This window comes from Nicotiana tomentosiformis, chromosome 7 (assembly GCF_000390325.3).
Source record: "Nicotiana tomentosiformis chromosome 7, ASM39032v3, whole genome shotgun sequence".
Taxonomy (NCBI): Eukaryota; Viridiplantae; Streptophyta; class Magnoliopsida; order Solanales; family Solanaceae; genus Nicotiana; species Nicotiana tomentosiformis.
Window position 1 is genome coordinate 14,425,249 of NC_090818.1, and position 60,948 is coordinate 14,486,196.

At 40.4% G+C, this 60,948-nt stretch overlaps 4 protein-coding genes across 6 annotated transcripts; all 4 read left to right on the top strand.

Moving 5' to 3' along the window:
- The first annotated feature begins 15,158 nt into the window (after nucleotides 1-15,158).
- LOC108947508 (uncharacterized) lies at nucleotides 15,159-18,425 on the top strand. The gene is made up of 5 exons (XM_070179943.1): nucleotides 15,159-15,291; nucleotides 16,280-16,366; nucleotides 16,877-17,166; nucleotides 17,224-17,282; nucleotides 17,675-18,425. Exons 1-5 carry the CDS (start codon nucleotides 15,159-15,161, stop codon nucleotides 18,423-18,425), a joined length of 1,320 nt encoding a protein of 439 aa, XP_070036044.1.
- A 12,393-nt stretch (nucleotides 18,426-30,818) lies between these two features.
- Nucleotides 30,819-33,150, top strand: LOC138895270 (uncharacterized). Its single transcript, XM_070179944.1, has 3 exons — nucleotides 30,819-31,095; nucleotides 31,975-32,085; nucleotides 33,083-33,150. The coding sequence occupies exons 1-3, from the start codon at nucleotides 30,819-30,821 to the stop codon at nucleotides 33,148-33,150; spliced, it is 456 nt and encodes a 151-aa protein (XP_070036045.1).
- Nucleotides 33,151-38,487: 5,337 nt separating this feature from the next.
- LOC104112895 (uncharacterized) lies at nucleotides 38,488-43,285 on the top strand. 3 transcript variants are annotated; one of them, XM_009622949.4, is made up of 5 exons: nucleotides 38,488-38,623; nucleotides 39,127-39,524; nucleotides 39,760-39,906; nucleotides 40,002-40,175; nucleotides 41,240-41,803. In XM_009622949.4, exons 2-5 carry the CDS (start codon nucleotides 39,156-39,158, stop codon nucleotides 41,312-41,314), a joined length of 765 nt encoding a protein of 254 aa, XP_009621244.1. In that variant the 5' UTR covers nucleotides 38,488-38,623; nucleotides 39,127-39,155; the 3' UTR covers nucleotides 41,315-41,803. The 3 variants fall into 3 exon arrangements, with proteins under 3 accessions (XP_009621244.1, XP_009621233.1, XP_009621238.1); XM_009622938.4 differs by lacking the exon at nucleotides 38,488-38,623 and having other exon boundaries at nucleotides 38,931-39,524; XM_009622943.4 differs by lacking the exons at nucleotides 38,488-38,623; nucleotides 41,240-41,803 and adding an exon at nucleotides 42,348-43,285 and having other exon boundaries at nucleotides 38,960-39,524.
- Nucleotides 43,286-45,002: 1,717 nt separating this feature from the next.
- Nucleotides 45,003-59,149, top strand: LOC138895271 (uncharacterized). Its single transcript, XM_070179945.1, has 6 exons — nucleotides 45,003-45,141; nucleotides 57,855-58,083; nucleotides 58,167-58,228; nucleotides 58,293-58,447; nucleotides 58,559-58,777; nucleotides 58,871-59,149. The coding sequence occupies exons 1-6, from the start codon at nucleotides 45,003-45,005 to the stop codon at nucleotides 59,147-59,149; spliced, it is 1,083 nt and encodes a 360-aa protein (XP_070036046.1).
- The last annotated feature ends 1,799 nt before the right edge of the window (nucleotides 59,150-60,948 follow it).

Genomic DNA, 60,948 nt, shown 5'->3' on the forward strand with positions numbered 1-60,948 from the left:
GTGTCAATGCACGAAGGGTGATTTCGTGCCATAATATGAGAGTTAATGCACGAAGGGTGATGCCGTATCGTTTCTATTGATTTTATGGTGATATTGAGAGTAAAAGAACGAAGGGTAATGCCGTGCATTTTTCCTTTATTGTGTTCTCCGTTCTTGTTGATTCACAGTATATTGGTTGTTCCAGCTATCATTTTGCTGTTGTTCTTTATCTCCTATTTCCCCCAGCATATTTCCCCTCCCGATATTTCTTATCTAGCTCTTCATTATTGTTATTTATATATACACTGTTAAATTGTACAGGTTGATTTGTAGGTGCCTTGCCTTTGCCTCGTCACTACTTCGTCGAGGTTAGGCTCGACACTTACCAGTACATGGGGTCGGTTGTACTGATACTGCACTCTGCATATTTTGTGCATATTTTGGTACCGGCTCGGGTTGATTGAGATTTTAGCTGTTGGACCCGCTATCCGAAGACTCAAGGTAGATCTGTCGGCGTTCACAGACCTTGAAGTCCCCGTCTATCTTTCTGTTTTACTGTTTCTTTCATTCAAACAATTGTATTTCTTTCATACTATTACTAGTAGTAAATTCTAGAATGCTCGTGAATTGTGACTCCAGATCCGGGTGGTAGTAATTAATACAGTTTTTATATTATTTCGGACTTATTATATTTTACCTTAGCTAATTATTGTTATTTACTTTTACTGAATGGTAATAAGGATTTGGTTTAATGATTCTCTCGTTGGCTTGCCTAGCAAGTGAAATATTAGGCGTCATCACGGTCCCGGCGGTGGGGATTCCGGGTCGTGACAATTAACTCCCCCTGATGAGAGCATCAATTCACATCCTTGAGCCTTCGCATCCCAATCTTGTACACTAGTTTCTTGAAGGTTGACATCGGTAGAGATTTGGTGAACAAATTAGCCATATTATCACTTGAACAAATCTGTTGCACATTGAGATTACCATTCTTTTGAAGATCATGTGTGAAAAATAACTTTGGTGAACTGTGTTTTGTCTTATCTCTTTTTATGAATCCTCCCTTCAATTGGGATATGTATGTTGCATTGTCTTCATACAAAATTATGTGCAGTTTGTCACACATCAAACCACATTTGTCTCTAATAAGATGTATTATAGACCTCAACCATACACATTCTCGGCTTGCTTCATGAATAGCAATTATCTCAGCATGATTAGATGAAGTAGCCACGATTAATTGCTTAGTCGATCGCCAAGATATGGCAGTGCCTCCATATGTAAACATGTAGCCTGTTTGAGATCGAGCCTTGTGTGGGTCAGATAAATACCCAGCATCGGCATAACCAAGAAGATCGGGACTGTAATTATTGCCATAAAATAATCCCATATCGGTAGTTCCTTTTAGATACCGTAATATTAGTTTGATTACATTACAATGTCTCCTTGTAGGAGCAAAGTTATATCTTGCTAAGACATTAACTAAAAAATTTATGCCATGCCTTGTAGTTTTAGCAAGGTACATTAGTGCACCAATTGCACTAAGATACTGTAATGACCCGACCGGTCGTTTTACTTTCTAGAACCCTGTTCCACTAAATAATACTTCTCGTACATGCTTTTACTATTTTATGACTTATGGGGATGGTTAGTTCGGGATTTGGAAGGGTTCAGGTTGAAATCAGAATATTTGGTTCCTTAAGGTTGGCTTAAAAGGCCAAGTTTGACTTTGGTCAACATTTTTAGTAAACGACCCCGGAATTGGGATTTGGGGGTTCCAATAGGTTGGTACGATAATTTTGGACTTGGGCGTATGTTCAGATCGGGTTTTGGATGATCCGGGAGCGTTTCGGCGCCTAACAGTGAAAGTTGGTTCTTGAAGATTCTAAAAGTTCTTTAGATTTGGTTTGGAGCGGGTTTTGGTGTTATCGAGGTTCAAATGGAATTCCGAGACTGGGAATAGTTCCGTAATGTCATTTAAGACTTGCATGTAAAATTTTGTGTCATTCCGGATAGTTTAAGTACGTTTCGGCGCGTTGGAAGTAAATTGAAGAACTTGAAGTTCTTAGGTTTGATTCAATGGGTTTTGGGGTGCGATTCTTAGTTTTAATGTTATTTCGGGCATTCCGAGAGTTAGAGCGAATCCATTTTATGATTCCAAACTTGTTGGTATGTTCGGGCGGGGCCCCGAGGGTCAATCGGACGAGGCTCGGACTAAGTTAGAAGTTGGGAGCAACAGTTGAAGCTCCAATTCTTTCATAACCGCACATGCGCTTGGGCCAGCCGCAGATGTGAGCTTGCAGGTGTGAGTCATGAGCTGCATAAGCAGAAATGCAAAGGAATCCCAGGCATCGCAGATGCGGAGGAAGTTACGCACCTGCATGACCGCAGGTGCGGGCACTGTTGTCGCAGGACCGGAAAGGGCTCGCAGATGCGGAGCTCGGCCAGGCGAGGGAAAGGCGCACATGCGTAGGTCTTGCCGCATGTGCGGGACCGCAGATGCGGCCAACGCACCACATGTGCGAAAATCGCTGGGGTAGTGCACTTCATTTAATTTCTCCCATTCTTCACACATGTGGGCGATTGTTTGAGCTTCAAAAGGGGAGATTTCAACCTAGCTATTAAAGGTAAGTAATTCCTACCTTAATGTGAGTTTAATACATCGATTATGGGTATATTTCAACATGAAAATTTGTAGAAATCATGGGTTTAGATGAAAAAACATAGGGTTTAATAAAAATAAGATTTTACCACGAAAATGATTATGAAACTTGGTGAAAATCATGTATTATGTTCCTAAGGTTATAGGTAACAACTTTCTTCAACATTTTGCGTGTGGGCCCGGGGGTGAATTTTAGGAATCTTTCAAGTTGGGTTGGGTAATCACTTTAATAGTGTAGATATGAACTTTTGAGCATAGATTGAGCGATCCATGTAATGTTTGGCTAGTTCCGAGTCGTTTGCCATCAAATTTGGAGGTCTGAGCGCATTCTTGAATTGGGAAGTAGGCTTTGAGACGAGGTAAGTCTCCTTTCTAACCTTGTAAGAGGGAACTTACCCCATAGGTAAACTTAATTAATATGTGTTGTTATTTGTGTGGGGGATACGTACGCACGAAGTGACGAGAATCCGTACGTAGCTATTATTCATGTTTATGTCCGGGTAGTTTTAGGTTTACACCATGCTTGTGGACACTGTTATCTGATCATATTTGTTCATTGTATCAAATGGAACTAAGTAGAGGATTTTTAAGGATTTAAAAGCTTCAAGTTGAATTGTCTATATTTTGAAAAGAATCAAGAAAGGATTATGATTTATCGATAAATTTATATTTGACCGCGTTGCATGTATGATTCACGAGTGGGGTAATAGATGCATCTATGGTTCGCATCATTCGACCCTCGACAGTGCACAGTTTACATTTATGTTTGATCGGACCGAGCGTCCTCGGTGGTATTCGTGTGTGATAATAGAACTGGAAATTTCTTTCATAATTGGTATAAATTCATTGTTTGTGTGATCATATGTTCTAAAGGAAGGGAAGTGATTTAAGTTCTTAAATATGGTGAAGACTTGCTCAGTTATATCTTGTTCTGAGTCTTATTGTTGTATATCATGCTTAATTAGAATCTCATATTATCATGTTATTGGCCCTAATAAGTGTCGGAGTCGACCCCTCATCATCTACGAGGTTAGAATAGATACTTACTGGGTAATTATTATTTATGTACTCACGCTACACTTTTGTACTTAATTGTACAAAATCTAAGGCAGGTGCATCTGGTTACCAGTCTGGTGCGCAGATTTGATCCCCATCTCGAGACTTCACGGTGAGCTGCCTTCCGAGCCGTTCTGCAGCAGCTGGAGTCTCTCTTATGTTTTATTTTTCTATCTATTTCCTTTTAGACAGTAGGCTAGTATTCTTTTGTATATTCTACTAGATTGCCCACATACTTGTGAAACCAGGTCTTGGCACACACCCTAGTAGACTTATGATTTTGGTATTATTTACATGATTACGGTTTGTACTCGTTGCTTCCGTTTAAATTTGTCACGTTGGTAAATTTCTAAATCTTTTCAACAAATGTAGAATTATTATCCACTTAAGTAACTTACCCAAATAGGAATTCACTAGTTCGATCAGTGTTGGCTTGCCTAACAACGGTGGTAGGCGCCATCACAGCCTATAATAGAATTGGGTCGTGACAATATGGTATCAGAGCATTAGGTTCACGTAGGTCTCACAAGTTATGGGCAGGCCTAGTAGAGTCTTGCGGATCGGTGCGGAGACGTCCGCACTTATCTTCGAGAGTCTATAGAGTGTTAGGAAACTACTCCTTATTCATCTCATATCATGCAGTTGATGGTATACTAAATTCCTTTCTCTCATTGTCTCACAGATGGTGAGGACATGTACGACGGACGTTCCAGACCGGGGAGGAGCTGCTTTCCCCATTGCTAGAGGCCGGGGCAGAGACCGGGGGAGGGCACCGGCCTGAGGTAGGGGACGAGGGCATCCCAGAGCTTCCCCAGTAGCACCAACAACGGATCTAGTGGAGGATCCCATCATCGAGGAGCAGGGCGAGGTGCCTGCCGCAGAGCCAGCCCCGGTAGATGTCATGTCAGCACCAGGCTTTCAGGAGGTCATGGGCCGTATGTTGCGGTTCATGGATACCATGACTCAGGCTTGTTTATTTCCAGCAGACCCAGACACATCTCAGGTGGGAGGGGGAGCACAGACACCTACCGCTCAGGCCCCTGGGCACGCAGCTGTAGTATACTAGACTCCGGGTACACTACCCATGGGCATGGCCCAGCCAGTTATCGCAGCTGCACCTGAGCCTAAACCAGCTACGAACGGCGATTCGCAGAATCTATTGGACAGATGGACTAGGCTACACCCTCCTATCTTTGGGGGCGAGCGGCATGAGGATCCTCGGTACTTCATTGACCGATGTAGGGACACACTGCACAACATGAGGATATTGGAGTCCCATGGGGTTGATTTCACTACTTTCCAACTGGAGGGCAGGGCCCGTAGATGGTGGCAGTCTTATCTTCTTCGCAGACCAGCGGGTTCTCTTCCCATGACCATCCTAATAACGGTGTTGGGCGCCATCACGACCTATAATGGAATTGGGTCATGACAGATACGGTACTTCAGGACCAAGAATCTCGTCATTCTTTTCTTGAGGTCGGAATGGGTCCTTATTCACATCAAACGATCGAACAATCATCGGAGTACTTAATGGATGTGCTTCATCCATGTAAAATCATTTCAATACCTTTTCTATGTAGGCAGATTGATGAACAAAACTCCCGTTTGCCAAATGTTAAATTTACAAACCAAGACATAATTTTGTCTTTCCGAGATTTTTCATCTCGAATTCCTTCTTTAAATAATCAATTACCTTTTGGAGTTCTGTAGGGGTTCCAATAAGGTTTATGTCATCAACATAGACAGCAAGTACAACAAAACTCTGATGTTATTTTTTGTAATGACTCGGTCAGTCGTTTTGAGAGTTGTAGCCACATTTTCCCATTTACTGCTCATTTTGTACTTTATAGCTATTATGTGACTTGCCGGGGTAGTTGGTTCGGGTCCGGTGAGGTTTTGTAATGAATTGAGACACTTAGTCTCCAAGCTGAAAACTTAGGTTGAAAAGGTTGACCGGACATTGACTTATGTGTAAACGACCTCAAAATAGAATTTTGATGATTCCAATAGCTTCGTATGGTAATTTTGGACTTAGTAGCGTGTCTAGAAAATTATTTGGAGGTCCGTAGTTAAATTAGGCTTGAAATGGCTAAAATAGAAATTTGAGTTTGGAAGTTTGACCGGGGAGTTGACTTTTTGATATCGGGGTCAGAATCCGATTCTGAAAATTTGAATAGGTCTGTTATGTCATTTATGACTTGTGTGCAAAATTTGAGGTCAATCGAACTTGATTTGATAGATTTCGACATCGAATGTAGAAGTTAAAAACTTTTAAGTTCATTAAGCTTGAATTGGGGTATGATTCATGGTTTTAGCATTGTTCGATGTGATTTGGGGTTTCGACTAAGTTTGTATGATGTTTTAGGACTTGTTGGTGTATTTGGTTGAGGTCCCGGGGGCCTCGGGTGGATTCCGGGTGGTTAACGGACTAGTTTTGGACTTGTTTGAATTTCATAAAAATCTGATGTTCTGTTGCTGGTTTCCGTCATCGCGTTCGCGAGAGAGGTCTCGCGTTCTCATAAGGTACCTGGAAGCCAGCAAAGTTTTGTTCTTCGCGTTCGCGTATGAGGGGTCACGTTCACGAAGGCCTAGACTCAGCACGCACCGCGTTCGCGTGGACGAGCTTGCGTTCGCGAAGAGAAAGAAGAGGCAGCTGGGACCCCACACATTGGGTCTTTGCATTTGCGATAGGCATTCCGCATTCGTGAAGCTTAAGATCTGACAGGCATCACGTTTGCGAGAGGAGCCTCGTGTTCATGAAGAAGAAATTTTGGCAGGCGCATTTTTGTGCTTCGCGAACTCGAGGCAAGGGCCGTGTTCGCGAAGAAGAAACCAGTGGACGGAAAGTTTAAGTTCCCATTTTCCATTTTTGGCGAATTGGAGCTCAGTACGAGGCAATATTTGGGAGATTTTCAAGGAAGACAACGGGGTAAGTGTTTTTAATTCAATTTTGGTCAAATTGCTCGAATCCATAGTTGTTTTTAACATTTAATCGGTGAATTAAATTGGAATATTTAGAAAACCCTCTTGGTTTAAATTGAAGATTTGAGGGTCGAGTTGATGTCGGAATTTGGTAAAATTTATATGGTTGAACTCGTGGTTGAATGGGCGTTCATATTTTGTAACTTTTGTCGGGTTCCGAGATGTGGCAATTTTTGAGTTAAATTTCATATTTTTGTTGAAAAATCTATATTTTCATATGAAATTAATTCCTATAATTTGTATTGACTAAATCAAATTAATTATGACTAGATTCGAGCCGATCGGAGTTAGAAAATCGAGGAAAAGGCATACTACTTGACTGATTGAATGTGGTTTGAGGTTAGTGGCTTGTCTAACCCTCCGTAGGGGAAATATCCCTTAGGATTTGAAACTGTTGTAACATTTTGTGATATGTGAGTGCCGTATACGCGAGGTGACGAGTGCGTACACGGGCTAAATTTGGAAATATCAGTTATTGCTGAGTAGTCTTCTTTTGAATTCTTTAACTGAGTTGCTTTAGTTTATGTAGTGATCATATTAGCCTAGTATCACATATCTACGTGCCTTAGCTATTACTTGCAATATGTGCAACATGCTTAGCTGGATTACTTGTTTCCTTTATTTGATTTAAATCTTTAACTGTAAGATTTCTTGCTAAACATTTATTGTTCCTCCGACTACCTGCTGCATATTTATTTTGGGACTACGAGGCATTTCCTCGGGAGATCCTCCTGTACTTCATATTTACTTTGAGACTACGAGGCGGTTCCTCGGGAGATCCCCTTGTACTGCATATTTACTTTGGGACTACGAGGCGGTTCCTCAGGAGATACCCTTGCACTGCATATTTACTTTGGGACTACGAGGCGGTTCCTCGGGAGATCTCCTTGCACTGCATATTTACTTTTGGGACTACGAGGCGGTACCTCGGGAGCGCCCTTGTTGTTTACCTCTATTTGTTGTGTCGTTCACTCCTCAGTCATTTCATTAAATTATTATATCCTCTGTCTTATTATTTTCTATTATTTCCAGTAGGGCCTGACCTGACCTCGTCACTACTCTATCGAGGTTAGGCATGGCACTTACTGGGTACCGTTGTGGTGTACTCATGCTACTCTTCTGCATATTTTTTTGTGCAGATCCAGGTACTGCTTACCAGTCCAGATATCAGTGAGCTACCTGTATATGGAGACTTCAAGGTATATCTGTCAGCATCTGCAGACCTTGGAGTCTCCCTCTATCCTTATCATGTTGTTTCCTTATTTTAGTAGACTTTAATATATAGAGACATTTAGTATTTCTCTTAGAAGCTTGTGACTTGTTTCTATCGGGTTTTGGGAGATTATAGTTCTTTGACTTGCAGTTTTGTAATGACCCGGCCAGTCGTTCTGAGAGTAATAGCACTGATCCCCTATTTACTATTTTCCATGTATCTGTTTCTACTTATGTGACTTGCTAGGAGGTCTTGTTTTTGGTTTTGGGGTGTTTTGGGACACATAGTCCCTAAAACGGAAGCGTAATTCTTAGGATTTTGACCATAGTCGGAATTACGTAAAGACGACTCCGAAATGGAGTTTCGCCGATTCCGTTAGCTCCGCTGGGTGAATTTGAGGTATGTACCTAAATTAGGCTTGAAATGGCGAAAGTCAAATTTTTGAAAAGTTTGATCGGGGGGTAAACTTTTTGATATCGGGGTCGGATTCCAATTCCGGAAGTTCAAGTAGGTCCGTAATGATGAATATGACTTGTGTGCAAAATTTGAGGTCAATCGGACGTGGTTTGGTATAATTCGGCATCATTTGTAGAATTTGGAAATTTCGAAGTTCATTAAGTTTGGATTGTAGGGTGATTCTTGTTTTTGTTGTTTTTTGACATATTTTGAGGGCTCGACTATGTTCGTGTGGTGTTTTAGGACTTGTTGGTATATTTAGTTGAGGTCCCGGGGGCCTCGGGTGTGTTTCGGATGATTAACAGTTTGAATTTGGACTTAGGCAAATGGCTTAAGCCTTTTGATATCTGGTGGTTTTTGCAGTCTCGCACGTGCGAATGAAGGCGCGCAGAAGTGGGAGTTGAGGAGATGGCCAGGGGTCGCAGGTGTAAGGGACTTTCCACATCTGTGAGCCGACAGATGTGCTTGAAGCTCTGCAGATGCGGAGAGTGAGCTGGAGGGGGTGAACGCAGAAGCGGACCATTCTCCGCAGGCGCGCACACGCAGGCGCGGCCACTTCACCGCAGATGCGGACCCAGCCTTTTAAGTCATTTACGCACCTGCGAGGGAAATTCCGCAGGTGCGGCATCGTAGGTGCGACAGTGTGTCCGCAGATGCGGAAGAACAGGGCAGAAAATGGGATTTCGAGGGTTTGACTCCCATTTAGATTTTGGAACTTTGAGAGCTCGGTGTGAGGCAATTATTTGAGGTTTCTTCAAGAAGATTGTTGGGGTAAGTGATTCTAACTCAGATTGGACTATATTTCATGAATCTATTGCTATTTTCATCATCTAATTAGGGATTTGAGTTGTAAATTTGGAGGAAAATGGTAGAAACTTCATAGGATAAAATTTCGAGTTTTGGAAGGTGATTTGAGGTTGGATTCGAGTAATTCTTGTATGGTTGGGCTCATGAGTAGATGGGTGTTCATATTTTGTGACTTTTGTCGGGTTTCAAGACATGGGCCCGGGGGCTGGTTTGAGCATATTTCGGATTTTGGCTTATAGTTTCGTATTTTTCTTATGGAATTGATTCTTTTAGCCTATATTAATTATACCGTACTGCTTGTGGCTAGATTCGGGGCGTTTGGAGATTGATTCGAGGGGCAAAGGCATTGCGGAGTAGGATTTTGCGCGGTTTGAGGTAAGTAACAATTTTAAATCTAGTCCTAAGGGTATGAAACCCTGGATTATTGGATAATGTAAGTATTTTGGAGGTGACAGGCATGTGGGCGTGCACCGTAGGAATTGGGACTTGGTCCATTCCGTGAAACTATAAAGTTGAATAACTTGTTGCTAGCTATATGCTCTCCCTGTGTTATAGAAATTTGACTGCAAATCATGTTAGAAATCATGCTTAGGCTATGTGATGGTACTGTTGGGACCCACATATGTCGCGTAATTGTTGAATTATTTGTTAATTGATGTCTTGTACTCAGTCATGGTTTTACTTGCGTATCATATCTCAGTCTCTTCTTGATTCTTGTTGATACAGTATGGTATCTTTGCTTGGGCCGATCTTTGTGATTTTCGAGAGCCCGAGAGACTAGACAAATTGATGACTGAGTGAGGCCGAGGGCCTGTCTGTGAGGTATTGATACTATGGCACGTGAGTTGTCCGTTTAGAACATGAGTTGTCCGTGTGTATCCACATATTGATACTATAGCACGTGAGTTGTCTGTGCAGCACGTGAGTTGTCCGTGCGGATATAGCGCTTGGGCTTAAAGGAGCCCCTCCGGAGTCTGCACACCCCCAGTGAGCGCAGATACCTATTGAGTGTGAGTAGTGAGGGCTGAGAGCCGAGTGATTGAACTGTTGTGACGCGTTGAGTTCATGATTGTACTTAATTTTTCATTTGTTGATGCACTTAGTTGCTATCTTTCATTGTCGTGAAATTTCTGAAAGATTCTATATCCGGATTTACCTGCACTTTAACTGTATAAAACTGATTTGAATTGAACTGCCGGATTTGAAAGCATGTTTAATCTTTGCTGGAATTATTGAAAATGAACTGTATTTGTATAGCTCGTCACTACCTTCTTAGTTCCTTATTTATTTATGTTACTTGCTGAGTTGGTTGTACTCATGATACACTCTGCACTTCTTGTGCAGACCCAGGTGTGTTTGATCACGGAGGTCATTGAGTTCATGCGCGATTGAGTAGCGAAGACTACGAGGTAGTTGCCGGCATCCGCAGACCTTGTCTCTCCTTCTATGTTTTCTTTCTTTTCAATATTGATACTTAGACACTATTTGTATTAGACTGGAGATCTACATGCTCATGATTCAGTGACACCCCGATGTCGGACTATTTTTCCTCACTTATGTTTATGGGTTTTATCCCCGTTTTATGCAAAACTCCGATTATTTTAAATGTCTTAATTCATTTCTGTTAAATTTTAAAAGTATTTTGGAAAGGTCGGCTTGCCTAGTATCACGATAGGCGCCATCACGATGGGTTAGGTTTTGGGTCGTGACAAGTTTTCATTTATTACAACTATTGAGGTTTGAGTTTCAGACCTTATTATGTTATTCCACAATTTGTTAGGCTTCCCTAGTCTTAGAGACTAGGTGCCATCACGACATCCTATGGAGGGTGAATTGGGGTCGTGATATTTTCTTTATAAAAACACATGGACAAATGACATTATTTATATAATATTACTTTAATAAATACTCATTAAGGCAGGTATATCACATTCTTCCTTATTTCTTTAGACCATACAAAGATCTTTGCAATTTGATTGAAAATATTTCCCGGGACTTTGAATTATGTGCGTCGGGCATTTTAAACCCCTCGGGAATTTTCATGTATATCTCATTATCAAGTGAGCCGTAAAGGTAGGTTGAAACCACATCCGTTAAATACATGTTAAGCTTTTCATGGACAACAAAACTAATGAGATAACAGAACGTTATAGCATCCATAACAGGAAAATACGTCTCTTCATAATCGATACCAGGCCTTTGTGAAAATCCTTGTGCAACAAGGCGTGCCTTATATCTTTGTACCTTATTTTTCTCATTCCTTTTACGTACAAAGACCCATTTATACCCAATATGCTTAACACAATTAGGTGTTTGGACTACAAACCCAAAACCTTCACGTTTCGCAAGTGAAGTTAATTCTGCCTGGATAGCGTCTTTCCTTTTTGGCCAATCATTTCTCTGTCTACATTCAGCGACAGATTTTTTGGTTCAAGATCCTCATCTCGTTGCATTATTTCAACAGCGACATTATAAGCAAAAATGTTATCAATAATAATATTATTTCGGTTCCATCTTTTTCTCGTTGAGACATAACTTATTGAGATCTCTTCATTCTCATCATTTTCAGGTACCTGAACCTCCCTTGTGGTTTTATCATTTATTGTGCCTTTGTGCTCTTTTAGAGCCACTACCTCCGTATTATGATCACTTTGATCATTTTCTCCTTTTCTTTTTCGAGGGTTTTTTTTATCCTTAGAACCGATTGGTCTACCACGTTTCAAACATGGTTTAAACTCATTTGATTTAATTGATTGTTCTACCGGGATATCAACTCGAATTGGAGCATTAGCAGCTGGAATATGTGACTTAGTCACCCTTGGTAGGTCATTGAATGCATCTTGCAGTTGATTTGTAATATTTTACAAATAAATTATCTTTTGAGCCTCTTGTTCACATAGATTTATCCGAGGATCTAAATGATATAATGATAATACATTCCAATCTATCTCCTTTCTAAGCAACTTATTTTCTCCCCCTAATATAGGGTATACTGATTCATCAAAATGACTATCAGAAAATTTTGCCGTAATAAATCTCTAGTCATAGGCTCCAGATATTTTATAATAGAAGGAGATTCATACCCAACATATATCTCTATGGGTCAAAATCTGCCTAAGGGCATTTAACACTAAGCGATGTCGCCATAGGTGATTTGGCCAAGGTCGACTAATAACTAATGGGATCCATGGCCGAGCAACCAGTTCGAGGTCAAGTATCAGAGATCAGTTAACGACAGTTCAGTAATAGAACCTTTAAGAGAATATTCTGTTATATATTCTTTATACTTGTACTTTTAGGGTTAATTGAGGGTCTGCCCCTAGAAATAGAAAGAGAGAGATCGGATGAAGGGGACCTCTCTGACAAGAACTTACTTGACAAAAATATACTCTCTACATCTTTTACAGCAGATCCAAGAAAGGCTCCAAAAAATCTTGTATCTATCTATCATTCATCGTAGTCAGAAGAAGAACCGCTTTTATTCTATTTGATTTTGGGTGAATCATTCCCTATATTTACCATAGTGCCATTCAAAGTAATTAAATGCTAGATCTTCCTCTGTCATTATTGGTATTCGTACATTGAATTCACATCTGAAGTTATTATTATTAGCTAGGCTTAACCCCAAACTAAATACATTCAATTAGTTTAGCCAAAAATAATTATTTTTTGGTCAAATAATTTGGCATCGTCTGTGGGAACTGTCCTAGCTAAAATTTTAGTTTCTTCCAGATCTGTAAAAAAAAAATATTTTTTTCAAAGTCCATGTTTTCTTGTACGCATAGATCTAACATGGCAGGTAACGGAGAAGAAAGGATGAAGGTAGTGGCCGATCTTACCACCAACCTCTTAAATACCATCAACGAAGTTTCTAAAACAGAGGGCGAAGATGTAACGCCCAATGCCTCTCCCAGGCAAAGTGGCTCACTCCTTACCCATGGTAGCATCATCCCAGCAGTGAAGAAACTACTTGAGGCTTGGCTAACAAACACGCTGACCAGCGTCCTCAACAAACCTTCCCAAAAAGCAATCAGAGAAAATACAAAAACCCGCGGCGCACCAATGACGGCGGAGTACGTCCCAACTAACAATGTTAATGATGCAGGCGACGATGCCCTCACGGCCATTCTGAGAAAGGTGGAAGAAATAGAAAGTGAAAATAAAATGCTTCGAGACCAAATAAAATAGCATCAAGAAAGGGTAGACAAAATATCGGGCGCCCCAAAGCTCTTACCAAAAAGAGATGTTGGTCGGTTCATTGAGCAACCATATAGTGATGAATCCGCCCTACATGCCATACCCAAAACCTTCAAAATGCTGCCGTACCTAAAAATATACGACGGTACAACCAACCCTGAGGATCATGTGACTCACTATGTCACCGCAGTAAAAGGCAACGACCTCATCAAAGAACAAGTGTCCTCCATCCTGTTGAAATGGTTTGGTAAAACTGTCACCAGGGGCACACGAACTTGGTATTCACAGCTGCCTGCACGCTCCATTGAAACTTTCGAAGAGATGGCCGGCAAGTTCGTAACAGCCATGCCAGAGCTAAAAACGTGGAGGCAAGAGTGAATGATATATTTGCTGTCAAACAATCACCTGGAGAAGGACTAAGGGACTTCCTCGCTCGATTAAACCATGTAAGGATGACCTTACCAAATGTATCAAAAGGCATGGTTGTAGCAGCTTTCCAAAATAGGTTAAACAGAAGAGGTTTGAGGGCAACTAGGAAGTTACTGAGTGGACTCATAAAATACCCTCCAACCACTTGGGACGAAATAAACAATGCCTATTGTGCCGAAGTCCGTGCTGATGAAGACGACCTACATAGACCAACCCAACGGCTGACCTTAATACAGGGCGAGTCCAGAAGGGATCGAAGAAACACCAGAGGGGATCTAGTAGTTCTACGACCCAACCGGGAAAGGGCATCAGTCGTACATCAGGAGCGCCATCAAGCCGCCCTCCCGTCATGCAGAAGGCCCATCTAGGCCAAGGACGGGGACTCAACGGAGTGAGAGAGGTATGCCCATTTTACTATCTGCTCACAATTTTTGTGTCTAACCTTCAGAAGTGGTCTACGCATTGGAGAAACTCGGCCCAAAAGTGAAGTGGCCATAGAGAATGAGGTCTGACCCGAACACCAGGAAGTTAAACGCCCTCTGTGAATTCCATCAGGAATGAGGTCATAAAACTGAGGATTGCATTGCACTAAGGCAAGAGGTCGCGAATATGCTTCACCAAGGGCACTTGAAAGAGTTGTTGAGCGACCGAAGAAGGGTCAACTTCTCCCGAGGGCGTGAACAGCACCAGGTACCTCCAAAACTACCTTCACCAACTCGCACCATTCACATGATCATTGGGGGCAACAATGACGCATCTATCAACAACGTAAAGTCCACCATGACCCACAAACTCAAATGGTCAATCACTCATGAACGGTGCAATGAACTCAAAGAAAGTATAATCTTCGATAAGTCATATTCCCACGGTTTGGTTTTCCCTCACTATGATGCTCTTGTTGTCACATTATGAATGTTAGATATAGATGTAAAGCGCATTATGGTGGACGGTGGGAGAGGCTCGTGCATTATCCATCCTCGAGTACTCACACGGATGGAACTCGAGGACAAGATAGTGCCACGCTGCATCACGCTAATCGGTTTTAACAATGCAGTTGAAAGAACATCTGGAGAAGTCACCCTCCCCGTCCTAGCCGACAATGTCACTCTGGAAACCACATTCCCTATTATGGACCAAGATACGGCGTATAACGCCATAATAGGACGACCCTGGATACACGCCATGAAGGCCATCCCCTATATCTTATATCAAGTTATCAAATTCCCCACCCCATGGGGAGTATTCAACATACGAGGAGAACAAGACACTTCCCGAGAATGCTATCGCATCGCCCAGGACTGCACCTACACCCAGCAAATAAAGGGCAAAGTAAAAGATGCATGGCAATTAATAGGGTTGAGGTCGAGTAAATATGAAATGGAAGACGTCGTCAAAGACCCCGAAACAATAGAAGCCACAGGATCAACTGTAGACAACCTTGACCCTGTCCAACTAGATGACAATGACCACAGCAAAAAAGCTTATGTTGGTCACAAGCTTCAAGAACAAGGTAAATTCTGTCATTTCTTGACTAAAAATGCAGACTTGTTTTCCTTTTCCCATGCAGATATGCCAGGATCCAGAAGGAGATCACGACACACAAGTTGAACGTCGGTCCATTTTATCCTCTAGTAAGGCAAGTTAGGCGAAAATTCAATTTTGCAATAAATGATGTAGTTCGCGAGGAGGTTGAAAAATTACTGGAAAATGGCTCTATAAGGGAATCAAAATACCCCCAATGGATCGCCAACATAGTCATGGTAAAAAAGAAGAACAGAAAAGGGCGTATCTGTGTAGACTTCACAAATTTGAACAAAGCATGCCCAAAGGACTCATTCACGCTACCCTATATCGACCAACTCATTGACGCAACAGCATGGCACGAACTGATGAGCTTCTTAGACACATACTCGGGCTACAACCAGATCCTCATAAAGGAGGAAGATCAGGAGAAGACCACCTTCATCACCCACCAAGGAACATATTGCTACAGGGTAATGCCCTTCGGACTAAAAATGCGGGGGCAACCTATCATAGGTTGGTGACAAGAATGTTTAAAGACCAACTCGACAAAACCATGGAGGTCTACATAGATGATATATTGGTCAAATCCAGACGGAAAGAAGATCACATTGACCACCTGAAATAGGCCTTCGACATACTCAGGCAATACGGTATGAAACTAAACCTCGAGAAGTGTGCATTCGGCATCACCTCGGGAAAATTTTTGGGTTTCCTGGTATCACAAAGAAGCATCGCGTTCAATCCCGATCAAATCAAAGCCATAGAAGGAATACCAGAACACTTAACCAGCAAAAAACAGGTTCAGAGGCTAACCGGCAGCATCGCCGCCCTACCAATATTTATCTCACAATCGTCTAATAGGTGTCATAAACTTTTCAGCGTACTCAAGAAAGATAATGGTCTTCTATGGACGTCTGAGTATGTGCAAGCCCTAAAGGGGTTAAAGGCTTATTTATCATTACCACCTTTGCTAGCCAAAAAAGAACCTGGAGAATGTCTCCTCATCTACCTCACTGTATCTGAAGTACCAGTAAGCGCAGTCCTGGTCCGAGAAGACAAAGGTACGCAATCCCCCATCTACTACATTAGTAAAACCTTAATCGATGCCGAAACGCGGAACCCCCCACCTCGAAACACTGGCGCTGGCTTTGGTCGTAGCTTCCCAAAAGCTTAGGCCCAACTTCGAGTGCCACCCCATCTCGGTAGTCACAACTTTTCCCCTGAGAAGTATTTTGCATAAACCCGAGCTATCGGGAAGATTGGCTAAGTGGGCTATAGAATTGAGCAAGCATGATATCACGTATCAACCATGGACTGCGATAAAATCACAAGTCCTCACCAACTTTGTCACCGACTTCAGCGCAAAATAATGCCTGAAGTAGAAAAAGAAGCCACCCAAGCTTCCCCACAAATACAAGATCAATGGATTTTGTACACCGATGGCACTTCCAATGCGTCAGGGTCCGTACTGGGACTCGTACTCGAGGTCCCGACAGGTGAAGTAATTCACCAGTCTATAAGGTATCCGGACATGACTAACAATAAAGCCGAGTATGAGGTCGTGATTGTAGGATTAAGGCTAGCACTCAAGTACAGAGCAAGGCGGGTCATCCTACGTTGTGACTCACAGCTCGTCATCAACCAAGTCACATGGACTTTCCAGATCAAAGAGCAAAGGCTGAAAAAGTACCAAGCCAAAATTTGCAAATTACTGCTCGAGTTTGATGAATGTCGGTTCGACCAAATCCCTCGAGCACAAAATAATGAAGCCGACGAACTTGCCAAATTAGCGATTGTCACCAAAAGGGTAACCGGCAAAGGAAACATGGTCGCCCTCTACTCGTCAATAGGCCAAATTGAGGTAAGGACTATAAATCTAACTTGGGAATGGTGCAACTGTATTATTTCATACTTGCAGGAAGGCATACTCCCAGATGATAAGAAAGAAGCCAAGAAACTGCGGATTCAATTAGCCAGGTACAGCATCATCCAGAACGCCCTACACAAGAGGACGTACAGCGACCCCCTAGCAAAATGCTTAGGCCCAAATCAAAATTGTCGTGTACTATAAGAAGTCCACGAAGGCCACTGCGGTGATCATTCAGGCAACCGAGCTCGGGTCATATGCCTCATATGAGCAGGATACTACTAGCCCACTATGAAAAAAGAGGCCGCGGACTTCGTAACAAGATGCGAGCAATGCCAAAAATATGCCCCAGTGATCCACCAAGCAGGCGAGCAACTCCATTTGGTCACTTCCCCTTGGCCTTTTATCAAATGGGGGATGGACATCGTCGGCCCCCTCCCTACAGGATGAGGTAACGTACGCTTTCTATTGGTTTTGACCGACTATTATTTTAAATGGGTAGAAGCAGGAGCATTCTCTCAGATACGCGAGCGGGAAGTGATCACCTTTATATGGAAAAACATTGTGTGCCGTTTCGGCCTCCCCAAAGAGATCAGTTGCGACAACGGACCCCAACTGGAAAAAAGGTCATCGAATTTTTCGAGAGGTGGCATATCAAAAAAATACTCTCCACCCCATACCACCCCGCGGGCAACGGTCAAGCGGAATCCTCTAATAAATCAATACAGGGCATCATGAAGAAAAAGCTTGAGAACGCCAAGGGACTTTGGCCAGAACTACTACCAGAAGTGTTATGGGCATATCGTACAATACCAATGATGAGTACAGGTGAAACTCCCTACTTGTTAGTCTATGGGACTGACGCAGTAATACCAGTCGAAGTTGGAGAGCCCAGTTTGATATACTCCCATAAAAGCGGGCCGAGGAACGACGAAAGTAGAATGCATGACCTCGACGAAGCCGACGAACGAAGAGACATGGCCTACATAAGAATGGTAGCCCAAAAACAACAGGCAGAGCACTACTACAACAAAAAGGCCAAGATCAAACCACTCAAAGTCGGGGACTACGTACTTAAAGCCAAAACACAAGCAAGTAGAGATCCGCGGGAGGGCAAACTGGGAACAAATTGGGACGGCCCATACAAAATCACAGCCACAGCAGGAAAAGGATCATTTCAATTAGAAACAATGGAAGGAAAACGGCTACCAAACAACTGGAACGTCACCCACCTAAAGGACTTCAACTTTTAAGAACAATCGTCTTCCAAGTCGTACTCTTTTTCCCTCACTTGAGTTTTATCCCAATTGGGTTTTCTCAAGGGGGTTTTTAATGAGGCGATGAAGAAGACACTTCAAGTCAAAATGCGAACAAGGAAAAGGAAGTTCATTACTCAACCTCTCGACATATCTCCAGGTCACCCAATGAAGGGACTAAGTAGACCGGGACTGGAATGCCAGCCCCAAAGATATGTAAAGTTCCCCAAGTATTGAGCAGATAGACTAGGACTGGAATGCCACCCGAAAAAATATATAAACTTCTCCAAGTATTGAGCTATATGAAAAAACATTAGACTCCGTTCGAATTAAAACATTCGACCTCGTTCGAATTGAAACATTCGACCATGTTCAAATTGAAACATTCGACCTCGTTCGAATTGAAACATCTGACCTCGTTCGAATTGAAACATCCGACCTCATTCGAATTGAAGCATCCAACCTCGTTCGAATTAAAACATCCGACCTCGTTCGAATTAAAACATCCGACCTCGTTCGAATTAAAACATCCGACCTCGTTCGAATTAAAGCATCCAACCTCGTTCGAATTAAAACATCCGACCTCGTTCGAATTAAAACATCCGACCTCGTTCGAATTAAAACATATGACCTCGTTTGAATTAAACAATCGACCTTGTTCGAACTAAACATTCGACCTCGTTCGAATTAAAACATTTGACCTCGTTCGAATTAAAACGACATTCTACCTCATTCGAATTAAAACGACATTCGACCTCGTTCGAAATAGAACGACATTCGACCTCATTCGAATTTAACCATTCGACATTGCTCAAACTCGCATTCAGTGTCGTTCAGATATCGACTATGGCCTATCTTCATTCGAATTAAACTTATATGGTCATCGACCATCTTTGAGTTTAGGTTACGTTCGACATAGCTTGTATTAACTAAGTTGTTTCAAATTAAGTTGCGGTTGTGTTTGACGTCGTTTGACAACACATTGTCTACATATCACGACCACCAAGTTTGGTGTTTGATCTCGTTCGACGTACAAACCGAATTGCTACAACCAAAAGCAACCAAATGGCAGGATTAAGGAAAGGAGCATACAAAACCGAACAGAAGAAACCCAGAAATAAAATGAAAATAACATTTTGTAGTTAAAAACTATTCTTTACAATGGCTAAAACAGATGCCCACAAAAATATACACCTGACAGGGATAACTACTCGCTACCCAACCCAGCATCACCATCGTCACCACTGCCATCAGAATATCCGTCCTCGTACCATGCATAATACTCAATCCCGTCTAGATCCTTCTTGCCATCTCCAGTCTCCGGTGTAGCGGGGTCGTATCCACTGGCGATCTGAGTTGCACGTGCCTTGGCATGAGAATCCTCAAAATCAGCTTCAGTAACTCTCCCCGCCATCATCATATCTTTAAATATGTCTAGCTGGGCCTCATCGTGGATCCACTTTTCATATAAATCCCGCGAAACATTGGGATAGGCAGAAGTGTGGGTGGAGGATGACCGAGCCTGCAATTGCATCTTCTTGGCCTCAAGAGCGATGATTTGGTCACCAAGGTTTGGAACCTCTTTCTCTAACCCCCCGATTTTCTCATCAAGCCGATCTTCCCTAAGCCTGGTTGTCTCCAAATTGTTGGCCCACACAGACCGAAGGATGCGAATTGCATCCCCCAAAGCCTTTGCCTTTGTCAAAGCCGCCAAACGAGCCAACTCGGCCTTCCCCAAATCCGTCATCTTTTCGGCAACCTCATTACCCAATACGTCGTCCCTAATCAAACATTGCTTGAGCTCAGCCCACAGAGATACCACTTGGGCTTGAAAATCCGCGCATTCTGCCTCAACACCTTTGCTCACCTCGAGCTACTCTTCTTTATCCCTAAGTGCCCCTTCAAGGATGCTGCACTTACTGATGACTTTCATTAGCTCATCGTCTTTCTGTTTCAACTCGTCCCTGATGGCTCGAAAGTCGCCGCTCTCGCCAAATCGCCTACAGATCTCGCGATGCTTGTTGCGATATTCATGGTACTTGCTCGACATCTTCTTTAAAATGGTTTTCTGCCTCTCTTCTCGGTGAGCACTCTCAATCTCCAAGATAATTGTCTGAGAAAAAGGGAAGAAAATTAGTATTAAAAATAATGCGCAAGTTATAAAAACCACAAGAGTTCGGAAACTTTACCCTAAGGGCGAGGCTGGCTATGCTCGACGACAGGGCGGCATCATTCAACTTCTCGAGGATCTTTCCCTCCACATCAGAGCAAAGGGGACCAAAGGAAGGGACAACATTTTCAATGTTCACAAGTAAGTCGCGATCCATAGGGATCACGATGGTTCGAGTGGACCCCTCCAACCTCACTTCCACCCAAGTGAACCCCTCGCTCAACATCCGTACATCATCGGGGTCAATATCTGAGATGGTTTCATAGCCGTCCACGGCAATACCTTTACCTTTCGCCTCGACCGACGAAGGAACATCAACCAGCACCGAGGACAATGGCTTACTTCCAGGTATGCTATCACCAACTCCAGCAGACGGTCCTCTGACTTCAACCTCAACCTCAGTAAAGGGCTCTCCTTCCGATGCTCCCGTCGATAACGGAACTGCAGACAACATATTCCATCACTTTCAGGTACGACAAATGGTCGCCCCTTGTGGAATCCACTACTCAGACTATACCATCACCAACATCCACTGACCTCCTTTTTCGTGGATTCAGATCCTCTCCGCTTGACGACGATTCATCCACTAAATGCCGCACAAGATAAACCAAAGTCTCAGATGCTGAGGCCGCCGACGGCTGAGCTAACCTCGGCAAAACCAGAAATCAAACAGAAGCAAATGACCTGGCGGGCTAAGACGTAGTCACACCAGAGGCAGATCCAATTATGACGGTCGCCTAGCGTAATGCAGGAGTAGGAGCTATTGACCCCCTCGGACCTCTTCGTGTTGATAAAAAAAAGAGAAAACAAATAAAGATCGTCCCCTGCAAAGATAAAAGGCGACCTACCGGAAAAATGATGAAAATAAGCACTTACCGAGAAACGTGGGACCAAACTTAGCACGGAAGGTCAACCATTCATGAATCCCCACTGTATGAGGAAGGACTTATCTAACCTACTCGGGAATATCCTCGACCAAGGGAGTGGGGTCGGCCTCCGCTACATAAAAAGAGATTCGAGTATAATCAAGGGCGACCAGTATAAAATGCAACAAAGGGAATGAAAGTGCTTACGAGCATAGTTCCAATGCTCAGGAAACCTATTTGCATTTGCCACTACGTCTTCAGTTCAAACATAGAAATAGTTGAGCCAAAACTGGCGGTTGGACTTATCATCCATTTTTACCACAATACATTTGTTGCCCCGGTGGCAAAGATGTAACATTGTCCCCCTGAAAATATTGGGGATGAAGAGATGCATCAAGTGAAGGATGGTCACCTCGACCCTAACCAACTTCGCAAACTTTGAAATCATGCGGATGAGCTTGTAAATATAGGGGGATAGTTAAGCCGGGCACACCCGGTAGTAACAGCAGAACTTTTCGGCCAGGGGTAGAATAGGAAAAGAATAACATATGAAGAAGGGGTAGGCGTAGAAGGCACAGTACCCAGGGCGATGTATCTGTACCACGTCACGCCCCGCTGGGATGATATCTATGTGGGCGGGAATTTTGAATTTATCCCTAAATTTGGCAATGGCCTCCTCTGTCATCAACGACTCCAAAATTTCGGGGTCATCTTCGGGCATCTTTGAGCAATTAGTTCTTTCCTTCTCCTTACGGGGAATTATTTCCTCCACCATAGGAAAGCTATCATTTTCAGCAACCACGGTCACTTCATCATCGTGTGGCGGGGGGGGCATGTGAACCGCTAAGGGGGCAGGATCGGGCTTTCCCTATGAATTGGTTGTATTAACCATTTTTACTCTTTTTTGTGTCGAGAAAACGCAAGCGCAGAAGAGATATAGGTGGCGGAAGGTATCCGAATAAGTGAAAACAGGAATGTAAAGCTGAAGGTAACAAAAGCAACAATAATGAGAGAAGGAAAGAAGAGATGAATATGTTCGAAAAGCAATATAAATCAGGCAAAGGACCTTATGTCCCTATTTATAAGAACCTGAGCACCACGATCGAGAATATAAACCGTTAATGCCACGCACGGATACCGAAATGACAAAGGCATGGGAAACGATGCCATATATCGAGAAAATGCGTAATAATGACGCGTGGCATCGTGACATCATTCTGAATCGACGTAACGATAGGTTTTGGTCCACGAAATGCCACTTTATCACCTCGCCAATAACGTTACTGTTCGATCTGCTCGCCTTAAATATCTATAATTACAACTAGCGAAGTCCGCTCACCGAGGACATATGAAAGACAACCTTGATAATCGGAGGGACTAACTGTATGAGTCGAAATCTGCCTAAGGGCATTTAACACGAAGCGATGTCGCCATAGGTGATTTGGCCGAGGTCAACTAATAACTAATGGGATCCATGGCCGAGTAACCAGTTATGGCCGAGGTCAAGTATCAGAGAGCAGTTAATGACAGTTCAGTAATAGAACCTTTAAGAGAATATTCTGTTATATATTCTTTATACTTGTACTTTTAGGGTTAATTGAGGGTCTGCCCCTAGAAATAGAAAGAGAGAGATCAGATGAAGGGGACCTCTCGGACAAGAACTTACTTGACAAAAATATACTCTCTACATCTTTTACAGCAGATCCAAGAAAGGCTCAAAAAATTCTTGTATCTATCTGTCATTCATCGTAGTCAGAAGAAGAACCGATTTTATCCTATTCGATTTTTTGTGAGTCATTCCCTTTATTTACCATAGCGCCATTCAAAGTAATTAAATGCTAGATCTTCCTCTGCCATTATTGGTATTCGTACATTGAATTCACATATGAAGTTATTATTATTAGCTAGGATTAACCCCAAATTAAATACATTCAATTAGTTTAGTCAAAAATAATCATTTTTTATCAAAAAATATCCCCAACCTTCTTTGGGGACTCATCTTTGTGCGTTGTGATGGAGCAATTGGAACATATACCGCACAACCAAAGATTCTAAGATGGGAAATATTTGGCTCCTGACCAAAAGCCAATTGCAATGGGGAGACTTTATGATAACTTGTGGGCCTTATCCGCACAAGTGCTGCTGCATATAAAATAGCATGACCCCATACTGAAATGGGGAGTTTTGTTCTCAAAAGCATTGGTCTACCAATTAATTGGAGGCGTATGATCAATGATTCCACTAGACCATTTTGTGTATGAACATGAGAAACTGGATGCTCAATTGTTATCCCAGTTGATATACAATAATCAGTAAATGCATGAGATGTAAACTCACCAGCATTATCAAAACGAATTGTCTTAATTGTATAATCTGGAAATTGTGCTCTTAGTTTTATTATTTGAGTCAACAATCTTGCAAATGGCATATTGCGAGTTGATAATAAGCACACATGTGACCATCTTGTAGATGCATCTACCAAAACCATATAATATCTGAATGGTCCACATGGAGGGTGAATGTGCATACATATATCACCGTGTATACGTTCCAGAAATGTAGGGGATTACATCCTAACTTTAATAGTTGATGGTATAATAATTAATTTACCTTGAGAACATGCAGTACGAGAGAGTTCCATAAATTGAAGAATCTTTTGGTTCTTCCTTGAGTGTCCATGTGAATTCTCAATTATTTTACACATCATAGTAGAATGAGGATGACCCAATCGGTTATAAAATTATCTTGATTAGTAAACATCTCATTTACTAGGGCATGTGTTTCAATCCTGCTAATACTTATGTAATATAAGCTGGAGGAAAGAGCGGGTAACATTTCAAGCACATATTTCTTACCCGACTTTATTGTAGTAATATAAAGATATTCAATCTTTTCATTATTTGTGGTATCAATGTGATATCCATTTTGGCGAATATCTTTGAAACTTAGTAAGTTTCTTTGAGACTTACTACAATATAATGCTTCATTAATAGCCAAATTTGTTCCTCCAGATAATAATAAATTTGCTCTTCCTGAGCTTTTAATTAATTTTGTACTACTAGATATTATATTAACATTGGCTTGTTTCATCCCCAAATAAGAAAAATATCTCGTATCTCTTAAAATAGTATGTGTTGTAGCACTATCCAAAAGACATATATCATCTTTATTGATCTTGGATCTAACTGAAGACTGGGAAATTTTCATATTCTTCATAAATAAATAAAAAGTACATCATAGAAAATACGAAAGACTATAAATAAAAGAAACATTAGAAATTACATGAGGAATGTAGAAACTAGTATATATGATGCTTTGAAAATTACACTAAGAAGAACAAACTACATAAAGACATAATATAAAAATAATAACTTTTCTTAAAGCTTTATTCCCTAGTAAGATAATCACGTCTTCAGTCAATATCCTCAAAGAAGTCTCCGGCTTCTAAATGAGTAATATTTGTAATGCCTCCAAAATCATCATCTTTATATGCAAGATTTGCCTCAGCATCATCATATTTGTTTGAGGGACCGGTTTTGTCATCATTATATTGAAAAGTCAAGTGTGCCTCCACATTATTATCTTTTCTTTTATTGGATGCTTTATAAAGTTTGACAAAATAGTCAGGTGTACGACAAATACGTGCCTAATGACCTTTCATACCACACTTGTGGCAAATATTAACTCTGCCTTTTAAAAGATTATTTTGAGGATCCTTATTGTTCTCTTGTTTATTTTCACTATGATAGCGATAATTATTTTATCCCCTTACATGTTCATGTCCATGTCCACGTCCATGACTATGGCCACGACCATGACCACGATAATGATTTTGTCTTCTTTCATACTTTTGAGTAGCTGCTACCATATCACTTCGGAAAATGGTGTAGATCTAGTGGGACATGCTTCATGATTTTTCATTAAAAAGGTATTATGTTGTTCAGCCATCAGGAGGCATGAGATTAATTCAGAATATTTCTTTAAACCCTTCATGGTATTGTTGCTACAATACCATATTTGAGGCATGAAAAGTAAAAAGAGTCTTTTCCAGTACATCCTCATCATTCACAATTTTCCCACATAATTTATGTTGGGAAGTTATCTTGAATACAACATAATTATATTCACTTACAATTTTAAAATCTTGTAACCGTAATTGAATCCATTCATATAGAGCTCTTGGCAATATCGTTGCCTTAAGATGGTCATATCAATCCTTCAAACTGCTCTATAATTCTGTCACGACCCCAAATTCCCTTCGTAGGATGTTGTGATGGAACCTAGTCTCTAAGACTAGGTAAGCCTATAAATGCGGAATAACATAGTAGAAATTTGAAATAAATAAAACTACAATTCATATAATTACAACTCCAAAAACTCGGTAGAAATAAGTCACAAGCTTCTAAGAATTTATTCTAAGTGTTTCTATACATTAGAGTCTAAAGAGAAATCAGAAAGACAACATAATAAGGATATAGGGGGACTCCGAGGTCCGCGGACGCTGGTAGATGTACCTTGAAGTCTCTGTGTATAATCTAGCTCACTGATACATGGTCTGGTAAGAAGTACCTGACTCTGCACAAAAGAATATGTAGAGCGCAGTATGAGTACACCACAGCGGTACCCAATAAGTGCCAAGCGTAACCTCGGTAGAGTAGTGACGAGGTCAGGACAGGCCCTACTGAAAATAATAAAAGGCAGGGTGAAAATTTTAATTATATAATAATAAAAATGACAATGGAAATTAATCAAGTAAGTAGTATGTCATAATTTAACTACACAGAATAAGGGCAAATAATACCTCGCGGAAGGAAAACATAAATTTAAAACTTTAAGGAAAAACACAAAATAACCAAAGGCAAATGCAGCCATAAAGAATTATCAACAAGGTAACTCCCGAGGTACCGACATTTAGTCCCAAACCATAAATAAATTCACAATATCTCATTTTCTTATATCACCGCGGGAGCCTTCATAATTAATTTTAAAAAAAATATTTTTCCCGAAATAGCATCCCGCGTTTTAGCCACCCTTATCACACTGCATGACTTCTAGTAGTCCCCCTACTAGCCACTCATATCAAACCACCCTTATCTCACCGCATGCGTTTCAACATACAGACCTTATACCACCACATGCGTATCAATATCACATCATATCATAATTTGCACCTCAAGTGTCCAAATATTTCAACTTGCCAAAATAAATCATCAACAACATTATTCTCCACAATAAGGAGCTCACGGCTCAATCACAATGAGTACAAAAATCTCAACAAAATATTCGGGAGAGAATAACTCAGCAAAAATAATATCTCAGAATTTTTAATACGTTGCCTCAATACCAAATTTTAATAATGTCAAATACTTCATATTAATAATATTTAAATAAAGAAATCCAACCTTCAAATAATGTACAGAATAAAAGAAACATAGTTTCAACTAAACAGGTAAAACAATTAGCAAGAAAAGGTCAGACAAATTTAAAATATAAAAATTAGATCAATGATGATGAATATAACAAGATAAAATAATTTAATTAATATGCAACAATGATCTACACAATTTAAAGACATAAGTTTTCCACATTTAGCCAGTGTACACTCTCGTCACCTCGCGTACACGACGTTCAACACATCACAATTTTCACATCAATACCAATCCTAGGGGAGTTTCCCCCATACAAGGTTAGATAAGTCACTTATGTAATGACCCAACCGGTCATTTTGACCTTTAGAACCCCGTTCCCTAAAATAAAACTTCCCGTATATGCTTTTAATGATTTATGACTTGCGGGGATAGTTGGTTCGGGATTTGGAAGTGTTTGGGTTGAAATCGGAACACTTGGTTCCTTAAGTTGGCTTTAAAAGGCCAAGTTTGACTTCGGTCAATATTTTGAGAAAACGACCCCGGAATAGAATTTTGACGATTCCAACAGCTCCGTATGGTGATTTTGGACTTAGGAGCATGTTCGGAATTTTATATGGAAGTCTGTAATTAAATTAGGCTTGAAATGGCTAAAACAAGAATTTAAGTTTGGAAGTTTGACCAGGGAGTTGACTTTTTGATACCGGAGTCGGAACCCAGTTCTGAAAATTTTCATAGCTCTATTATGTCATTTATGACTTGTGTACAAAATTTGAGGTCAATCGACTTGATTTGATAGGTTTCGACATCGAATGTAGAAGTTGGAAATTCTAAATTTTATTAAGCTTGAATTGGAACACAATTCGTGGTTTTAGCGTTGTTTTATGTGATTTGAGGTTTCAAATTAGTTTGTATGATGTTTTAGGACTTGTTGGTATATTTGGTTGAGGTCCCTAGGGTCTCGGGTGAGTTTCGGATGGTTAACGGATCAAAAGTTGGACTTAAAAAGCTCCTGCAAATTTTCCTTCTGCTGGATTATTTTGGGCTGTGATTGAGCCCAGATATCGAGCACAGGGTCGACGGCGTGAGGCGAAGCCAGGGATGATGCTCAGTATCGAAGCCACGATCGAAGGTCCAGCTCGAGGGCCATGATCGAAGGCAATGCTCGAGGGCCAGGATCGAGACCCAAGATCGAGGGTCACAATCGAAGGCTCAGGTTCGATGCCATGATCGAGGCTATGATCGAAGGACCAAGCTCGATGCCATAATCGAGGCCATGACCGAGGTCCAGGCTCGAGCCTGTGATCAAAGCCACAATCGAGGCCTAGGCTCGAGGGCCATGATCGAAGCCACGATCGAGGCCCAGTTCCGAAGGCTATCTCGGCAGTTTTATAAAAAGAGGGCATTCGTCCCATTCGCCATTTTAAAAAAATTGGAGCTTGAGCAGATGCGATTTTGGATAGATTTTCAAAGAAAGACATTGGGATAAGTGATTTTAACTCGAATTTGGTCTATATACACAAATATATTATTGTTTTCACTATGTAATTAGTGTTTTGAGATTGAAATTTGGAAATTTTTTGAAATCTCATAGAAACGAATTTTTGAGATTTCGGTATCGATTATGAGTCGGATTTTAGTGAAGCTGGTATGGTTGGACTCGTAATTGAATGAGTTGTCGAATTTCGTAACTTTTGCCGGATTTCGAGATGTGGGCCCCACGGACAAATTTTTAATTTATTTTGGATTTTTATTGAAAAAGGTAGTATTTTCTTATGAAATTGATTCCTATAATTGTTAGTGATTGTATCGAATTATTCTTGGCCAGATTCAAGCCAGACAGAGTTGGATAATCGTGAAAAAAGCCTTCTATTGGATTAAATTGGAGCAAAACGAGGTAAGTCTCTTGTCTAATCTTGTGAGGGGGAAATTACCCCATAGGTAATTAAGGTAATAATTGTTGCTAATTGTGGGGGCTACGTACGCACCAGGTGACGAGAGTCCGTGCGTAGCTACTATTAATGCTAAAGTCCGGGTAGTTTAGGACTCAAAGCATGAATTACTTGTGTAAATTATATTCTTGTTTAATCAATATTATTTAATATATATATATATATATATATATATTGTGAATTGTTAGATAAAAATATTTAAAGATGAATCTCATATGCTTAATTTTCGGTTTAAATAAATAAATTGTTAAAAGAAATTGTTCATCCTCCTGAATTTATCTTATAATGAATATACTCTCTTTCTGGAGGTACATAAGAAAATGTCCTCCTTTCTTGTGGAGCGGGCCGAACGCCTCAGCAGGATAGATGCATCTATGGATCGTGTCGCACGTCCCTCGGCAGTGTACACGACACTCTAGATCGGGCCGAACAACCTCGGCAGAAATTATGCTTAATAATAATAAATACATGATACTTTGATAGTTTATTGTAGCTTGTGAAGCTAATTGATAAATTGGAGATCTTTGGAATTTAAAGAATTATTATTCATGCTTGTTAAGGAATTATTGTTATTCCTGTAAATGAGACTAATTGATAAATTCAAAATTTATTGGAATTTAATTAATATATTCAGAATTGTTTCATTTGAAAGAATTTAATTATTTCTACTGGTTAAATACATTATTGTTATAGTCTGTGAATCATGCTGATTTAGATATTCTAGTTTTATTTCAATTATTATTATTGACCCATAGTGAGTGTCAAAGTCGGCTATCTCGTCTCTACCACTTCGAGATTAGGCTTGATACTTACTGGGTACTCGTTATTTACGTACTCATACTACACTTGCTACACTTTTTGTGCAGGACCTGAGGCAAGTACTAGTGGGGGGCCTATCGCCTTACACCCACGTTATCCAGAGGCCTAGTGGTGAGCTGCCTTTCTGAGCCTTTCTATAGCTACCGATGTCCCTTCTTATATTTATATTCTGTCTATTTTTATTTCACACAGTATTTGAGGTTTTGTATAATCTACTAGAATGCTCATACACTTGTGACACCAGGTCTTGGCACACACATTGGTTGAATTAAGAGTTGCTTATTTTCTTGGTTATTTTAAATTACGGGTTGGCTTGCCTAGCTGTAGTGTTGGGCGCTATCACAACCTATAGGTGAAATTGGGTCGTGACAACATAGTATCAAAGCACTAGGTTCACGTAGGTCTCACAAGTTATGAGTAGACCTAATAGAGTCTTGTGGATCGGTACGGAGACGTCTGTAAGATCTACTCCCCTAGCTGCTAGAGGTCGAGGCAGAGGCCGAGAGAGGGCTCCAGCCCGTAGTAGAGGGCGAGGACGTTCGAGGACTATTCCTCTTATGCCACCAGTGGGTCCAGCAGAGGATCCCATTATTGAGGAGCAGGGTGAAGTGCCTGTGGCAGAGCCAGCTCAGGTGGATTTCACATTGGCACCGGGTTTCCAGGATGTTATGGGCCGTATGCTGCGTTTCATGGATAATATGACTCAGACCGGTTTATTTCTGGCAGACCCAGCCACATCCCAAGCAGGCGGGGGAGCACAGACCCCTACCGCACAGGCTCATGGACAGGCAACTGTTGTATATCAGACCTAGGGTGCACTACCCGTGGGTGAAGCCCATCCAGTAGCAGCAGCTACACCTGAGCCCAGGCCAGTTGTAGCCGTTGATCCTCAGAAACTATTGGACAGATGGACTAGACTACATCCACCTGTCTTTGGGGGTGAGCGACATGAGGATCCCCAGGATTTCATTGATCGGTGCAAGGATAGAATGTACAACATGAAGATATTAGAGTCTCATGGGGTAGACTTTGCTACTTTTTAGCTAGAGGGCAGAGCCCGTAGATGGTGGCAGTCTTATGTTCTTGGCAGACCAACAGATTCTCCTCCCATGACTTAGGACAGATTCACCCGTATTTTCCTGGACATGTATATTCCACCCTCTCAGAGGGAAGAGTTGAGGTTTCAGTTTGAGTAGCTCCAGCAAGGTCAGATGTCAATGACCGATTATGAGGCGAGGTTTTCTGAGTTATCTCGCCATGCACTTATGATACTCCCTACTGAGGCGGAGAGGGTGGGGAGGTTTGTTGCAGTTTTACATACTGGCATTCAGGCCACTATGGCTCGAGAGGTTGAGATGGGCACTTCTTATGAGCTGGTCGTAGAGATAGCCCGCAGGATTGAGGGTGTACGTCAGCGGAGCCGAGAGCAGGTTACGAGAGATAAGCGATTTAGGTATTCTGGAGAGTTCAGAGGTGCTCCGTCTGGAGGCAGATGTCAGTTCGTGAGAGGGTAGTCCAGCAGGCCCCCATATCCATCATCACCACCTCCTCGAGGTGCTCCAGTGCGACCCTATCTCAGTGTTATATCAGAGAGTTCTTATCGCCCACCAGCTATTCAGGGTTCTTCTAGTGGGTATTCAGGTCACCAGGGCCAGGATTCTAGACAACAACTTATCGCACCGAAAAATTATTATGAGGGCGGGGATCCCAGTCACATACGGAGATTCTATCCCAAACTGTAGTGTAGACCAGTGCAGCAGGGTCAGCATCCTATGATTGCTGCACCAGTTTCTCCACCAGTAGTCCGACCACCAAGAGGTGGAGGATAGGTGGGTAGGGGTTGTCCTAGAGGTGGAGGTCAGCCAGGCGGAGGCTAGCCAGTTGGCGCTACAGCTCGGTTCTATGCTTTTCCGTCCAGACCAGATGCAAAGTTCTCATATGCCATGATTACAGGTATTATTTCTGTTTGTGGCAAAGATGCCTCAGTATTATTTGATCCAGGATCTATGTATTCATATGTGTCATCTCTATTTGCTCCATTCCTGGGTGTTTCTCGTGAGTCCTTGAGTACTCCTGTTTATGTGTCCACTCTTGTGGGCAATTCTGTTATTGTGAACAATATCTACTGGTCCTGTATTATTACATTCTGTGGTTATGAAACTAGAGCATATCTCTTATTGCTTAAGATGATCGATTTTAAAATTATTCTGGGAATGGACTGGTTATCTCCATATCATGTTATTTTAGATTGTCATGCCAAGATTGTTACCTTGGCTATTCCAGCATTGCCTAAGCTGGAGTAGAAGAGTTCGTCTGTTAGTTCATTTAATCAAGTTATTTCTTTTATAAAGGCTCAACATATTGTTGATAAAGGTTGTTTGGCTTATCTAGCCTATGTTCGAGATACTACTGCAGAGGCTCCGGCTATTAATTCAGTGCATGTAGTTCGGGAGTTCTCCGATGTATTTCCTTCAGATCTTCCAGGTATGCCACCTGATCGTGATATTGATTTCTGTATTGACTTGGCTCCAGATACCCAACCTATATCTATCCCACCGTATCGCATGGCTCTGACAAAATTGAAAGAATTGAAAGAAAAGCTTGAGGAGTTACTAGCCAAAGGGTTCGTCAGACCGAGTGTATCGCCTTGGGGTGCACCGGTATTATTTATGAAGAAGAAGGATGGAACAATGCAGATGTGTATTGATTATCGCCAATTGAACAAAGTCACTATTAAGAACAAGTACCCGTTTTCGCGTATTGATGATCTATTTGACCAGTTGCAGGGTGCTAGGGTGTTCTCTAAGATCGACTTGAGTTCGAGGTACCATCAGTTGAAGATTCAGGATTCGGATGTTCCGAATACTACTTTTCGGATTAGATATGGTCATTATGAGTTTCTGGTGATGTCCTTCGGTTTAACTAACGCCCCGACAGCGTTTATGGATTTGATGAATAGGGTATTCAGGCCATATATTGATTCGTTTGTCATTGTCTTCATTGATGATATCTTGATCTACTCGCGCAGTAAGGAGGAGCATGAGCAGCATATGAGAGTAGTGCTTCAGACGCTGCGGGAACAAATGTTATATGCTAAGTTCTCTAAATGTGAGTTTGGCTAGAGTCTGTAGCATTTTTGGGGCATATTGTATCGGGCGAGGGTATTGAGGTTGATCCCAAAAAGATTGAGGCAGTTCAGAATTGGCATCGTCCCACTTCAGCGATTGAGATCAGGAGTTTCCTAGGTTTAACAGGTTATTATCGTCGGTTCGTGGAGGGGTTTTCATCTATTGCAGCACCTTTGACCAAATTAACCCAGAAGGGTGCTCCGTTCCGATGGTCTGATGATTGTGAGGTGAGCTTTCGGAAGCTCAAGACAGCATTGACTACATCACCAATGTTAGTGTTGCCTTCCGGTTCAGGGATGTATATAGTGTATTGTGATGCTTCACGCGTTGGTTTGGGTTGTGTATTGATACAGGAAGGGCGAGTAATTGCATATGCTTCACGTCAGCTGAAGCCCCACTAGAAGAATTATCTAGTACATGATTTAGAATTAGCTGCGATTGTCCACGCTCTTAAGATTTGGACGCATTATCTTTATGGGGTGTCTTGTGAAGTTTACACTGATCATCGCAGTTTGCAGCATTTGTTCAAGCAGAGAGACCTAAATCTGAGACAGCGCAGATGGCTTGAGTTACTAAAAGATTATGATATTACTATCCTGTATCATCCGGGCAAAGCAAATGTGGTTGCAGACGCCTTGAGTAGAAAGGCAGAGAGTATGGGTAGTTTGGCTTTCATTTCAGCAGAGGAGAGGCCATTAGCTTTGGATATTCAATCCTTGGCTAACCAACTTGTGAGGTTGGACATTTCAGAGACCAGCCGAGTTCTTGCATGTGTTGTAGCTCAGTCTTCACTATTTGAGCAGATCAAGACTCGCTAGTATGATGATCCACACTTAATGGTTCTTCGAGAAACAGTACTACGGGGTGGTGCCAAGGAAGTTACTATTGGCGCGGATGGTGTTCTGCGACTCCAAGATCGTCTATGTGTTCCTAATGTGGATGTACTGAGGAAAAAGATCCTAGAGGAAGTACACAGTTCTCGATATTCTATTCATCCAGGTGCTACGAAGATGTATCGTGACCTGAGGCAGCATTATTGGTGGCGACGAATGAAAAAGGACATAGTTGAGTATGTAGCTAGGTGTCTGAATTGCCAGCAATTTAAATAAGAACACTAGAGGCCAGGTGGCCTACTTCAGCAGATGACTATACTAGAGTGGAAATAGGAACGCATCACTATGGACTTTGTAGTTGGGTTGTCGCGGACCTTGCGGAAGTTTGATGCAGTTTGGGTCATTGTTGACAGGTTGACCAAGTCGGCACATTTTATTCCTGTTGTGACTATGTATACTTCAGAGAGGTTAGCCCAGATTTATATTCAGGAGATAGTTCGGTTGCACGGCGTGCCAATTTCTATCATATCAGATATAGGACCTTAGTTTACTTCATATTTCTTGAGAGCAGTACAGAGTGAATTGGGGACCCGTGTAGAGCTCGGCATAACCTTTCATCCACAGACCGACGGGCAGTCAGAGTGGACAATTCAGATTTTAGAGGATATGCTCAGGGCATGTGTGATTGACTTTGGGGGTCAGTGGGATCGTTTCTTGCCTTTGGTCGAGTTTGCTTATAATAACAGTTACCAATCCAGCATCGAGATGGCTCCATTTTAGGCTTTATATGGTCGGCAATGTCGTTCGCCCATCGGGTGGTTTGAGCCCGGTGAGACTAAGTTATATGGTACTGATTTGGTGAAGGATGCCTTGGAAAAGGTAAAGTTGATTTAGGAGCTACTTCGTATAGCGCAGCCCAGACAGAAGAGCTACGCGGATCAGAAAGCGAGTGATTTATCATTTATGGTAGGTGAAAAAGTTCTTTTGAAGGTTTCGCCGATGAAGGGAATCATGAGATTTGGGAAAAATGGGAAATTGAGCCCAAGGTTTATAGGCCCATTTGAGGTGTTGAAACGTGTTGGGGAGGTTGCTTATGAGCTTGCATTGCCTCCCAGCCTATCGGGAGTTCATCCGGTTTTTCATGTATCTATGCTTCGGAAGTATCATGCCGACCTATCACATGTGTTAGACTTCAGCACAGTTCAGCTAGATAATATCTTGGGTTATGAAGAGGAGCCAATTGCCATTATTGATAAACAGGTTCGCCAGTTTAGGTCCAAGAGGATTTCTGTAGTAAAAGTCCAGTGGAGGGGCCAACCAGTCGAGGAAGCAACTTTGGAGGCCGAGGAAAACATGCAGAGCAGATATCCACACTTATTCGACACTCCAGGTACAATTCTAAACTCGTTTTAGGACGAACATTTGTTTACGAGGTGGAGAATGTAATGACCCAACCGGTCATTTTGACCTTTAGAACCCTGTTCCCTAAAATAAAACTTCACGTATGTGCTTTTAATGATTTATGACTTGCGGGGATGGTTGGTTCGGGATTTGAAAGTGTTTGGGTTAAAATCGGAACACTTGGTTCCTTAAGTTGGCTTTAAAAGGCCAAGTTTGACTTCGATCGACATTTTGAAAAAGCAACCTCGGAATAGAATTTTGACAATTCCAACAGCTCTGTATGGTTATTTTGGACTTAGGAGCGTGTTCGAAATTTTATTTGGAAGTCCGTAGTTAAATTAGGCTTGAAATGGCTAAAACAAGAATTTAAGTTTGAAAGTTTGATCGGGGAGTTGACTTTTTGATACCGGAGTCGAAACCCAGTTCTTAAAATTTTCATAGCTCTTTTATGTCATTTATGACTTGTGTGCAAAATTTGAGGTCAATCGGACTTGATTTAATAGGTTTCGACATCGAATGTAGAAGTTGAAAATTCTAAGTTTCATTAAGCTTGAATTGGAACATAATTCATGACTTTAGCGTCGTTTTATGTGATTTGAGGTTTCAAATAAGTTCGTATGATGTTTTAAGACTTGTTGGTATATTTGGTTGAGGTCCCGAGGGTCTTGGGTGAGTTTCGGATGGTTAACGGATCAAAAGTTAGACTTAAAAAGCTGTTGTAATTTTTCCTTCTGCTGGATATTTTGGGATGTGATCGAGCCCAGATATCAATCCCAGGGTCGACGGCCTGAGGCGAAGCCATGGACAAGGCTCAGTATCGAAGCCACGATCGAAGGTCCATCTCGAGGGTCATGACCGAAGGCAATGCTCGAGGGCTAGGATCGAGACCCAAAATCGAGGGTCACAATCGAAGGCTCAGGCTCGATGCCATGATCGAGGCTATGATCGAAGGACCAGGCTCGATGCCATAATCGAGGCCATGACCGAGGTCCAGGATCGAGCCTATGATCGAAGCCACGATCGAGGCCTAGGCTCGAGGTCCATGATCGAAGCCACGATCGAGGCACAGTTCCGAAGGCTATCTGGGTAGTTTTATAACCATGTTTAACAAATTAGAGCTTGAGCAGAGATGATTTTGGATAGATTTTCAAGGAAAGACATTGGGGTAAGTGATTCTAACTCGGATTTGGTCTATATACACAAATATATCATTGTTTTCACCATGTAATTAGTGTTTTGAGATTGAAATTTGAAATTTTTTTGAAATCTCATAGAAAACAAATTTTTGAGATTTCGGTATCGATTCAGAGTCGGATTTGAGTGAAGCTGGTATGGTTGGACTCGTAATTGAATGGGTTATCGGATTTCATAATTTTCGTCGGATTTCGAGATGTGGGCCCCACAGACAAATTTTTAATTAATTTCGGATTTTTATTGAAAAAGGTAGTATTTTCTTATGAAATTGATTCCTAAAATTGTTAGTGATTGTATCGAATTATTCTTGGCCAGATTCAAGCTAGACAGAGTTGGATAATCGTGAAAAAAACCTTCTATTGGATTAAATTGGAGCAAAACGAGGTAAGTCTCTTGTCTAATCTTGTGAGGGGAAAATTACCGCATAGGTAATTAAGGTAATAATTGTTGCTAATTGTGGGGCTACGTACGCACCAGGCTCTCGGCAGTGTACACGATATTCTAGATCGGGCCGAACAACCTCGGCAGAAATTGTGCTTAATAATAATAATTACACGATACTTTGATAGTTTATTGTAACTTGTGAAGCTAATTGATAAATTGGAGATCTTTGGAATTTAAAGAATTATTATTCCTGATTGTTAAGGAATTATTGTTATTCTTGTAAATGAGACTAATTGATAAATTTGAAAATTTATTGGAATCTAATTAATATATTGAGAATTGTTGCATTTGAAGGAATTTAATTATTTCTGCTGATTAAATAAATTATTGTTATATTCTGTGAATCATGCTGATTTAGATATTTTAGTTTTATTTTAATTATTATTATTGACCCATAGTGAGTGTCAAAGTCGGCTATCTCGTCTCTAGCACTTCGAGATTCGGCTTCATACTTACTGGGTATACGTTGTTTATGTACTCATACTATACTTGCTGTAATTTTTTGTGCATGGACCTGAGGCAAGTACTAGTGGTGGACCTATCGCCTTACACCCACGTTATCTAGAGGAATAGTGGTGAGCTGCCTTTCTGAGCCTTTCTGCAGCTACCGGTGTCCCTTCTTATATTTACATTCTGTCTATTTTTATTTCAGACAGTATTTGAGGTTTTGTATAATCTACTAGAATGCTCAAACACTTGTGATACCAGGTCTTGGCACATACATTGGTTGAATTAATAGTTGCTTATTTTCTTGGTTATTTTAAATTACGGGTTGGCTTGCCTAGCTGTAGTATTGGGCGCCATCACGACCTATAGGTGAAATTGGGTCGTGACAACTTACCTCAAACCACGCTCAATCATTCAGTAAGAATGCCTTTCCCTTGATTTTCCGACTCTGATCTACTCGAATCTAGTCATAATTAATTCAATTCAGTCAATATAAATTATTGGAATAAATTCCATATGAAAATACAAATTTTCCAACAAAATATTTAAATTTAACCCAAACATCACTCATGGGGTCCATATCTCGAAACCTGACAAAAATTACAAAATATGAACGCTCATTCAACCACGAGTTCAACCATACAAATTTTACCAAATTCCGACATCAACTCGACCCTCAAATCGTCAATTTAAACCAAGAGGGTTTTCTAAATCTTCCAACTTAAATCACCAATTAAATGTTAAAAACAACCATTGATTCGGGTAATTTGACCAAAATTGAGTTAAGAACACTTATCTCGTTGTTTTCCTTGAAAATCTCTCGAAAATTGCCTCTTCCCGAACTCCAATTCGTCAAAAAGAGAAAATGGGACGAAGTCGCATTTTCAGAACTTAAACTTTCTGTCTAGTGGTTTCTTCTTCGCGAACGCGATAGGTCCATCGCATTCGCGAAGCACAAAATTGTGTTGTCCAAAACTTCCCCTTCGCGAACGCAAGTCACAGCTCGCGAACGCGATACTTTACTAGGCGAGCCTCGCGAACGTGGCCCACACTTCGCAAATGCGAAGGCAAAAATCCTCACCAACCAGTTTCCCTTTCCCGAACGCGATGCCCAATCGCGAACGCATAGCCTCACCTCTGTAATAACCTGAAATATAGTTATATACTAATTAATCGTGAGGTTGAAGAAGTAATTTTATTGATAGTTATTAAGTCAAATACTAAGCTAGTGTAGAAAATTATGGTATACTACATAAACAATTAGTGGGCCTAATTTATAATTAGGCATATACCAGGGAGCAGTATAATAAATTTAGATAATAATAGGGATTGAAAAAAACATTTGGGCCCAAACCTTATACAGCTATAAGTTTAGGTATATATATATATATATATATATATATATATATATATATATATATATATATATATATTTTACAGCTTGGTTCTCTCAGGAAAGAATATTAGAAGACAAAAATATTGTGTCGGCGTGAGTACATTAGAAGCCGTGACTACTGTGTCATTCTTCAAATTATAAGGCGTGAGGATCATTGTAGGGAAAAGACCAATTGTAAGGTATGTCTATTATTAATATTTACATACAGTAGTAGTCATGGAATTAGATAATCTTGATGATGATGGTTGGGACAATCATTTTAACGGAGATGTGCTTAAGAATGAAATAGAAAATTAATCATGATGTCATGATTGCATATAATAATGAGTCTGCAATTAAAACCTTGCTATGGAAATTATATTAATTGTACTTTTCGGCTTTGAATTTTGGAGACTCAGTATTAGCTAATGAGTGGATAGTAAAAGGAAGAAGGAAAAGTAAAAAACAAATTAAAATAAAAACAAAAAGAAAAAAAATTAAAAAGTAACATTATAATTACATAATGTAATCAACACCAATTTTCATCCCTAAAATTCGAGAGTGTAATTACACTCCTCTAATTAAATAAATTACATACATAATTAAATTACATAGTGACTAAGTAATTACTAACATGTCAAAATGTGTAATTACGCCCATGGCCAATTACTACGCAATGCTGTAATTCCCCAATTTGGTGTAGGGTTTGTAATTGTTTCGTTCGAGAGAAGCATGCAGTCGCAGCCGCCGCCACCATCACCACCAGAATCAAGCTTGTCAATCGCATCGGATTCGCCGCCGGAGAATAAACAAAAGCTCAACGAGGGAGATGGAGATGGAGATAAAGGAAGCTTGTCAATCGCATCGGATTTGCCGCGGGAGAAGAAACAAAAGCTGAGCGAGGGAGATGGAGATGGAGATGGAGATAAAGGTCAAAGCGGAGACTTATCAGCCGAATCGGATTCGGATTGCGAAATTCAGGAGGATACTATAGCTACTCCCGTCATGAAGTATTATTTAGAAGGAATTTGCCCTTGCTGCAATCAGAACGTGGACAAAGCTCTTTGGCAGAGGTACCGCCAACAAATCAAAGAGAGCCAGGTATATTCAATTAGTATTTTGTATCTTTCCTAAATTGTCACCACACAAATATTATCTCTTCTGCTTAATCCCAATATTTGCAGTTATGTGTATATACATATGTCTCTACCTTCTTTTGTTTCTTGCTTTATTATTTAGCTCTTACATGTCTTTCTTACTACTATAAGTTAACTATGCCTCTGGTGCATGCAGTAGGTGATGTTTGTGCCTGATTGGTTGAGTTGTACTTTGCTAGGGCTTTGACATTAAAGATGAAGATTGTCCTAGTGGATGCTCGATGGTGACCATCTGGCCCATGACAGGTTACTTAAAGAATCCTGAGAATGTTAAGGAGTTGAAAGATTATGCTCAAAAGGCACTTGATACATACAATGCTCGAGAGGTATTCTCTATTCACAGTTTCTATTGTCTTTCCAGTTGTTCTTTTCCTTTTGTTTTCTCTAGAAAGCTAAAAGCGTTCCCTTGTACTAATATTAGGGCGCTAAATATGTGGTCGGGAAAATTCTGAAGGTGAATGGAAGTGGCTGTCGTGACTTCCATTTCTATATTACTCTTACTGTCAAGACATCTGATGGCGAAAAGCTGTATTTTCAAGCTAAGGTGGTGCGAAGTTTAGAAGGTTCTTTGGATTTCCCAGTCGTCAGGCCTAGGGTAATGAGAACTGCTATTCATTCCTTAATTCTGTTTATATTTTGGCATGCTGAAATTTCTAGCTTTAGTCTTCAAGTTTCATGACTTTAACGATCTCATAGAAAACCTCATGAGTTTTAACTCATTAGGCTGCTGCAAGGTTTAGATTAGTCGCGACAAATTAGCATTCATTAAGAACCAACTAGCTGTTGATGGTAGATATAAGCTCGTCTAGACTAAATGTTATTCGTATCTAACTTTATGCAACACTATTTGACACAACATGCAGTTCAAGATATTAATTTTGTTTAAAATTGTATAAGTAGTAGAAGAAAATCTTAAAAATAAAGGGTTGAAAAGTTTTTTATAAAGGAAAACCACTTGAAAGTTCAAGTTTGATTAATTACTGAACTTCAAAATATGTTTGTATGAGATAATGTTATTAGTTGAATACTAGAGTGATCAAATATTTGAGTTGCAAGTAAAGTGTGATTATTTGAGATGAAGGAAGCATTGGAGGACCTGAAACATATGTCTAAACTATATGTGATATCCAAGTTGCTGTCCTTGTCAAATAAATCTCTGAAGAGAAACTTGTCCTAATACTTATAGACTCTGAAATTAGGAAAACTAGCCACTGGATCAAGAGCAATTGTGGCTCTGTTTTTTAGGAATTCTTTCAGGATTGTGAACCTGGAGAGAGTGAAAACTTGGTGCATTAGACCTTAGCCAAGACACTGGTTCGTTCGAGGGCTTTCCTCCCTCCCTCTCACCTCTCCCTCTCCCTCTCTCTCTCTCTCTCTCTCTCTCTCTCTCTCTCTCTCTCTCTCTCTCTCTCTCTCTCTCACACACACACACACACACACTCACACGGATTCTCCCTCTCTCTCTCTCTCTGCATGTTGCTGCTGCTGCACTCAACCTAAATTTCCTAGTCTTTTGTCTTAATCCCTTCATGAAAAACATGTCATCCCTAATTTGTGCTTCATCAAGTTTAGTTTGTCCCCTCTCCCGTGGCCTCAAGGTTTGGTTTCGTTCCAATTCCCCTTATTCTGATCTTTATTTCTCCATTCTCACTTTCATAGGCTCATCTGAACCACACCCAGCCGTCACAGATTCCTCCTGTGCTGTCCAATGCTAAGAGATTAGGCGTCCTTTAATTTATCAGTTCTTTGTCAACTCTGTATTATTTTTATATGCGGGGTTTGGGTGGTCAATGAAGCAAGAGTAAAGAAAGAAGACGAGAAATTTGGGGACCCAAATTTGTGGCAAATGAAGTGGGTGCAAACCTTGGAGACTTGAGTTCATATTCTAGCGGAAGTAAAAATATTAGGTGACTTCTTACCATTTGCTGTGGGCGGCGTTACCTTGTAATTGGGCTGGTGGGAGGTACCAGCTACTCGTGGAATTGTCAAGGTGTGGCGCAAGTTGGCCCGCACACGAGAAATTTGAAATTGTCGTAGTTTCACTGATGCATCTGTTGTGTGCTCGCCAATTATTTTAGAGTACGCTTTCTACTTTTGAAATCTCCCTGAACATAATTTTTTGGTAATACACTTTCCTTTATATGCAATATGATAGCTTTATTTGTTAGATAGACGTTCTTTAATTGCTTATTGTTTTTATATGAATTCCAGTGTTTCAAATGATTTGTACTCTCTACCTCATCTCTTGATTTTTAGAGAAATAGGTAAAAAGTTCCATAGAATTCTCCCCACCTACCGTTTAATCAATAGTGCCATAGAACTCACAATTTTTGCAAACTGAAATTCATTCACCTATGGTAGAATGAGTGTTACTATGTCATGATTATGTAACTAGCATTGCTTGCTGGCAGATTACATAATGTGTGTGATGCTTCTTTGGCTCGTGATTTTTTAACTTTGTTGAGAATAATTTGAAGAGGAGAAAAAGGTAAATGAAAGCAGCACTGCCTAAGAAGTTTCTTTTCCCTCTTTGGAACATGCTTTGTGAGAAAATGAACGCAGAAATGACATTTAGTTTTGATTAAGCCCAAGAAGTGAACCTGGAAACTGTTTTTGTAAACCTGATCATCTACTTTAGGATCCGGGGGATAATGGGTGCTGTACTGCTCTAGGAGCATTACCTTTTCCACTGGGCTGTACTACTGCTTAAAAAATGGTAAATTTCAGCATTTGCAAATTGCTAACTTTCACTTATGATATTATGTAGGCGAAGGGAGATAAGGACATATGGTGATGTGAAGTCTGTGCATCAAGGTTTAGCTTTATAGTAACAATGTTGGACAGGATTAGCAGCTTTTTGGTGATATACTATTTAATTGCCCTTCTTATAGCCTTTTTGGCCAAGCTTTTTCCTAGTCCAAAAGTGATTTTTTTTTTCAAAAAAGTATTTTTTTCCTAAACTTGACGTGTTTGGCCAAGCTTTTTTTGAAAAAAAAAAAAAAGTACTTTTGAGAAGAAGCAGAATTATTTTTTGAGAAACAGAAAAAAATAGCTTCTCTCCGGAAGTATAGTTTTGAATTTTCGTCTTACCAAAAATACCCTTAGCAAAATGTAGTATATTCCAAAATAACCTTACTTATTCTAAACCTAATACTTGGGATTTTAATATATAAATATTTTTTTTTTTAGGATAGCTCTCTAATAATATATGGTGACTTCTAGGGTGAATGCTTTTATATTTATTGAATAATTTTTTGATTTATTTAAATCATCTTGAAAGAATTAAAGTACTTTTTCATTTTATTATCATATTTTACTTAAATAAAATAAAAAAACTTAATTATTATCTTTCATAATAAAATTTTGAAATTATTTATTTACTTACATAATATTAACTATTAAGTAAATCTCTCATGTTCTAATTTGTAATTTGATACTTGAAAGCACTTTTTGAAAAGCTTGGCCAAACACAAATTATTATTTAAAAGTGCTTTTCATATTTATTAGCTAAGCACAAACTGCTTCTCCGTAAATACTTTTTGGAAAAGCAGTTTTGAAAAAAAAACACTTCTCACAGGAAGTTGATTTTTCTAGCTTGGCCAACCGGGCTATTAAGTTTTTGGCCATGTTAAAGTTATGTCATAAGATGTTATAATTAACTCAAGATTGGGTGGAGCCTAATCAGTATTCCTTTCGTTGGGTGAATCTTGAGACTCCTGGTCATCGCTTGGTCTGTTGCCACTATAAACATGGCTATACTAAAATGTTAACAAAGAAACTTGAGAAGGGTGTGTTTAATAAAAAATGTAAGTAAAGCAAGAGCGTCCTGCAAAAGGTGGTGCTATTTTGAGTGTTTTTTTTAAACCAAAATTGTCTCTTACCTGATTAAATATCATAGTTTAAGTCGACTATAGTTGTGTACCTTATGCTAGAGTTTTGAAGCTTGGATAAAAAACGCTTAAGAGGGGATCTATCATCACAGGAGCATTAAACCATTTTATTCATCATAAGTAAACGGACTAAACAAATAATGTATACAATTGGCGATGAACCTTATTCCATCTTGTCCAATGTTCAGAATTAGATCAAGCGACCCACGACGATCTGAACATGCCTTGGCGGCGTAAAAATATCACGGGCCCGCTAGTTTTCGGACTGGTAATTATTTGCAAAGTCATTGAAAAATAGTCACTATTTTGCTGCAATATGAAAAGTTCCAGCATAATATACTGGAGATTGGTGCACATGTGTATGAACTTCCAGCATATTATGCTGGAACTCTAGTACACGGAAAGTTCCAGCGTAATATATTGGAGATTTGAGCACTTGTGTATGAACTTTCAGTATATTGTATATTATGCTGGAACTCCAGTATATTATGTTGGAAGTTTCAGATGTAAAAAATTCGAACTTCAATATATTATGCTGGAATTTTTTTCGTATTTTGAACAGTGTTTTCGTTCAAATTTATCTTTACATGAAAAGTGGTTAAATTTCGATTACTTTTGAAACTGTGGCTATTTTTCAATTATCACTTGAAAAGCTGGCTATTTTTGAATTTCACCTCTTGGCGGCGGGTGGAAAAGTCATCTCACATATCAACACCCTAATTGCTTAAAAAGATAATTTTTTTAGTATTGAGATGAAATAAAATTGGATAAGATGGAATAGATACAAAAGATCGGAGGAATAATCAAAAGAAAGTAATGTGAAATTGAGGCACAATTGATTAATTGACTCGCATATGAAGCAAGGGGAGACTGTTTATAAGTTCGGGGCTAAAATAAATTTACCTTTTACTATAAATCAGCATAAATACCCCGAATGTTGTAGTGCCTCGCCATCCAAAATTCTAATTTGTCATCAACTCATTTTTCATGCATTTGTTAAAACCTCTTTAGAAAAATTAACTCTTTCTATACAAAAGAAGGCTAAACACTTTTGTAGCCTCTTAAACCTAACGCGTTTTGTAAGTTAGACATTCCAACTTATTACACTACCAGAAAAAGATTCAATTTCGATCGAAAAAAGTAGTTACACATTTCCGACCGATTCGATCAAAAATGTGGTGAAAAATATTATTCTATTTTTTAATAAATTTTACGGCAAATACTCCGACACTACCCATCCCATTTTCTTTCTCTTTTTTACCCCTTCTCTTCTATGCTTAACCCCCCCCACCCCCACCCCACCCCACCCAAGGTAGCTCCACGAAAGCGACAACATCAGCCACCGTGATCCAAAGCAACTCCGTCTCTCTCTCCCTCTCTCTTTCTTTCTATCTATCTCTATGTCAGTTTCTCTCTCTATAGCTTTAGACGCGCTTTAGCTGGATATTGATTTGCTTGTTGAATCTATTTTTGGTGGTGAGGGAGGTAGTCCCATGGCGAAGAATATTATTGAAAATTTTTGATTTAATAAAATGGCGAGGGATGCCTTTGAGATGTTCCCAGATGTTCAATCAGAACCAAATGATGAGGCTAAGAGCTTCTTCAAACAGCTAGATGAAGCTAGTTGTCCACTGTATGAAGGCTTAGTGCATTTCAAGTTGTCTGTTTGCAGTTAGATTACTAAGTATTAAATTAGATAGTTTTGTTTCTCAAAGGGGCATAGATTATATCATTGAGTTTATGAATGAACTTAATCCGAGTAAAATTGACATACCCAAAGATTTTTACATGGCAAAAAAATTAATTTTCATGTTGGATCTTTCCTAAGAGAGGATTATTTATTGTGAGAAAGGTTAAATGTTATTCTATAAGAATGATGAAGCTTTAGAGAATTGAAAATTTTATAACCAGTTTCGTTACAAAAGCTACAAAGAAGAAGAATCTAGTAAAGGTGATGCACTACTTACCCATTATATCAAGGTTAAAAGATTATATTCATCAATGAGATCCGCTCCTCATATAAGATGGCACTATGAATATAGAAGGCCATATAATGTTCTATGTAATCCATTAGATAGAGAAGCATGGAAGCATCTTGATAGGGTGCTCTCAAACTTTGCTAGTGAACCAAGAAATATTAGGTCGAGATATTTGCTGATGGATTTCCTGTCACGACCCAAATCCACGTAACCGGCACCCGATATACTATCCGATCCAAGTGAACCAACCCATATGATGCACCCAAACCATATGCATGAAAACTAATTTATCTGCGGAAGCTCTTTGAAAAACATATATATTTTCAAGTTAAATAATAGAAAGTTTTCCAATTCAGAATCATACATGAAATCTTTCATAATAATAATAATGAGATTAAGTAAAATAAATATATTTTCCTGTATGTCGTGTACAACCCTAGTACTACAACTTTTTACAACTATCTATGGAGCCTCTATACCAAAGAATATAACTAAACACTTGGGCTAGTGCCCGACTAACATAACTTAAGAAAATAACATGATAGCTACCACGAAATAAGAGTGGTGCCTCACCATATATCTGTTTGCATGCTACTTATCATACATAATCCTGAAACATGTAAAGTAAGTGGCGCCCTGGAGGAGGGGAGCCTAAGGGCTGAGTACACCACAACGGTACTTAATAAGTGTCATAGACTCTCTCTAACTCAAGTTCCTGGGATAAAATTTTACAAAAACTATGCAACTAATATTTGATATAAGGTGATAAATAATTATAAAAATCATGCTCTTTATCATTACAAATGAAAAGACAAGTGAAGTATAAACCATGATATAAATTCTTAGAACTTTTGTATCAATCCAAGATTTTTAATAAAATCATACAAAGCCATTTCAGTTTCATTAAGTCATCGAAATCACTTTCGGCCCCTTAAGCCTAAACATAAGAAAGTCTTCTTTATCTTTCATCGGGAGTACTATATCGACAACGACATAATAAACAACTACTAGGTGATCGACATAGCAACAAGTATTTAACCTTACTTGTCTGGGCGGCTTCCCGTAGTGCTGTAGGAGGTGACTTAACCTCATTACTTTAAGTAATGATTATTTTTCCTCCTAATGGGGGACTTTATCCCACAAACCTCGGCCTAACCTTGGAATGCGTCCCTATACCGACACGTGTAGTTCTATGGTAACGAACTCAATGTTCAAACCAATCTCGATGGTCTCCACTAGTAACTCCCATAATATTTGAATATCAAAAATAGAGTCATAGCCTAATAGCCTCAAAGGATCTATTTTTATCAAATAATGATTTTCATAGCCAATCCAAACCATTTGTAAAAAAATCAAATGAATAACCTTTTTCATTTTAATGCCTTTAGCACTTTTGTCACAAACCCAATTCACCCTCCGTAGAATATTGTGATGGAACCTAGTCTCTAAGACTAGGTAAGCCTAACAAATTGCGGAATAACATAATAAGAGTCTGAAACTCAAACCTCAATAGTTGTAATAAATGAAAACTGCAAGACAAAGAACTACAATCTCCCAAAACCCGATAGAAACAAGTAACAATCTTCTAAGAGAAATACTAATGTCTCTATACATCAGAGTCTACTAAAATAAGAAAAACAACATGATAAGGATAGAGGGGGGACTCCGAGGTCTGCGGACGCTCGCAGATGTACCTTGAAGTCTCCGCACACAGGTAACTCACTGATAATTGGGCTGGTAAGAAGTACCTGGATCTGTACAAAAAGATGTATAGAAATGTAGTATAAGTACATCACAGCGGTACCTACTAAGTGCCAAGTCTAACCTCGGTAGAGTAGTGACGAGGTCAGGTCAAGCCCTACTGAAAATAATAAAAAAGTAAGACAAATGATATAATAATATAACGAAATAACTGAGAAGTGAACAACACAATAAATAGATAAAAACAACAGGGGCGCTCCCGGGGTACCGCCTCGTAGTCCCAAAAGTAAATATGCAGTGCAAGAGGATCTCCCGAGGAACCGCCTCGTAGTCCTAAAAGTAAATATGTAGTACAAGGGGATCTCCCAAGGAACTACCTCGTAGTCCCAAAATTAAATATGAATTACAGGGGGATCTCCCGAGGAACCGCCTCGTAATCCCAAAAGTAAATATGCAGTACAGGGGATCTCCCGAGAAACCACCTCGTAGTCCCAAAAGTAAATATGTGGTATATGGGGATCTCCCGAGGAACCGCCTCGTAGTCCCAAAGTAAATATGCAACAGATATCCGAAGGAAATAACGAATTTATAGCAAGAATCTCACAGTTAAAGATTTAAATCAAATCAAATAAGCAGGTAATTCAGCTAAGCATGTTACATATTTTGCAAGTAAAAGTTAGGGCACGTAGACATGTGATACTAAACTAAACATGATCACTACATATACTAAAGCAACTAAGTTAAAGAATTTAAAAGAAGACTACTCAGCAAGAATCGATATTTTCAAATTTAGTCCGTGTACGTACTCGTCACCTCGCGTACACGGCACTCACATATCACAAAATGTTACAACAGTATCAAATCCTAAGGGGATTTTTCCCACACAGGGTTAGACAAGCCACTTACCTCAAGCCAAGCTCAATCAGTCAATAAGAATGCCTTTCCCTTCATTTTCTGATTCCGATCGGCTTGAATCTAGTCACAATTAATTTGATTTAGTCAATACAAATTATAGGAATCAATTCCATATGAAAATACAGATTTTTCAATAAGAACCCAAAATTTAACTCAAAAATTGCCTGTGGGGCCCACGTCTCGAAAACCGACAAAAGTTACAAAATATGAACGCTCATTCAACCACGAGTCCAACCATACCAATTTTACCAAATTCCGACATCAACTCGACCTCCAAATCTGAAATTCTTATTTTGAAATCCCTAGGCCCAAATCCTCTAATTTCACCTCAAAAACATGTAATCTAATCGAAATACTCAATGATAGTCCAATATTATTGACTAAAAATGATCACAAGTGACTTACCTTAAATTTTCCCGTGAATTCTCTCTGAAAATCACCCCCAAAACCGTGTTGGAAATGACCAAAAATGACAATCGGAACCCTATGTTTTTGTACACTTCCCAGAGGTTCCGTTTCTGCGGAATTTTTAACCGCATCTGCGGTTCTAATTTTACGGTAAATCTCCCGCTTCTGCGACAACCTTCGCTTCTATAGACAAGGAGTCCGCTTCTACGATGAAGCACCCGCTTTTGCGGCCCCAAGCGCACCTGCGATCCTTCGTCCGCATATGCGGTCGCGCAGATGCGGAATTTTCCTCCACATCTGCGACCACTGCTCTACTCTCCGTTTTTCGCTTCTGCGCTCCCATGCTCGCTTCTGCAAGCTAGCACCTGCGAGCCAAATTCCGCAGGTGCGATTGCATCAGATGACAGAAAGTTTCCAGCTTTGTTCTAAGTCAAAATTTCGATCCGTTAACCATCCGAAACTCACCCGAGGCCCCCGGGATCTCAACCAAATACACCAACAAGTCCTAAAACATTATATGAAGTTATTTGAAGCCTCAAATCACATCAACCAACGCTAAAAATACGAATCATACCTCAATTCAAGCCTAATAAAGCTAAGAAATTCCAATTTATACATTCGATGTCGAAACCTATCAAATCAAGTCCGATTAACCTCAAATTTTGAACACAAGTCATAAATGACATAACAGACCTATTCAAATTTTCAGAATCAGATTTCGACCCTAATATTTAAAATTCAACTCCCCGGTCAAACTTCCAAGCTTAAGTTTTATTTTAGCCATTTCAAGCCTAATTTAACTACGGGCTTCCAAATAATTTTTCGGATACGCTCCTAAGTTCAAAATCACTATACGAAACTATTGGAATCATTAAAACTCTATTTCAGGGTCGTTTACACATAAGTCGACATCCGGTCACAATTTTAACTTAAGCTTTAAACATTAGAACTAAGTGTTCTAATTTATTCCAAAACCTCACCGGACCCGAACCAATCACCCCGGCGAGTCACATAATAACTGTAAAGCATAAATTGAGCAGTAAATGGGAGAACGGGATTGTAATACTCAAAAATACCGGCCGAGTTGTTACATTCTCCCCCTCTTAAACAAACGTTCGTCCTCGAACGAGTTTAGAATTATACCTGGAGTCTCAAATAAGTGTGGATATTTGCTTCGTGTCTCCCGCTCAGTCTCCCAAGTAGCTTCTCCGACTGGCTGGCCTCTCCACTGCACTTTCACTAAAGCATTATTCTTTGATCTCAACTTTCAAACCTGCCGGTCTAAAATGGTCATCGACTCCACCTCATAAGTCAAATTACCATCCAACTGCACCGTGCTGAAATCCAAAACATGAGACAGATCGCCGTGACACTTTCGGAGCATGGAGATATGAAACACTGGATGAACTACAATGAGACTAGGTGGTAGTGCAAGTCTGTAAGCCACCTCTCTAATTCTCTCAAGAATCTCAAAAGGCCCAATATGTCTAGGTCTCAACTTGCCCTTCTTCCCGAATCTCATAACACCCTTCATAGGCGAAACCCGGAGCAAGACCCGCTCACCAACCATGAATGCAACATCATGAACTTTCCGATCCGCATAACTCTTCTGTCTAGATTGGGCTGTACGAAGTCGATTCTGAATCAATTTAACCTTTTCTAACGCATCCTGAACTAAGTCTGTACCCAATACCCTAGCCTCGCCCAGCTCAAACTAACCCACTGGAGACCGGCACCGCCTCCCATATATGGCCTCATACGGAGCCATCTGAATGTTTAACTGATAACTGCTATTGTAGGAAAACTCCGCAAGTGGCAAGAACTGATCCCAAGCACCCCCAAAATCCATCACACACGCACGAAGCATATCCTCAAATATCTGAATAGTGCGCTTGGACTGTCCGTCCGTCTGAGGGTGAAATGCTGTATTCAACTCCTCACGAGTACCCAACTCTCGCTGTACGGATCTCCAGAACCTTGATGTAAACTGCATACCCCGGTCAGAGATGATAGATATCGGTACACCATGAAGCCTGACAATCTCGCGAATATAAACCTGATCCAGCTGCTCCGAAGAGTAAGTAGCAACCACATGAATGAAATGAGCTGATTTGGTCAATCTATCCACAATCACCCAAACTACATCGAATTTCCTCTGGGTCCATGAGAGCCCAACAACGAAATCCATAGTGATCTGCTCCCATTTCCATTCTGGAATCTCTAACTTCTGAAGCAATCCACCTAGTCGCTGATGCTCATATTTCACCTGTTGACAATTTAGGCACCGAGCGACATACTTCACTATGTCTTTCTTCATTCGTCTCCACCAATAGTGCTGTCTCAAATCATGATACATCTTCGCGGCACATGAATGAATGGAGTAACGCGAGTTGTGAGCCTCCTGGAGAATATACTCATGCAAACCATCTATATTAGGCACGCATAGCCTGCCCTTCATCCGTAATACGCCGTCATCCCTGTGACTTCTTTGGCATCACCGTGCTGAACTGTGTCCTTAAGGACAAGCAGATGGGGGTCATCATACTGACGCTCCCTAATACGATCATACAGAGAAGACCGAGAAACCACACAAGACAAAGTTCGGCTCGGCTCGAAAACATCCAATCTGACGAACTGTTTGGCTAAGGCCTGAACATCCAAGGCTAAAGGCCTTTCTGCTACCGGTAATTATGCTAAGCTGCCCAAACTCTCTGTCTTATGACTCAAAGCATCGGCCACCACATTGGCCTTCTCGGGATGATAGAGAATGGTGATATCATAATCCTTAAGCAACTCCAACCACCTCCGCTGCCGCAAATTAAGATCCTTCTATTTAAACAGGTTCTATAGACTCCGATGATCGGTAAAAACCTCACAATGGACACCGTACAAATAATGTCGCCAAATCTTCAAGGCATGAACAATAGCTACTAACTCAAGGTCGTGGACCGGATAATTCTTCTCATGTACCTTTAACTGTCTGGATGCATAGGCAATCACCCTACCGTCTTGCATCAGCACTACACCGAGACCAATACACGACACATCAAAATACACAGTATAAGACCTTGAACCTGTAGGCAAGATCAATACTGGGGCTATAGTCAAAGCTGTCTTGATCTTTTGAAAGCTCTCCTCACAATCTTCGGTCCATCTGAACAGATCACCGTTCCATGTCAATCTGGTCATAGGTGATGCAATAGATGAGAAATCCTCTACAAATCGACTGTAATACCCCGCCAAGCCAAGAAAACTCCAGATCTCCATAACTGAGGATGGTATGGGCTAACTCTGCACTGCTTCAATCTTCTTCGGGTCTACCTTGATCCCCTCACTCGATACTACATGACCCAAAAATGCCACTGAGTCTAGCCAGAACTCACACTTCAAAAATTTTGCATATAACTTCTTCTCTCTCAAGGTCTGAAGCACAGTCCTCAGGTGCTGCTCATGATCCTCCCGACTCCGGGAGTATACCAGAATGTCGTCAATAAACAAAATGACGAAAGATTCAAGATAGGGCTGAAATACACTATTCATCAAGTGCATGAATAATGCTGGGGTGTTGGCCAGCCCAAAAGACATCACAAGGAACTCGTAATAACCATACCGAGTCCTCAAAGCAGTCTTCGAGATATCTGGCTCCCGAATCTTCAACTGATGATAGCCTGAACGCAAGTCAATCTTAGAGAACACTTTGGCACCCTGAAGCTGTTCAAATAAGTCATCAATACGAGGCAATAGATACCTACTCTTTACTGTAACCTTGTTCAACTGGCGGTAATCAATACACATCCGCATAGAACCATCCTTCTTCTTTACAAATAAGACAGGAGTACCCCAAGGCGATACACTGGGCCAAACAAAACCCTTATCAAGCAGCTCATATAACTGCTCTTTTAATTCTTTCAATTCTGCTGGGGATATACAATATGGTGGAATAGAAATGGGCTGAGTACCCGGTAACAAATTAATGCCAAAGTCAATATACCTGTCAGGTGGCATACCTAAAAGCTCCACTGGAAATATATCAGGAAAATCCCTTACTACAGAAACTGACTCCATAGTAGGAGTATCAACACTAACATCTCTCGCATAGGCTAGATACGCATCACACCCCTTCTCAACCATTCGCTGAGCTTTAAGAAATGAGACAACCCTGCTAGGAACACGATCTAAGGTACCTCTCCACTCTAGCCGCAGTAGGCTTGGCATAGCCAACGTCACCTTCTTGGAATGACAATTAAGGATAGCGTGATAGGGCGACAACCAGTTCATGCCCAAAATAACTGAGCAATAACAAATCGGCTCTGGTCTTAAAACCACTAAGAACAATCAAACACGACCGATACACGCAGTCAACAATAATAGAATCACCCACGGGTGTAGATACATAAATAGAAGAACTCAAAGAATCCCGGGATACACCCAAATACGGGGCAAAATAAGATGACACATAGGAATAAGTGGAGCCTAGATCAAATAAGACTGATGCATCTCTATGACAGACTGGAACAATACCTGTGATAACATAATTCGATGCAACTGCCTCTGTCCTAGCAGGAAGGGCATAATATATGGCCTGGCGTCCCCCTCTAGGGCGACCTCTACCTGTCCGACCTCCACCTTTAGCTGGCTGTGCAGGTGGAGTGGCAACTGGTGCAGTAATCATGGATTGAGAAGTCTGAGGGCCCTGTAGAATAGGTGGAGCATGCATAATCTGTGGAGGTGTACCCCTCCTGAATCTGGGGAAATCCCTCACCATATGACGAGTATCACTACACTCAAAACAAGCTCTCGGAGGACGTGTCTGCTGCGACTGGCTCGGGCCTGATCAACTGGACTGGCCGCTGGAAGCACACCGTACATGAGGTACACTAGACACTGGCGGTGCATAATATGGATCCTGGGGCCTAGGAATGGCCGGAGTATCGCTGGCGGCTGGAAGTGCTGAATGAACAGGGCGACTCCTATAACCCCTACCCTGACGAGCTGTATATGGGGCACGAGAACTGTTATACATGCCAGAATCTCGGGATCTCTTAGCTTCACTCTCTTCTCTCTTTCGAATCTGCATACCCTTCAATCTCCTAGCAATTGACACCACCAGCTAGTATGAGATATCCATCTCCAACTCTCGGGCCATACTGAATCTGATACTAGGGTGTAGCCCCTCAATAAATCGGCGTTCCCGCTCTCGAATAGTAGCAACCAAGGCTGGTGCATGCCTAGCCAAATCACTGAATTGGACAGCATACTCTGACACGGTCATAGAAACCTAGCACAATTGCTCAAACTCTGTGCGCCATGTGTCTCTAAGACTCTAAGGAACATATTCCCTCAAGAACATATCTGAAAACTGAGTCCAAGTGAGTGAAGCTGCCTCAGACGGACTATCCAACTCGTATGCCTGCCACCACTGGTAGGCCGCTCCTCTAAGCTGGAATGCCGTGAAAGAAACCCCACTAGAATCCACAATACCCATAGTACGGAGGATACGATGACATTCCTCAAGAAACCCTGAGCATCTTCTGAAGACAAACCGCTGAAAGTGGAAGGGTGGTAAATTTTGTACCTCTCGATCCTGAGCTGCTCCCCCTCCGAAACTACTGCCCTAACCTCGGGCCGAACTGGGACAACTGGCTGCACTGGTATAACCTCTGGGGTATGGTAAACCTAGGCCCGTGACTCTGGGCTACAGGAGGTGGGAGTCTATACTCCTCTCCCGGCCTGAGATGTGGCAGGAGCAATTGGAATTAACCCTGCCTGAGCTAGAGTGCAAAACATGCTCAAAAACTGAGCAAGAGTCTCTTGAAGTGCAGGGGTAGTAACATGCGTCTCAGGTGCATGATCTCCAATTAGAGCTACTGGTGGCTATGCTGCAGCAGCTCGTGCAGGTGCTATGGTTGCACCACGTGGTCTTCCTCGGCCTCTGCCCTGGCCCCGTCCTCTTGCGGCTCCAACAGGGGGCGTGGGTGTCTGATTATCGGATCCAATTGTGCGTGTCCTCACCATCTATGAGAGAATAGATAAGTACAGTCGTACGTGTCCTCAACAAATGCGCACGATAAGGAATTAAAGAAGTGAATATTTTTCTAACAGTTCTGTAGCCTCCCGAAGATAAGTACAGATGTCTCCGTACCGATCCGCGAGACCCTACTAAACCTGCTTGTGACTCATAATATCTATGAACCTAGAGCTCTGATACCAACTTGTCACGACCCCAATTTACCCTCCGTAGGATGTCGTGATGGCACCTAGTCTCTAAGACTAGGTAAGCTTAACAAATTGCGGAATAACATAATAAGAGTCTGAAACTCAAACCTCAATAGTCGTGATAAATGAAAACTGCAAGTCAAAGAACTACAATCTCCCAAAACCCGGTAGAAATAAGTCACAATCTTTTAAGAGAAATATTAATGTCTCTATGCATCAGAATCTACTAAAATAAGGAAAACAACATGATAAGAATAGATGGGGGACTCCGAGGTCTGTGGATGCTGGCAGATGTACCTTGAAGTCTCCGCACACAGGTAGCTCACTGATATCTGGGCTGGTAAGAAGTACCTGGATCTACACAAAAAGATGTGCAGAAGCATAGTATGAGAACATCACAGTGGTACCCCGTAAGTGCCAAGCCTAACCTCGGTAGAGTTGTGACGAGGTCAGGTCAGACCCTACTGGAAATAATAGAAAAGTAAGACAGATGATATAATAATATAACGAAATGACTGAGAAGTGAACAACACAACAAATAGAGATAAACAACAGGGGCGCTCCCGAGGTACCGCCTCGTAGTCCCAAAAGTAAATATGCAGTGCAGGGGATCTCCCGAGGAACTGAATCGTATCCCAAAAGTAAATATGCAGTACAAGAGGATCTCCCGAGGAACCGCCTCATAGTCCCAAAAGTAAATATGAAGTACAGGGGGATCTCTCAAGGAACCGCCTTGTAGTCCCAAAAGTAAATATGCAGTACAGAGGGATCTCCCGAGGAACCACCTCGTAGTCCCAAAGTAAATATGCAACAGATATCTGAAGGAAACAACAAATTTACAGCAAGAATCTAATAGTTAAAGATTTAAATGAAATCAAATAAGCAGGAAATATAGGAATTAATTCCATATGAAAATATAGATTTTCAATAAAAACCCAAAATTTAACTCAAAAATCGCTCGTGGGGTCCACATCTCAAAAATCGACAAAATTTACAATATATGAATGCCCATTAAACCACGAGTCTAACCATATAATTTTTACCAAATTCCGTCATCAACTCGACCTCCAAATCTCAAATTCCTATTTTGAAATCCCTCAGCCCAAATCCTTTAATTTCACCTCAAAAATATGTAATCTAATCAAAATACTCAATGATAATCCAATATTATTGACTAACAATGATCACAAGTGACTTACCTCAAGTTTTTCCACGAATTCTCTCTGAAAATCGCCTTACAACCGTGTTGGAAATGACCAAAAATGACAAAAACTCAGAACCCTCTGTTTTTGTACACTACTTAGAGGTTCCGCTTCTACAGAATTGTTAACCGCATCTGCGGTTCCGCTTTTGCAATAAATTTCTATCTTATACGACAACCTTCGCTTTTGCGGATAAGGAGTCCGCTTCTGCAGACTCGCTTCTGCGGTCCCAAGCGCACTTGCGATCCTTCGTCCGCATATGCGGTCGCGCAGATGCGAAATTTTCCTCCACACCTGCGGCCACTTCTCTATTCTCCCTTTTCTGGATCTGCGCTCCCACACTCGCTTCTGCGAGCTCGCAACTGCGAGCCAAATTCCGCAGGTGCGATTGCATCAGATGACAGAAAGTTTCCAGCTTTGTTCTAAGTCAAAATTTTAATCCGTTAACCATCCGAAACTCACCCGATACCCCCGAGACCTCAACCAAATACGCCAACAAGTCCTAAAACATCATACGAAGTTATTCGAAGCCTCAAATCACATCAACCAATGCTAAAAATACGAATCATACCTCAATTCAAGCCTAATGAAACTAAGAAATTCCAATTTCTACATTCGATGTCGAAACCTATCAAATCAAGTCCGATTGACCTCGAATTTTGCACACAAGTCATAAATAACATAACGGACCTTTTTAAATTTTCAGAATCGGATTTCGACCCTGATATCAAAAAGTCAACTCCCCGGTCAAACTTTCAAGTTTAAATTTCTATTTTAGCCATTTCAACCCTAATTTAAATACGGGCTTTCAAATAATTTTTCGGACATGCTCCTAAGTCTAAAATCACCATACAGAACTACTGAAATCATCAAAACTCTATTACAGGGTCGTTTACACATAAATCGACCACCGGTCACTATTTTAACTTAAGCTTTAAACCTTGAAGCTACGTGTTCCAATTCATTCCAAAACCTCACCGGACCCGAACCAATCACCCCGGTGAGTCACATAACAACTGTAAAGCATAAATTGAGCAGTAAATGAGAGAATGGGGTTGTAATACTCAAAACGACCGGCCGGGTTATTACAACTTTAACATCAATCTTTAAAAGATACAACAAGTGCTACTCCATTGATCAAATTTCAAAACACATACTTTTTCATGAAAACGTATCTTTACTACTCAAATAGTTTATACTCTTATCAATACATAAGTTTTAATAAAACTTATAAAGTTTTCCTTAAGTGTCATCTTGCAAATAAGTTTTAAGAATAAGATTTTTATATAAAATCACATGACACTTCAAAATCAACAAACTTAGAAACACATGGTGATATCCTTCCCGCTTGTCCCCACAAGTGCGGATGCACATTATTAAGTAATATCAATGACTTTAATTCCTAAAGTCAAGAACCCTATATCAGTGAAGGAATTGAGACCCATATCATGTTGCTCAGTACTTTACAAAATGATCTCCAAGATTTTAACAACCAGACTGCAGAGAGTGATGGATGAATTTATAGATAACAGTTAATTAGCTTTTGTTCCTAGAAGAGTAATTAGTGATAACATCATTCTGAGCCATGAAATAGTTAAAGGATATGGATGGAAAGGAATATCTCCAAGATGCACGATGAAAATTGACATGCAAAAGGCTTATGATTCATTAGAGTGGGGGTTTGTTGAACAAGTGCTGACTCACATGAACTTTCAAAATAAGTTCATAAGATGGGTCATGGAATGCCTTAGATCAGTATCTTATTCAATTAGTATCAATGGCTGGACAACAGAACCATTTACAACTAGGAGAAGATTAAGAGAGGGAGATCCTATGTCCCCTTTCTTATTTGTTCTTGCTATGGACTATTTCTCTAGAATGCTGAGAAGACTAGATGACCAACCGGATTTTAACTATCACCCTAGATGCTCAAGACTGAAACTGATCTAATTGGGGTTTGCAGATGATTTCCTCCTCTTTTGTAGGGGTGATTATATATCTGTACAGATGCTTTATAACTATTTTCAAGAGTTCTCTCAGGTGTTTGTCTTGGTAGCAAATAAGGATAAAAGTTCTATATACTTTGGTGGGGTGAGTGAAGGGACAAAAAAGGCTATTATGGAAATACTTGGTTTCACCAAAGGAGAGATGTCATTCAGATATCTAGGAGTTCCAGTCAGTACCAAAAGACTGTTAGTCAGCCAATGCCAATCTTTACTTGAAAAAATGTTGGGAAGGATCACAAGTTGGACAACAAAATTTCTCTCATATGCAGGAAGGGTTCAATTGCTCAAGAATGTCCTATTCTCTATCCAGATTTACTGGTCATAAATATATGTACTACCTACTAAAGTGATAAAGCTAATTGAAGCCACATGTAGAAGGTTTCTTTGGACTGTAGGTGTGGAGCTAACAAAGAAAGCTCTACTTGCTTGGGATAAAGTTTTCTATTTTACTAGTGTTGGTGGCCTGAATATCCTTGATATTGCTGTATGGAACAGATCAGCTATTAACAAGTTACTCTGGAATATATGTTGTAAAAAGGATAAACTCTTGGTGAAATGGGTCCACAGTTACTACATCAAAGGGGGACAAGTGTGGGGAGTTGTTCCTAAGCAAGCATCTTGGGTGGAGCAAAAAATTATGAAGATTCAAATCTATGTATAGCAAGTTGGGATCAGTGAAGAAGACCTGCAGAGTGTGCCTACTTTCTCAATAAAGAATATGTATGTGCTGATTAAAGATGATTTTCCTAAAGTACATTGGAGAAAATTGGTGTGCAATAATTTTGGAGCTCCAGAGTGGATTTTCATCCTCAGATTAGCAGCTCATGGTAGACTGGCTACAAAAGACAGGTTGATGCAGTGGGGGATTACTGATAATCAAGTGTGTCCGATGTGTACTTCACAGGTTGAAAGTATATCTGACCTATTCTTTAAGTGTGAGATGTCTGCACAAGTGTGGAATTAACTACTTAAGTGGCAAAAGATTGCTAGAACTGCTATATCTTGGCCAGAGGAACTAAATTTGGTAGAAAACTATGCCAAAGGGAGAAGTGCAAGTGCTGAAATTTATAGGATGACGTTGGCCGCAAGCGTCTATCACATCTGGATTGAGAGGAATCACACGGTTTTCCAAGATAAACAAAAAGATCATAAGAGCATTGTCAGGAAAATAATCCAAGAAGTTTTTCATAGAGGATTACAAAGGAGAAGACTTACTACAGAGCTTGGAAAATTGAACTGGTATCCTTCTTAATATAGTCTACCTTGGACTTGTAAGTTAGGAGTGTTAGTCGTAATAGAATCTAGCTTTGCACAATGCAGTTTGTTGGTAAACTAAGCTGCAGTTTTTTGTTCTCTTCTGTACATATTGCTATTTGGTAATAAAAATTCTTTATTTCCCAATAAAAAGAAAGCAATTTCATGTATTAACAAATCATGCTTTTAGGGAGAATCCCTCAAGAAGAGTAAGTCATAATCAACTTACCTCAACCTTTAAGATCCAAAAATACTACAATACTCTAATTGATTAAAATACCCAAATATTACCCACAATTCAATATCTACCATTATATATCCCAACTAAATCAAAACAAATATGAAAAGATTCATAAATATCCATTTAGGCTTCAAAATTCGGCAACAAGCCTTCAACCATCCTAAATTATCCAATAGGTTCACCCATTAGCCTATTTAATTCCATTCTTATCATTTAATACTCATTTGGAGTCATTAATGATATTATGTTAATTACCCAACATCATTAAGTCACTATTCATTACTTCACCAACAAAACCCTAGGTTGAAGAACACTCATTTTAAGAACTAGTGTTGTATCTTATCCAAATGGTGATTCTCAATTCAATTTGTTCACCAATTAAGTTATCAAGTCTATAGAAATTATTATAAACTCAAGACATATTCATTTATATCAATTCATCACTATTCAACTTCTTCTTTGTCAAAAATATCATTTTCAAGACTCACCCTTAGGGTTCATATATTATCCCACTACAACTTCAAATAAAACTCATAAACATGCTACCCATACTTCAATATATCATATATGTAAAGCTCAAGTGAATGGGTTACCTCTTGATAGAAGAATCTTATTTTTTTTCTCTTTTTGGTGTTCTTGAAGATTCAATACATTTCCTATGGATTTTGATCCATGAATAATGTTAAAACTAACATTAAATGGTGATATGTTGCCACAAATGCATCTTAAACACTTACCTTGAAGTGTGTTGATGAGGGATGTGCTGCTCCTTCTCTCTAGATTCAAGACCCTTGTCCAAAATTCTATCTCTTTCTCTCTCCCCAAAATAGTCACTTTTATAATTTTGATGGCATGCGTATCTACGCTCCCTTCCTCTTTCGATCCCCTTCATATGAATACCTTGTTGAAATCAGCTATGTCAAAGGCAGCATAGCTACGCACAACTCGCGTAGCTACGTGTCTGTTGTGATACCCTTTAGTAAAATGATTATAACCTCTTGTAGGAATTTCCAAATGACGAACAGTTTGAAGTATTGAAACCTAGACTCATATATATTTAATTTGATAGGTAGTACACCACATAAAGCTTCATATATTGGGAGTTGTGCTCTTTTAAAATTAGATCTTGTGCAAACTCATTTAAAACTTTAGCCCATCATTTAGTTTCTAACTTGACTTAGCCTTAAGGCTCTTCTTAGACCACAAACCATTCTTAATGCACCTCATACATATATTATCATGATAAATTGATATCCTTTATATTATTAGTCATGTTCATACCTGAATTAATATAATTAGTACCCGTCAATCTTCTTAATGGTCTTAAAACACTTCGAAATTTTTCGGGGTGTTACATTCTCCCCCACTTAAGAAAATTCGTCCTCGAATATTTTTGTCACGACCCAAAACTAACCCCCTGTCGTGATGGCGCCTATTGTGGAACTAGGCAAGCCGACTCATTTTCAAAACAAAATGATATTTTCATTTCAAAGATAATTTCAAGGTTATTTAACATAAAAACCTCCATTTAAAGAGTTCAAATCAAAGAAAAACAG

What these genes read in the sequence shown, in the direction of transcription:
- LOC138895270 (XM_070179944.1), top strand. Translation starts at nt 30,819, where the DNA reads ATGACCGATTATGAGGCGAGGTTTTCTGAGTTATCTCGCCATGCACTT. An exon ending in TGCTCCGTCTGGAGGCAGAT is followed by an intron (nt 31,096 to 31,974) that starts GTCAGTTCGTGA and finishes TTGTTGATAAAG; the next exon opens with GTTGTTTGGCTTATCTAGCC. An exon ending in ATTTCCTTCAGATCTTCCAG is followed by an intron (nt 32,086 to 33,082) that starts GTATGCCACCTG and finishes GTATTGATACAG; the next exon opens with GAAGGGCGAGTAATTGCATA.
- LOC138895271 (XM_070179945.1), top strand. Translation starts at nt 45,003, where the DNA reads ATGGCGAGGGATGCCTTTGAGATGTTCCCAGATGTTCAATCAGAACCA. An exon ending in TTTACTGGTCATAAATATAT is followed by an intron (nt 58,229 to 58,292) that starts GTACTACCTACT and finishes TTTGGACTGTAG; the next exon opens with GTGTGGAGCTAACAAAGAAA. An exon ending in GTAAAAAGGATAAACTCTTG is followed by an intron (nt 58,448 to 58,558) that starts GTGAAATGGGTC and finishes ATCTATGTATAG; the next exon opens with CAAGTTGGGATCAGTGAAGA.
- LOC108947508 (XM_070179943.1), top strand. Translation starts at nt 15,159, where the DNA reads ATGGAAGACGTCGTCAAAGACCCCGAAACAATAGAAGCCACAGGATCA. An exon ending in CCTGGTCCGAGAAGACAAAG is followed by an intron (nt 16,367 to 16,876) that starts GTACGCAATCCC and finishes TCGTGATTGTAG; the next exon opens with GATTAAGGCTAGCACTCAAG. An exon ending in CTGCGGATTCAATTAGCCAG is followed by an intron (nt 17,283 to 17,674) that starts GTACAGCATCAT and finishes TTAAATGGGTAG; the next exon opens with AAGCAGGAGCATTCTCTCAG.
- LOC104112895 (XM_009622938.4), top strand. Translation starts at nt 39,066, where the DNA reads ATGTGTAATTACGCCCATGGCCAATTACTACGCAATGCTGTAATTCCC. An exon ending in AACAAATCAAAGAGAGCCAG is followed by an intron (nt 39,525 to 39,759) that starts GTATATTCAATT and finishes GTACTTTGCTAG; the next exon opens with GGCTTTGACATTAAAGATGA. An exon ending in ATACATACAATGCTCGAGAG is followed by an intron (nt 39,907 to 40,001) that starts GTATTCTCTATT and finishes TACTAATATTAG; the next exon opens with GGCGCTAAATATGTGGTCGG.